This window comes from Mixophyes fleayi, chromosome 4 (assembly GCF_038048845.1).
Source record: "Mixophyes fleayi isolate aMixFle1 chromosome 4, aMixFle1.hap1, whole genome shotgun sequence".
Lineage (NCBI taxonomy): Eukaryota > Metazoa > Chordata > Amphibia > Anura > Limnodynastidae > Mixophyes > Mixophyes fleayi.
This window is the reverse complement of record NC_134405.1, coordinates 177940827-178012915: the sequence shown is the minus strand read 5'-3', so window position 1 is coordinate 178012915 and position 72089 is coordinate 177940827. Positions and strand designations below refer to the sequence as shown.

General features: G+C 40.9%; 1 protein-coding gene and 1 long non-coding RNA gene across 5 annotated transcripts in view; one reads left to right on the top strand and one right to left on the bottom strand.

The window, feature by feature from the left end:
- LOC142150028 (uncharacterized) overlaps positions 1–4272 on the bottom strand; it is a 5616-nt gene extending 1344 nt beyond the window's left edge. The window contains exons 1-2 of the long non-coding RNA XR_012690979.1: positions 4220–4272; positions 1289–1345 (exon numbers count right to left, since the gene is read on the bottom strand). This is a non-coding gene — a long non-coding RNA (uncharacterized LOC142150028). The remainder of the gene's footprint in view (positions 1–1288; positions 1346–4219) is intronic.
- A 25524-nt stretch (positions 4273–29796) lies between these two features.
- On the top strand, positions 29797–71727 carry LOC142152342 (transcriptional regulator QRICH1-like). Of its 4 annotated transcripts, XM_075208900.1 has the most exons (11): positions 29937–30392; positions 43353–43487; positions 43705–43806; positions 51616–52634; positions 58866–59037; positions 61056–61210; positions 61684–61798; positions 61886–61994; positions 63210–63361; positions 69439–69529; positions 70297–71727. In XM_075208900.1, the coding sequence occupies exons 4-11, from the start codon at positions 51627–51629 to the stop codon at positions 70484–70486; spliced, it is 1992 nt and encodes a 663-aa protein (XP_075065001.1). In that variant the 5' UTR covers positions 29937–30392; positions 43353–43487; positions 43705–43806; positions 51616–51626; the 3' UTR covers positions 70487–71727. The 4 variants fall into 4 exon arrangements, with proteins under 4 accessions (XP_075065000.1, XP_075065001.1, XP_075064999.1 ...); XM_075208899.1 differs by lacking the exons at positions 29937–30392; positions 43705–43806 and adding an exon at positions 29797–29910; XM_075208898.1 differs by lacking the exon at positions 43705–43806.
- The last annotated feature ends 362 nt before the right edge of the window (positions 71728–72089 follow it).

The window sequence follows — 72089 nt, the reverse complement described above, 5'->3', positions numbered from 1 at the left end:
CAGGTACAATATCCTAACCATGAAGCAACCATTAGTTTTACGCAATTCACTCCTGGGGCTGCATGTGCATTAAGTTGTTTTGTTTTTTTAAGCTGATGGAGATATCACAGATGAGCTGTAACTTGTAGTAACCAATCATAACAAGACATTCCTAGTAGTAGAAGTAGACGGCATTGGACAGAAATGAAACAGAGGACATATAGATAGCAGAATGTCAGCTTAATAAAAGAAACAGGTAGACAAAGCCAAAAGGACATGCGCATGGTTTAACAAACAAGGCAGATTATATTTGTGTTGCGTCTGTTACATTAATCTACATGCGGAAGCCAAATACCAATAATGGACTGAAATTTTAGGAGCTACAGCCAAAGATACATTCCTAGTACTCGTAAAACAGGATAGCACTTCACGTGAACCAAACAAATGAGAAGACCATCCCCAGACTAATAGTAGGATATCAGAGTAACTAATAGTGTAATTTAGCAGATATTTACAAACGTTGCATGAAATGGGAAACCCTCAGGAATCAAACACTCGATCCTAAAGAGATCAATTTTATCAGGAGGTAGAAGATTTCCCGATGTCCAGCTCTACTCCTGGGCTTTGTGTTGACTTTTGCTACCTCTGGTACTATCATCATCATCATCATTTATTTATATAGCGCCAGCATATTCCATAGTGCTTTACAAATGGATACAAACACAGTAATAAAACAGTACTGGGTAATACAGACAGACAGAGAAGTAAGAGGACCCTGCTCACAAGCTTACAACCTATGGGACAATGTAAGTTTGATACATGAGGTTAAGTGCTATATATTGTATATTGGTCAGATTGCAACTGTAAAAAGTGCTCAGTGGGCTATATGATCCAGTCACACAGCAATGTTGGTCAGGGATAGAGATGGGATGTGGGGAATAAAGGATAGTTTTCAGCCAAAGATCACACCTAGGCAGCAAGTGTGGGGTAGGATATTTTGTCATGTTCTCAACAGAAATCTAAATGTTTTGCAAGCCCAGATATAGAAATTACTCATATAAGCAGAAGCATAATAGAAATCTGATTTTTCCACATATCCTCTGCTGTACCTGGTATCTGAACTGGATTCCATTTTTCTGCCCCACCCCTCCACCCAGCTTGCTGTTGCTTTAGACCTCCCACCGCCACCACCACCAAGGCCCAATGGCCTCAACTTCAATTATGTTCCATCTGTGTAAAATTAATATAATGTGAAGTAGTCACTGATGGGAAGACTTATATTTTTAGAAAGTTGTATCTTAGTAAATACCTCCGAGCTGTAATCCAGATAAAATCCTGGTGGCGGTGACTCCAGTCTTGGTGCGCACTAATAGGACAACAAGAAGCAGAAAAAGTAAATGTTATTACAGAGAGAGAATATGGGTTTTAAAAATGAATACAGAGAAAATCCAGTGAATTGTTATAACAAGAGTAGGAGTTACTAGGGTCTAGGATGATATTGCAAATTTGAATTTATGTAAATTTTACATTTCATACATAGATTACTACATTACTACATTATTATATATATATATATATATACAGTCAGGTCCATAAATATTGGGACATCGACACAATCCTTATATTTTGGGCTCTATACACCACCAAAATAGATCTGAAATGAAACAAACAAGATGTGCTTTAACTGCAGACCTTCAGCTCTAATTTGAGAGTATTTACATCCAAATCAGGTGAACAGTGTAGGAATTACAGTGGTTTCTATATGTGCCTCCCACTTTTTAAAGGACCAAAAGTAATGGGACAAACTAAACAATCCTACATCAAACTTTCACTTTTTAATACTTTGTTGCAAATCCTTTGCAGTCAATTACAGCCTGAAGTCTGGAAGGCATAGACATCACCAGACGCTGGGTTTCATCCCTGGTGATGCTCTGCCAGGCCTCTACTGCAAATGTCTTCAGTTCCTGCTTGTTCTTGGGGCATTTTCCCTTCAGTTTTGTCTTCATCAAGTGAAATGCATGCTCAATCGGTTTCAGGTTAGGTGACTGACTTGGCCATTGCATAACATTCCACTTGTTAGCCTTAAAAAACTCTTTGGTTGCTTTTGCAGTATGCTTCCTGTCATTGTCCATCTGCACTGTGAAGCGCCGTCCAATGAGTTCTGAAGCATTTGACTGAATATGAGCAGATAATATTGCCCAAAACACTTCAGAATTCATCCTGCTGCTTTTGTCAGCAGTCACATCATCAATAAATACAAGGGAACCAGTTCCATTGGCAGCCATACATGCCCACGCCATGACACTACCACCACCATGCTTCACTGATGAGGTAGTATGTTTTGGATCATGAGCAGTTCCTTTCCTTCTCCAAACTCTTCTCTTCCCATCACTCTGGTACAAGTTTATCTTTGTCTCATCTGTCCATAGGATGTTGTTCCAGAACTGTAATGGCTTTTTTAGATGTTGTTTGCCAAACTCTAATCTGGTCTTCCTGTTTTTGTGGCTCACAAATGGTTTACATCTTGTTTTGAATCCTCTATATTTACTTTTGTGAAGTCTTCTCTTGATTGTTGACTTTGACACATATACACCTACCTCCTGGAGAGTGTTCTTGATTTGGCCAACTGTTGTGAAGGGGTTTTTCTTCACCAGGGAAAAAATTCTTCTGTCATCCACCACAGTTGTTTTCCGTGGTCTTCCCAGTCTTTTGTTGTTGCTGAGCTCTCCAGTGCGTTCTTTCTTTTTAAGAATGTTCCAAAGAGTTGATTTGACCACACCTAATGTTTTTGCTATCTCTCTGATGGGTTTGTTTTGATTTTTCAGCCTAATGATGGCTTGCTTCACTGATAGTGACAGCTCTTTGGATCTCATATTGAGAGTCAACAGAAACAGATTCCAAATGCAAATGTCACACCTAGAATCAACTCCAGACCTTTTACCTGCTTAATTGATGATGAAATAACGAGGGAATAGCCCACACATGTCCATGAAATAGCTTTTGAGTCGATTGTCCCATTACTTTTGGTCCCTTAAAAAGTGGGAGGCACATATAGAAACCGCTGTAATTCCTACACTTTTCACCTGATTTGGATGTAAATACCCTCAAATTAAAGCTGAAAGTCTGCAGTTAAAGCACATCTTGTTTGTTTCATTTTAAATCCATTGTGGTGGTGTATAGAGCCCAAAATATGAGAATTGTGTCGATGTCCCAATATTTATGGACCTGGCTGTATATGTATATGTGTATATATATATATATATATATATATATATATATATATATATATATATATATACATACATGACATTTAATAGTGTATTATTGTAGTAGGTTTACAACTATGTGACTTAGTAACTCTCTCCCTGAATGATGGCACTGTGCTGTTAACGTTAGACCATAGGGCCCCCCTCTCTTAAGTACCCTGGGCCCCCAAATCCTTAATCTAGCTCTGCCTCCTTTGCTACATTCACAATATGATGACAGCAGGTCAACCAGATCTTATGAGTAATGACCTCAAAGTCCGAAAAATGTCACCTGACTGCCCAACTTCTTATGTCTTTAAAGCAAGAAAGAGTGACCTGTATAATTCTGTTATCTTAGAAGTTCCTGGGTGCAGATTGCTGTCATGTGCTTCTCTATAGGAGGCAGTGGCCTGGCCCTGTGTTTCTGCACTGGGTGGAGTAACTTGCCCTTTAACATCATACTATCACCATCACCATACTATCACCACGGTCAGGGATTGAAGCATCACTGTCAGTCATCCAGCAGTGCACCATGGCCACATAACAAGCACTCTCTGTACGGAACCTTTTCTTATTCAATTTGATTCCAGAGAACTCTATTATAGATGTGAGATCTCTGTTCTCAAACATCTTTCCCCATAGTGGCCTTATGAACTGTCAGATCTATTCAGGTCGAAATGATCTACTGAAGGAGATTACTTTACACCTCATCCATTCATACTCATACAAGTGGGTGAGTAAGAAGAAGACAGAATATTTTATACATTGTGATGACTGGGCAGCATAGTTTTATCAGGTGCAGATATAGAAATTATTCATATTAACAGGAGCATAATAGATATCTGATATGTACACATTGCTGTAGACCACCCACCATCACCAACCAGCAAGGCCCATGACCTCAACCATATTCCATCTGTGTTAAATAAATATAATATGGAGAGTCTACTGATGGGAAGACTTATATTTTAAAAAGTTGTATATCTAGAACATACCTTGAAGGTGTAATTCAGAAGATATTTTTCTAAAACTGTATCCGGTGTTGGTGCACGACACTAAGAAAACAGGATGCAGAAAAAGTAAATGTCATTATAAACATGAGACATCTCTGTTCTCAAACATCATTCACCAAAATGACCTCACAGACCGTTGGGAATATTCAGATCTAACTGATCTACTCTTGTAGATTATGTTACACCTCTTCCATTCATACTTATACAAGTAAGTGGAAGGGAGTTCTATGAATCCAGGACAAGAAAGAAAACGGGAGACAGTATATTTTGGTCATTGTGACGACTGAACAGGATAGTTTTCTCAAGGTCAGATATAGAAATGACCCATATTAGCAGACAGATAATAGAGATCGGATGTTTGCATCTGGTACCTGAGAAGTACTGGATTTCATCTTTGCTCCAGCCCTCCACCCAGCTCGCTGTTGGTGTAGACCACCCACCGCTAACAAGCCCCATCAACCTCAACCATATTCAATCTGTGAAGAGTCTGCTGAGGGGAAGATTTATATGTTTAGAAAGCTGTATACCTAGACAATACTTACCGCCAAGCTGGAATCCAAATGTACTTCTGGAGGTGCTGATCCGGCGCTTGATACATCTTCCTAAGACAACCGGGGGCAGTAAAAGTAATTGTCATTACAAACATATTGTAGGAGGAAGTATATGGGTTTTAAAAATGAAAGTCTCTCAACACATGGCTTCATCCTCAAACATATACTATTGATGCAAAATAAATAAATATAAAATGAAGAGTCTGCTGATGGGAAGACTTATATCTTTAGAAAGTTATATATGTAGAAAATACCTCCGAGCTGGAGCCCATATAAAATACCCGCGGTGGTGACTGCGGTCTTGATACACTCTCCTAAGACAACCGGGAACATAAAAAGTAAATATGGTTAACCCCAGATATGTGATGCTCGCCTATACAGTCTGTCCTATTTCCTAAATGAGTTGCATCTACCATTAACTTATACAAGTTGAGAATGTTACATTTTAGCAGATACACAGATCACGCCGGGGTTCTCCTTTAAAAATTGCCATCTTAATTGCCAGCAGCACCTAGTCCCAGATGTGACTGTATGCAGGGGCCCCCGGCTCCCCTAAGTATGACAGCGTTATTACGTCACGTCCAGGGGCCTCCCTGCACACACTGCGTGAACAGGTGCTGGACACAAGAGAGACGAAAAAAGAGCGAAACCCTAAAATAATTATATCATTAAGGGGGCACTATTATAAATTATAATCATCAAGGGGGCACTAATATTAATTAAAATCATTTAGGGATTAATTATGAACAACAAGGGGGCAATAATTTTAATTACACTCATCCAGGGGACTGGATTTCATTTTTTGTCTTACCACACCACACAGTTTGATGTTGCTGTAGACCACCCACCATCACATCACCACCAGGACCTATGGCTTCAACCTCAACCATATACCATTGGTGTAAAATAAGTAAATATAAAATGAAGAGTCCACTGATGGAAAGACTTATATCTTTAGAAAGTTATATATGTAGAAAATACCTCCGAGCTGGAGCCCACATAAAATCCCTGTGGTGGTGACTTCGGGCTTGATACACTCTCCTAAGACAACCGGGAAAATAAAAAGTAAATGTCATTACAAACATACTGTAGGAGGGAAACAAATGAATGACTCTCAATACAAAGGAAAGCCAGTGAATTGGAATAACAAGGACAGAGGTTACTAGAGACTATTAATACATTTCAACTTTGAATTTAAGTGATGAAATATACATGATACTGGTATAAAAATGACTGCTGATTCATACCACAGGCTCTTTGCAAGATGGATGTTAAAGAACCATTGGTGGGAATAACTGGTACCTGGACCACTACCTGGTGAGGATCATGTTAGGGAAACATGAGAACCTTGAAGAGGAGGCTCATATAGGGCCTGATTCAAGTCCGAACGCAACTTGCACCTAACTTGCTCTTAAGAAAAGATCACGGAACCCATATTCAAATCCAAGCGGACACCAAGATGTGTTTCTGTTTGAATCTGGGTGTAAGTGCGCTCTGCCTAAACGTTACATGTTGTACATTAACAGAGCACAGCGCAGTATACACACAAGCATATGTGCAATATAAGGTATTTAAATAAAGCCTAGAAAAAAAAATATGAACAACTCTAAACAGTATAATCATATTTATATTTTTTTTACATTAAATACATAAATCAAGATCTCCTTAATGCATATTGTACATACAATGGACCTGATTCGTTAAGGAAAAGAAAATAAGTAAAAAAAGGAGTAACTTTGCATCTTGGCAAAACCATGTTGCCTTGGAGGGGGAGGCAAATTTAAAATGTCATGGTAGATTTATAGTTGGGGTTGGGCATGTCCTAGATCAACTTTAAATTTCAGTGTAAAATTAAAGCTATCAAGTATTTGTGTGTTACATGAAAAACAGCCAGTATTTATCTTATGTGCTAAATAATAACCCTATTTTCACCCCTTGCATTGTAACATGGTTTTGTCCAGGAGAAAAACCTTGCCACCATTGTTCCCTTATGTGTTGTAGGCAGTCGTAAGTGTCATTTGCTTTGGCCATGAATTACATGCAATTGCGTTAATTGGAGTAAAGTCCGTTTTGGAGCAAGCGCAGGTCTATTTCACGCAAGATACGTCTGAACATGAATCTGGCCCATAATATTACATGTACATCTTTATACATAGAAGAGACTAAAATCTTTGGTGTTGTTAGGGGAGGATGGTAAAGGGTGCCCATGAGGGTGTGGCCACGCACCCATTGTGATGTGACCACACCTCCATTTATGGACGCACCGCTGCAAACTGTGTTTTGTTTTGATTCGGGGATTGCAAAAGTTGGGAGGCATGGAATAAAGACTGAATATTACTTATAATATAACTAAAATGTAACAATATTACAACATAACCGCATTGTCACATGTGTTGAAGCTTAACCTGTGCCTCAATTTAGAATTGAACAACAATCTTCCATATATAATAAAGTAGACAAGACATTTAACCTCAGCGATGGAATGTCCAGAGATGTTTTCCTTATTCCTCGGGGAGGTGTCATTGGGATCTCCAACGAGGGTCTCCATTACAGCTTCTGGCACTGGGGAGACAAGAATATTCATTATCAGCTAATATATTCTCAATGATGGGTGACTTTGTTTTACTACAAATTATCATTAATTTACCCCATGGTATTAGCTATATAAAATCTGTTAAACATGTTCCTCATGTGTCTGATCTTCATCCATGTGTTTGTTCATTATCCTTGTTTTGTGCCTTCCACCCTTAGTTCCTCCCCAGTTGTATCTTATGTGCGTTTCTTTGTGTGCAATAGCTCCCTCTTGTGTGTAGATCCAGCCTGCACCGTCTGGCACTCAGGAGGGATAAGGGACTTTCAATTTGAACATCGCTTCTGTGAAATTTTGCCATTAGAAAGTGGCCTATGCCGATAGAGAGTCCATAACTGATCTACATGGAAAAGCTAGCTACCGCGGCATAATCGTGGACCTTGGCTAGAACAGGAGTCCCATTAATTATTATTACTATCGTAGTTGATATGTAACATGACACAGTGATCGGCAGAACAGGTATTGGGAAAAACAGAGTATACAAAATACAGGGACATACAAAGTAGACAAACATGACCACATCTTGATGGGGCGTGGTCAAGGCACGGTGAGGGCGTGGTCATTAGCTATAGTCCTTATCCCAACATTCCCACAAGCTGGACAAATATGTCCTCGGGCAGGATAGTGGACAGAGCCCTAAATTCGGGACTCTTCTGAAATTGGGACATTTGGGAGGTAACTACTATACTGCTTATCAATTGTGGTGAAACTATAACATAAAGGAAGAAACACATACTGAGAGGCATTGGCACAAACATGATATAGTGAGGAACCAAAATATATCTTACTAGAAAAAGCCCATATCTAGTTGGAGGAAATCTGCTATTTTATATATGTAAAGCAGCTCCCATATAATATTTAGTGATAACCTTGTCGAAGTCAGCACATTGGATAAAGTCATTTCAATTAAAATCGAGCAAACTTGGTTGTCTTTGTCTGAAAAGATGCGTGCGGTACGCTACGACGTACAAGGGCACGCTACAGCGTGGAAGGGCGTACGCAGCTACTACACGTGGCAGCAACAGTATTTGGTCTTTTACCATACATTCGCACAAACACGCATACTTGTTAAATAGTACACATTAATGGTAGTTGCAACACATAGTCATTTATGTCGAAATATAGTAGTATTTATGTTTTATATTATAAGTTATATGCACATTAGTGAAATATATGGAACAGGTTGAAGGAATCATATCATGTGTGGTATCCTAATAAACCTCTTAACATTTCTTACTGTTTGGTTCACTCTGCAAAGGAATCGCAGAGTGCATACACAAGTTATGAATGATAGGGAATTATGAACTACTAAAGACTAAGGAATCTTGGCGGGAAGAGCAGAGCATACCCCCTGGAGAGATGACCCCCTCCTTTGGATTCCTTAGGATGAACTAGCCAATGATTGACAACCCCTTGGACCTTCCTGAAACCTGGACCAATAGAAGCAAGCTATACCATCTTCATTGTATTACTGTATTTCGGTGTGCATATAAGCAGCAGCTTCACATCTAGTGTTCAGACATATTGTCCCCAGACTTCAGGATTGAATGACTGCACACTGGATCCAGAGCGCCTGCGATAAGTAACGGCTGTACTTATTATCACTTCGCTTGAATATATTATACTACTTTTTGCGAATAAATCTTTGTGCATTGGAAACACAAATCGAGGTTCGACAATCGTTATTGGTTAGCGACAATACGCACTTAACAACCTTAAAAATTGTCACCGGATTATAGCATCAGTCATAGAAAACGGGGCCATAATCTGTTAATAAACATACAAATGGAGCCATAATTTGCTGACAATCATAGAAAACAAACTACCCTGCAAACTCTCCTGTCAGGGCCCGGAGCAGTTCTTCTCTTACCCCTTACTGGCAGTTTGCTCTCCTACAGCCAGAGACCAGGGCAGGACCAGAAGGTGAGCGCTATCTGTCTGTAACAGAACATGCTGACAGCGGCTTCAGGACTCAACAAGTTACATCGGAGTTACAAGAAAGATGGGGGGCGGGAGGTGCTCGGTGTACCACTGGGTGCCATAAATGTCCGTATTAAATTCTTGTTTGATATTACCACTGGGTGCCCCGCCCTAATGAACACATTTACATTTTTCTTACATCTGGAAGATCTGCGGATGACAGGCTTGTCTTCACTCATTGTTCTGTCTCTTGTCAGACTTAGCGATCAATCTGTTGTTAGGAAAATTATTCAAAACATGGTTACTTTCAGAGCTCATTATTTAATAAAAAAAATTACTAAAAGCAGGTCTCAAATGTGTCCCAAAGGTACTGGGTCTAATTCATTAAGGAAAGAAAAGCAAAATAAATGAGTAACTTTGCACCTTGGCAAAACCATGTTGCATTGGAGGGGGAGGTAAATTTAGGGGTAGGGCATGTCCTAGGTCAACTTTAAAATTCAGTGTAAAAATAAAGCTATCAAGTGTTTGCTACATGAAAAAACAGCCAGTATTTAACTTATATGCAAAATAATAAACTAATTTGCACCCCTTGCATTTTAACATGGTTTTGTCTTGGATTAAATATAGTCCTTTTTGCTTTGTTCTTCTTAATGAATCAGGCCCACTGTGTTTAAATGTATTTTATACTTTACCTCCAACCTTGTCTTTTCCCCTCTCGCTCATCCTTCTCCCCTCACCCCATTACTTCCTCATCCTTTCTAATCTCTGTTACTTTCCACTCACCCCCTTTCTCTCCATCTTTGGTTCTCTATCACGGGGTGCTCAAAATGGACTAAAATCTGAGGGGGGTATTCAATTGTTGCTTTTAACGCGCTAAAACAAAAAAAACGAGCGCTCGAAAAATATTACAGTTTATACGGTAATATGCGCGTAAATACCGTTAATATGGTAGTTTACTCGCTGAATTTCATGCGAGATGAAATTTGGCGAGTAATTACCGTATTAACGCTAATATTTTTAGAGCGCTCGTTTGAGAGCGTTAACGGCAACAATTGAATACTCCCCTTTATGTTAGTTCTGGGTTAGTTTAGTTCACATTGGGGCGAACGCACATGGGCACCATTACAGTCCTGTAGATTCAATCTTTTATTATATTAAGGTTAATTTCCTGTTCCCCCTGTGACCCCACAAGTGGGCTTACCTGAATAAAGGGCTGGAGACTATCACTAGGGCCCATAGAACATCAGACTTGGTGTAGAATAAGCACAAGGCACTAACTGGGGCATTTTTATTAGCTATGGGGCATTTTTGGCTTATACATTATTTGCTGCACTTTTATTGCTATAATTAGATTGTAAGCTCTCTCAGGAGAAGGGTTCTCCCTACCCTTGGTTTTTACATTAGCATTTATTTTATCTATATTGTATGTAGCTGTTTTATGTATGACATGTTTTCCTCACTAATCTGTAAAGCACATTTGGCCTTAAAAATAAATAATAATAATACTACACTTTTTCTGTAAAACCATTTTAGAAAATGTTCCCCTTTGTGTTCACCTTCAAATTCTTAGAGATATTTGGGTTTAAAATCAGGTCCAAGTTTTCATACTTATACTGTACTGTAAATATTGTTACCAGGTTAAAGCCATTAACACAGGGCTTAGAGATGGGTAAACCAGGAATACACAGACTGTAAATTATTCTCACCCCCTGAAAATATCCCATTTATAATATAATCCCCGTCCCAGTCTTGTTACATTACCTGTGGAGATGACAGACGCTCTGTTTGAAATTCAAGTGTAAACAGGTGTTTCCAACCAATCAGATTGAAGAGAATTCTGTGACATCACCAACCCAGGTAGCTCAGTGTCCAGTAATCCCTGATCAGCCATTGGTTGAGAGTCGTGTATCTGTAAATGGCCATATGTATGACAGCCCTATGTCTTAGTTATGTACATATGTGTAACATGGATGAACTGTGTGAATCATGGGGAATTACTTGTGAATCTGCCAATCTGTTAGGTCAGACACAATCTCGTTAGTCACTACTCATAGGCAAACCACAAAGTAATCTCCCCCAGTTATCTTAATTCTGTACCTCTTAACGTTTCTGATGGCAGGTAGGAGGTATCCTAATGACCAGTCTATGGGTAACCTGCATTAGGACCTTACACCAGACTAAAATAATCACCTTGGCAAGTGCTTACCCAGTGTGCCAAAATCAAACGTTCTCATGTGTAACGTTCTAATGTAAACTGCAGCATTAAATATAGTTCTTGTAAAAATATGATAGTGACTGTTTCCCACTAAGCTTGTTAATTACTGTCATAGGAAATTAAATCAATGGCAGAAGTAGCTACATGAAGATATGTTGTTTCAGTAAAGTCTTTGACTTTAGCCAAATATCTATTTTCCACATTACTTTTGAATTTAATTTTTAAAAGTATTTGGGTTTAAAATCAGGTCCACATTCTTTTCATACTTATACTGTACTGTAAATATTGTTACCAGGTTAAAGCCATTAACACAGGGCTTAGAGATGGGTAAACCAGGAATACACAGACTGTAAATTATTCTCACCCCCTGAAAATATCCCATTTATAATATAATCCCCGTCCCAGTCTTGTTACATTACCTGTGGAGATAACTGACGCTGTTTGAAATTCAACTGTAAACAGGTGTTTCCAACCAATCAGATTGAAGAGAATTCTGTGATATCACCAACCCAGGTAGCTCAGTGCCCAGTAATCCCTGATCAGCCATTGGTTGAGAGCCGTGTAACTGTAAATGGCCATATGTATGACAGCCCTATGTCTTAGTTATGTACATATGTGTAACATGGATGAACTGTGTGAATTATAGGGAAGTGAAGCCATGACCTGAATGGTAATGTTATAAAAAACTATCTATATATTGGCATAAGACTACTTAGTGGGGTATTTCCCATTGTTGTGTGTGAAACAAGAAGAATTTTTACTTTTCCCCCACATTTTGTTTTTTTATGTTTCACTAGAGATGAGCAGTACGGAGATAGAATTAGATAGACAGGAATTTTGGGGTACAGAGTCGAATTGAGTCGGTGTCTTGCTCCAAATTCCGATCTGAAAATGAGGCAAAACGTCATTTCATGTAAAATGTCAGATCTCGTGAGTATTGGATCGATATCTTCAATGTATAGCTGTCCTTCCTGTTCTCAGCTGCCATTTAGAAGTGATAGCGTGTGGGTAGGACGTTTGCTGCAATTCTGTGCTCAGAAAGTTGGTTGCTCGGAGTGAAAGAGACAATGTATATTGACATAGCTGTGATATTACTGCACAAATCTTAAGTTTATTTACAAATCAGTCTGATGGAAATATGTGCTGATAAATTGGGTGCGAGAGAGTGAAGAGTAGACAATCAGTGGTTACTGGTAGTAATAGAATATTATTAAACTATTTAAGAGTTAACAAAAACTATTCTTTCTTGCTTTTAAAATCAAAGATGTTTAAATCTGATGACAGTAGTGCCAGGGGCAGTATCAGTGACATCTGAAATATTTAGTGGGGAAAAACAGGGAACTGTTTGATTGTGAGCAGCACCCCCCCTTTCACAAACAAAATGTGTATATATATATATATATATTTATATATATATATATATATATATATATTTATATATATATATATATATATATATATATATATATATATATATATATATATATATATATTTTGCTTTTACAATCTAAATGTTTGTCTGTGAAGGTAAATGTGTGTGAGGGGCAGCATCACATCTGTCCTAGTGAGCGGCTATTAGGCAGGGTGCGGTGAATGACCTGGCTCTGTGTACTATGCTGGAGGGATGAGGATGATGCTGCTACAGGCGCTGCTGCACTTGAGGGTGATATACCAACCCAGTGGGCTGTCACGTTTATATAGTCTTTTGTTTGACCAGTACTGCTTGTCACATATCTGTAGCTAAGTGGACAGTCGGTACAATGACATTTTCTAGGGACTGCATGGCTTTTTGTTTAACCTCACAGTACAGCAATTGCTGTTAAGAAGAAATGGGATTGTGATGGAATTTGGTAACGTGGACACATGATCTAAACTAATCGGTTAAAACCTGATGCATTGATGGGGAAATTGGACTCACATCCAGTGATAACATAGCTGTCATGGCTTTAGTAATCCGCTGTGCAGCAGGATGCTGGCTGTCATACTTGGTTCCTCTTGCGTCTCAGGCAATTGTTGATTATAATACAATAAAAAGATTGGTATATCTGCGCAGGCCAACTGAAAGCACCCTCTGTTCACACACACAATCCACATACAATGTGCTAAAATAAAAAACTGTAAAAATAACCAATGGTGACAGAGCTGGCGCTAACAGTTTTAAAGAGTCAACTGTGAAATAATATATATTCTTTCCAACTTGATGTATGTCTTCCACAAATTCCAGAAGTTTGCAGTGATCAAAGTAAATTTCAGATTTCTGGCACTCACCACGATTATGGTCACATAAAAAAGTGAGAAGAAAAAAAATCGGATCATAGCGTAACATATAATATGTGGTTACATGGAAAACCACTAAATATCCCAAGGATCCAGTGGGGGTTGATAATTACAACAAAAACACCACATGATGGGGGTTCTCAATCCCCTATCGGATATATACACATACAAGATTTCAATCTTGAATTAATATAAGCCAATATTTGTATTTTACATTGCTTTTATGCTTCTTTGGTGCAATAAAACTTTGGTTACGTGAGATAATGCACTATCAGTTGTCACTTGTCTTTTGAGCACCTATCATAAGGAGATCCAGTAAGAGGACAAGATTCATGGAGGATATCCATGTATACATATTGGCTTATATTGATTCAAGATTGAAATCTTGTAAGTCTTCTACTGTCTTATATCACTGAGGTAGTATCAGTACAAAGTAACATGATAGTATAATGTGGGCAGCGTGTCTTGAATTTGGTTCCAAGTCACCCTAACAAAATAATAACATTAGTTTAGCCATTTATTTTTTATTTTGATAAAATGTACATACGAGGACAAACTTTTAAGAGCTAATTTCTCTTGTGGTTACTCGTTAACAATTCATATGAATGTGTACACATCTAAAAACAAGATCATCCTAGGGGGAATTCAATCGGCTTGTGCACTATCACCGTTGATAACAGTAATTTTAACCCGGACTTCTGCTCGCGGCTCCCTGAGCAAAACAAACAGCGTTAAAACTTACCGCACTAGCGGTAATAATGCGCAGCATTACCGTAGTAACAGTAATAGTGCACAGGCCGTGTTACTTTCAAACATCTCCACCTTTTCAAACCCACAGTTTAGTAAATATACCCCAATGAGTGTGGTGGTCCCGCCAGCCCCTGGATCACTCACCCCCTCCTGGGTCCTCCAATGCTGGGGGAGAACCTTGGTTGGCATAGAAATTACAGGTAAAATACAGACTTGATATATTAAAGATTGAGATGTTTTTTGGAGAAAGTATAGCAGGCAAAATAATAAAGAAGCTGTAATATTAATGGTGAAAGAAATAACTTCTTTATAACAACCCTTCACTCTCAAATATACAAAAAAAAAAAAATCTGCTTTCAGTATGTTGTTTACGTCACATTATGTATTGGTTACAAAATATTCAAATATATATTACAAAGTTCAGCTGTCTGTAGTATGTAACAGCGCACACAAATGTCTGATAACGTCCATTTACAATATCAGGTTATATATTCCACTTGCTGGTCCTCATCATAACAAGTGACAACACAACTATCACTCTTCGCATTAAATTCATCAGGTGGGATAATAACATGAAGTTCAGGAGTAGAAATAAAATAATTAAACTGTTTTTATTATGTTTCTTGTGTTCTCCTTTGTTAATATCGCTTGATGAACGGATACTTTAAAGAACAAAAACACATAACAGTCCGCACCAGAACGTGTCCTTTTACCCTCTGGAGCGCAGCTCTGGGAGACGTAAGTCACAAGCACTATGTGAACTGTCCGGTAAACAGATGAGCTTTCAGCAGGGTCCTGCAGTTAGAGACCATACATGACAGACAGACATTCTGTGAAGATTTCCAGGGGCAGCATTCCTGAGAGCAGAGTTAACCTAGAAAAAATAAATAAAGCGTCAACGTGAGCAGAGGGTTGGTACGTACAGAGATTGTCATAATAGAAATAACAAGTGGAAATGGATTGGACAGCTCTAAATACTTTTGCAGTGAAAAGATAATTAAAATGGAAGACAAGATGATTTCGGTAGCAGAACAGTAATTAATGATAGAGAGTAGGGAGGTTATTCCTGCAGCGGCTATTTGAATGGACTGTAGGGGACCAAGATATCATGGCAGCAAGATGGAGGTTGCAGCAGTCTGGATGGTATGTAACAAAAATTGCTTTGTAGTACAAGAAAAAATGCATTGGTAGCTGTACAAAAGGAAGCACCGTCCACACATCCAGTGCCTAGTGGGGGCTTATATATACCCAGTAACTTATCTCATTGGAACTGTTCGTTAAACCGGTGAGTTTTCAGCAGGGTCCTGCAGTTAGAGACAATAGTTGACAGACAGAGATTCTGTTGAAGATTTCCAGGGGCAGCATTCAAGAAGGGTCGTAGTACTGAGAGCGGAGGTAACCTGGAGGAAGCAAATAAAAAAAGCGTCAGCGTGAGCAGAGGGTTGGTATGTACAGAGACTGTGATAATAGATGTAACAAGTGGAAATGGATATGACAGCACTAAATACTTTTGTAGTGAAAATATAACTAGAATGGAAGACAGGATGATTTCAGTAGGACGACAGTAATTGATGATGGAGAGTAGAGAGGTTATTCCTGCAGCAACTATTTGATTGGATTGTAGGGGATCAAGATATCATTACAGCAAGATGGAGGTTGCAGCAGTCTGGGGAGTATATAACAAAAATTGCTTTGTAGTACCAGGAAAAATGTTTTATTTTTGCAATAGTAATCAGGGAAATAAAACATAGAAGAAATGATAGGATTTTTATACATAGTCCACTGGGAAACATTGGGATATAGTGTAGGGACCAGTCATACGGACACTATTTAAGCACCTCCCTCCAGAAATGCATTGGTAGCTGTTCAAAAGGACGCACCCTCCACCAGTCCAGTGCCTAGTGGGGGCTTACATATACCCAGTATCCCCCACCTGACCCAGGCCCCTTAAGGAAACATGAAGCCTGCCCCAACTAAGAGGTATCCATTCCTGTGTTCCACATCATCTTGCTAAACCTATCTTCCAGCACTGTGGTGGGAAAAGTTAACACTCACAGTCTTGCCGTCCTACAGAGCACTGTGAAGCAGTGACTCATTCCAGAAATCACTGCCTGGGAACCCCTGTAGCAATTATGGCCATGTCCTGCAGAGGAATCCAGCACTATGAGTGGGGGCATTAGCGTAAACACCACATCGTTACCTCCGTTCTTCCGCTCAGAGCATTAAACAATCATCCACGCTGTGACACTGAAGTTGCTGACTTTGTAGACCACCCCAACAATAAAAAATATGGCCTGCCACGCTGGGCAATTAATGCAAACTGAGGGCCTAACAGGAGAGGGGTATAGAGCAGGAGCACTGTCAGTGAACTTCCAGAATGTCTTATATTGCCCCTTTGCCTGGTCCCTACAATATTCTCCAATGGTTCCTGGTGTCCCACAATGAATGCCTGAAAAATAGCAAAATTTAAAAGTTATGGATAAGTGAGAAGGCAGAAGTATGACACCTAATAAAGTGCTTAGAAAACTGGATGTATTGTTATTCTTGTGAGATAATTGATAAGTCTTTTATGTACGGTGTTGTGAGAAAATCAATTATACTCATGGGGGTAAATGTATCAACGTCCGGATTCTTCAACTCCGGCGAGATCGGCGTCTTCAGCGCTTAAATTTAAAGCGGCGCTGCCTTGTAAAGGGAAACTTCCCTTTACAAGGCAGCGCCGCTTTAAATTTAAGCGCTGAAGACGCCGATCTCGCCGGAGTTGAAGAATCCGGACATTGATACATTTACCCCATGGCCTGTAATGATAATATCATCTGAGCAAAATGTGACTAAATACAGTATTTTTTAAAAAACAAAACCACAACATCTATGGCAATAACGGTCTCTGTATTATTATCACATTTGCTGGTAAGGCTGTACTCCTCTTTCAAATAAAAGATGCCTCTTCTCATTTTGAAGTAAGAGAGGTGCCAGGATCGAGACAGCGGGGCCTGTGAGGGAAAAGATGGTTGGCGACAGTGAGACACGATTGTGGGCACAGGGCCTGTGAGGGAAAAGCTAATGAGCACCATGGGGAATATCAGAGAAAAGATGGTGAGTGTTGTCATGTGTAACGCCCTGCAGCGTCACACATGCACCCATCTCTGCCCTGCAGCGTCACACATGCACCCATCTCTGCCCTGCAGCGTCACACATGCACCCATCTCTGCCCTGCAGCGTCACACATGCACCCATCTCTGCCCTGCAGCGTCACACATGCACCCATCTCTGCCCTGCACCGTCACACATGTACCCATCTCTGCCCTGCACCGTCACACATGTACCCATCTCTGCCCTGCACCGTCACACATGTACCCATCTCTGCCCTGCAGCGTCACACATGCACCCATCTCTGCCCTGCACCGTCACACATGTACCAATCTCTGCCCTGCAGCGTCACACATGCACCCATCTCTGCCCTGCACCGTCACACATGCACTACTGTGCCAGCGCTACAACCATCACACATGCCCCCCTGTGCCAGCGCTACAACCATCACACATACCCCCCTGTGCCAGCGCTACAACCTTCACACATGCCCCCCTGTGCCAGCGCTACAACCATCACACATGCCCCCCTGTGCCAGCGCTACAACCATCACACATGCCCCCTGTGCCAGCGCTACAACCATCACACATGCCCCCTGTGCCAGCGCTATAACAATCACACATGCCCCCCTGTGCCAGCGCTATAACCATCACACATGCCCCCCTGTGCCAGCGCTATAACCATCACACATGCCCCCTGTGGCAGCGCTATAACCATCACACATGCCCCCTGTGGCAGCGCTATAACCATCACACATGCCCCCTGTGCCAGCGCTATAACCATCACACATGCCCCCTGTGGCAGCGCTATAACCATCACACATGCCCCCTGTGGCAGCGCTATAACCATCACACATGCCCCCCTGTGCCAGCGCTATAACCATCACACATGTCCCCTGTACAAGTGCTATAACCATCACACATGCCCCCCTGTGCCAGCGCTATAACCATCACACATGTCCCCTGTGCCAGCGCTACAACCATCACACACTCACACACTTGCTCCCCTTCTACTTACCTTTTTCTACATGAATGCAGCCAGGAACTGAAAGAAATGATGGCGCTCCTGCACCGAGTACCATAGATTTTCAGCAGCCGCCTAACACTATGTACCATGTGACCGCTGCGATCACATGACCCTGGGACGTCTTATTGACGTGCCAGGGTACCTACACTGAAGGGGATTTAGCTACTACCGAGCTGCTGCTGGATAACTTCCTGTTCCTGTGTAGTGGAGGAAAGGTAAGAAGGAGAAGGAGTGATGTGATGGGGGAGGGGACATGTGTGACTAGAGGTGCTGGGCAGAGAGGGGACATGTGTGACTAAAGGTGCTGGGCAGAGAGGGGACATGTGTGACTAAAGGTGCTGGGCAGAGAGGGGACATGTGTGACTAAAGGTGCTGGGCAGAGAGGGGACATGTGTGACTAAAGGTGCTGGGCAGAGGGGGGACGTGTGACTAAAGGTGCTGGGCAGAGGGGACATGTGTGACTAAAGGTGCTGGGCAGAGAGGGGACATGTGTGACTAAAGGTGCTGGGCAGAGAGGGGGACATGTGTTACTAAAGGTGCTGGGCAGAGAGGGGACATGTGTGACTAAAGGTGCTTGGCAGAGAGGGGACATGTGTGACTAAAGGTGCTTGGCAGAGAGGGGACATGTGTGACTAAAGGTGCTGGGCAGAGAGAGGACATGTGTGACTAAAGGTGCTGGGCAGAGAGGGGATATGTGTGACTAAAGGTGCTGGGCAGAGAGAGGACATGTGTGACTAAAGGTACTGGGCAGAGAGAGGACATGTGTGACTAAAGGTGCTGGGCAGAGAGGGGACATGTGTGACTAAAGGTGCTGGGCAGAGAGGGGACATGTGTGACTAAAGGTGCTGGGCAGAGGGGACATGTGTGACTAAAGGTGCTGGGCAGAGAGGGTACATGTGTGACTAAAGGTGCTGGGCAGAGAGGGGACATGTGTGACTAAAGGTGCTGGGCAGAGAGGGGACATGTGTGACTAAAGGTGCTGGGCAGAGAGATGACATGTGTGACTAAAGGTGCTGGGCAGAGAGAGGACATCTGTGACTTAAGGTGCTGGGCAGAGAGGGGACATGTGTGACTAGAGGTGCTGGGCAGAGAGGGGACATGTGTGACTAAATGTGCTGGGCAGAGAGGGGACATGTATGACTAAAGGTGCTGGGCAGAGGGGACATGTGTGACTAAAGGTGCTGGGCAGAGGGGACATGTGTGACTAAAGGTGCTGGGCAGAGAGAGGACATGTGTGACTAAAGGTGCTGGGCAGAGAGGGGACATGTGTGACTAAAGGTGCTGGGCAGAGAGGGGACATGTGTGACTAAAGGTGCTTGGCAGAGAGGGGACATGTGTGACTAAAGGTGCTGGGCAGAGAGGGGACATGTGTGACTAAAGGTGCTGGGCAGAGAGGGGACATGTGTGACTAAAGGTGCTTGGCAGAGAGGGGACATGTGTGACTAAAGGTGCTGGGCAGAGAGGGGACATGTGTGACTAAAGGTGCTTGGCAGAGAGGGGACATGTGTGACTAAAGGTGCTGGACAGAGAGGGGACATGTGTGACTAAAGCATGTGGGCAGAGGTGGCATGTGAAGGAGAAGTCTCTACCCCACACGGCCCCTCCTCAAACAACAATAACCTGACAACACTTGCTAACTTTTCTCTGATATTCCCCATGACACGTATTACATGATCTTTTCCCTGACAGGCCTCCTGCCCACAATCGTGTCTCACTGCTGCCCACCAGCTTTTACCTCACAGGCCCCACAGCCTCAATCCTGACACCTCTCTTACTTCAAAATGAAAGAGGCGCCTTTTATTTGAAAGAGGAGTAGATCCTTACCAGTGAATGAGATAATAATACAGAGATCATTATTGCCATAGATGTTGTGTTTTTTTTTAAATACTGTATCTAGTCAGAGTTTAGTTAGATGATATTATCATTACAGGCCATTAATATAATTGCTTTTGTCACAAAACTGTACATAAGACACCTCAATTATCTCACAAAAATAACAATACATCCAGATTTCTACGTACTGTTTTTAGGTGAAAAACTTCAGCCTTCTCACTTATCCATAACTTTAAGTTTTGGTATATCTCAGGCATAAATTGGGGATATCAGGAACCATTGGAGGATATTGTAGGGACCAGGGGAAAGGGCCATTTAAGACATCCTAGAAGTTCACAGACACTCCTCCTGCTCTATACTCTCTCCTGTTAGGCCTTCAGTTTAGATTAAGTGCCCAGCGTGGCAGGATATATGTCTTATTACTGGAGTGGTCTCCAAAGTCTGCAACTGAAGGCGCACATTGCGGATAACTGTGCAATATTCGGAGCTGGGGGTTCAGATGTACCGAGGTAGTGCTTACGATAATGCCCCCCCTCACAATGCTGGATTTCTCTGCGGGACCCAGCCATAGACGCTACAAAGGTTCCCAGGTAGTGATTGCAGGAATGGCCGTCACTGCTTCACAGTGCTCTGTAGTGCACAGTGCTGGAAGATAGGTTTAGCAAGTTGCTTTTGGCCGCAGGAATGGCTACTTCTTAGTGTTGGGGCAGGCTTCATGTTTCCTTAAGGTGTCTGGGTCAGGTAGGGGTTACTGGGTATATATAAGCCCCCACTAGGCACTGGATGTGTGGACGGTGCTTCCTTTTGTACAGCTACCAATGCATTTTTTCTTGTACTACAAAGCAATTTTTGTTACATACCATCCAGACTGCTGCAACCTCCATCTTGCTGCCATGATATCTTGGTCCCCTACAGTCCATTCAAATAGCCGCTGCAGGAATAACCTCCCTACTCTCTATCATTAATTACTGTTCTGCTACCGAAATCATCTTGTCTTCCATTTTAATTATCTTTTCACTGCAAAAGTATTTAGAGCTGTCCAATCCATTTCCACTTGTTATTTCTATTATGACAATCTCTGTACGTACCAACCCTCTGCTCACGTTGACGCTTTATTTATTTTTTCTAGGTTAACTCTGCTCTCAGGAATGCTGCCCCTGGAAATCTTCACAGAATGTCTGTCTGTCATGTATGGTCTCTAACTGCAGGACCCTGCTGAAAGCTCATCTGTTTACCGGACAGTTCACATAGTGCTTGTGACTTACTTCTCCCAGAGCTGCGCTCCAGAGGGGAAAAGGACACGTTCTGGAGGGGACTGTTATGAGTTTTCTTTTTTAAAGTGTCCGTTCATCAAGCGATATTAACGAAGGAGAAAGCAATAAACCTAATAGAGACAGTTTATTATTTTATTTCTACTCTCGAACTTCATGTTATTATCCACCTGACAATGCCTGATGAAATTACCGCGAAGAGTGATAGTTATGTTGTAGCTTGTTATGATGAGGACCAGCAAGTGGAATATATTACCTGATATTGTAAATGGACGTTATCAGACATTTGTGTGCGCTGTTACATATTACAGACAGCTGAACGTTGTAATATACTGTATATTTGAATACTTCGTAAGAAACACATAATGTGATGTAAACAAAACCTACTGAAAGCAGCTTTTTTGTATATTTGTAATAAACTAGTTATTTATTTCACCATTAAAATGACTACATCTTTATTTTCTTTGCTTGCTAAAGTTTTTTAAAAAACATCTTAATGTTTAGTATATCAAGTCTGTACTTTACCTGTAAATGCTATGCCGACCAAGGTTCTCCTCCCAGCAATGGAGGACCCAGGAGGGGATGACTGATCCAGAGAGCTGACCTGACCAGCACACTCATGGGGGTATATTTATTAAACTGCGGCTTTGTAAGAGTGGAGATGTTGTCTATAGCAACCAATCAGATTCTAGTTATCATTTATTTAGTGCATTCTACAAAATGACAGCTACAAAATCATTGGTTGCTATAGGTAACACCTCCACTTTTTCAAACCTGCAGTTTAGTAAATATACCCCATTGTCTTGCACTGTGTGTGATCTAATTATTTCAATAACCTATTTAGTGCTGATACCATACCATAACCCTCTCTGTGAAAATGGTGCACAATAATTCACAATGTACAGTAAGTTACACACGAAGGACCACTACCCACAACTTGGACATACACACTGCTTTTTATGTAGCACATTTTCTTTTGTTTACAAGCCACCAGACCTGGAAGATAAGTTTTAACCCAACCCCCCCCCCCTCCCCCTGTATGTTAGATATTTGTTACATGTCTATATGTGACCCGTGTGGAAGAGATCTTCACACTTTCCTCTTGTGTCCTACAAGCATGCCAAATATTAGATAAATGCATAAAGTATACCTGCTGAACCAAGGATTGTAAAACAAATAATATACGTCTATCTATTCTCTTATCTTTTGGGGAAAAAAGTAATGACATAATTTACCAATATATTATGAGAACTAGAGATGAGCGGGCTCGGATATCTGAAATCCGAGCCCACCCGAACGTTGCCGATCCGAGCCGGATCCGAGACAGATACGGGTATTCCCGCCAATTGCAAAACTGAAACCGAGGCTCTGAGTCATAATCCCGCTGTCGGATCTCGCGATACTCGGATCCTATAAATTCCCCGCTAGTCGCCGCCATCTTCACTCGGGCATTGATCAGGATAGAGGGAGGTTGTGTTAGGTGGTCCTCTGTCCTGCTATATCTCGTGCTGTGCTGTGCTGTTCAGTTCTGTGCTGTGTCCTGTTCAGTCCAGTGGTGCTGTGTCCTGTGCTCTGTCCTTCTGAGTTCAGTGGTGCTGCTGTGTCCTGTTCAGTCCAGTGGTGCTGTGTCCTGTTCTCTGTCCTTCTAAGGGGATTGTTATTTCCCCATTATTCCCAAATTATTAAAAAAATTCAAAAAAAGTTATAAAAAAAATTACAAAAAAATTATAAAAATATCCCAAAACAATCCTGCAGTATAAATCCATTGGTACTGCTATATTACAAAGTTCACTGATTCAGCAGTATAAGTCCAGTGGTACTGCTATATTACAAAGTTCACTGATTCTGCAGTATAAGTCAAGTGGTACTGATATATTACAAAGTTCACTGATTCTGCAGTATAAGTCCAGTGCTACTGCTATTACAAAGTTCACTGATTCTGCAGTATAAGTCCAGTGGGACTGCTATATTACAAAGTTCACTGATTCTGCAGTATAAGTCCAGTGGTACTGCTATATTACAAAGTTCACTGATTCTGCAGTATAAGTCCAGTGGTACTGCTATATTACAAACAAAGTTCACTGATTCAGCAGTATAAGTCCAGTGGTACTGCTATATTACAAAGTTCACTGATTCTGCAGTATAAGTCCAGTGGTACTCTCCTGTGCCGCATATAATTTTTAAAGGCTTTGCCGAGTGTGTGTGGCTTAGGGGTACGCTCTCTTGTGCTACATATAATGGAAAACAAAAATTTGGAGTAGGGAAAGATCAAGACCCACTTCCTCCTAATGCTGAAGCTGCTGCCATTAGTCATGACATAGACGATGAAATGCCATCAACGTCGTCTGGCAAGCCTGATGCACATGCTCCTAGTACAGGGCATGTAAAATCCAAAAAGCCCAAGTTCTCAAAAAGTAGCAAAAAGAGAAACTTAAAATCATCTGAGGAGAAACGTAAAGTTGGCAATATGCCATTTACGACACATAGTGGCAAGGAACGGCTTAGGCCCTGGCCCGTGTTCATGACTAGTGGTCCAGCTTCACCCAAGGATCTAAGCCCTCCTCCTCCCCCCCCTACAAAAAAATTAAGAGAGTTATGCTGTCAGCAACAACAACAAAACAGCAAAGAACTCTGCCTTCTAAACAGATGACATCACAAATCCCCAAGGCGAGTCCAAGGGTGTTGATGGTTGTGAAGCCTGACCTCCCCATCACTGTACGGGAAGAGGTGGCTCCTTCCACCATTTGCAGCACGCCCTCTGCATATGTTGGAAGGATCACCCACAGTGTAGATCCAGATTTGGATAATCAAGGTGTCAATGTTGTACACCGGGAGGAGGCTATTGATGTAGCTGGCGCTGTGGAGGAACTTGATGATGAGGATGGTGATGTGGTTATTGTAAATGAGGCACCAGGGGGGGAAACAGCTGATGTCCATGGGATGAGAAAGCCCATCGTCATGCCTGGTCAGAAGACCAAAAAATGCACCTCTTCGGTCTGGAGTTATTTTTATCCAAATCCGGACAACCAATGTATGGCCATATGTAGCTTATGTAAAGCTCAAATAAGCAGGGGTAAGGATCTTGCCCACCTAGGGACATCCTCCCTTATACGTCACCTGAATAACCTTCATAGTTCAGTGGTTAGTTCAGGAACTGGGCCTAGGACCGTCATCAGTACAGGGACACCTAAATCCCTTGGTCCTGTTGGATACACACCACCAACACCCTCCTCGTCAACTTCCTCCACGATCTCCATCAGATTCAGTCCTGCAGGCCATGTCACCAGCCAGACTGAGTCCTCTTCTATACGGGATTCATCCGAGGAATCCTGCAGCGGTACGCCTACTACTGCCACTGCTGCTGTTGCTGCTGTTAGTCGGTCATCTTCCCAGAGGGGAAGTTGTAAGACCGCTACGTCTTTCAAAAAACAATTGACCGACCAACAGTCATTTGCCATGACCACAAAATACGATAGTAGTCACTCTATTGCAAAGCGTATAACTGCTGCTGTAACTGCTATGTTGGTGTTAGACGTGCGCCCGGTGTCCGCCATCAGTGGAGTGGGATTTAGAGGGTTGATGGAGGTATTGTGTCCCCGGTACCAAATCCCGTCGAGATTCCACTTCACTAGGCAGGCGATACCAAAGATGTACAGAGAAGTACGAGCAAGTGTCCTCAGTGCTCTTAAAAATGCAGTTGTACCCACTGTCCACTTAACCACGGACATGTGGACAAGTGGTTCTGGGCAAACAAAGGACTATATGACTGTGACAGCCCACTGGGTAGATGCATCCCCTTCCGCAGCAACAGCAGCAGCTGCATCAGTAGCAGCATCTACACAACGTCTGCTCGTGCCAAGGCAGGCAACATTGTGTATTACAGGCTTTAATAAGAGGAACAACGCTGACAACCTATTAGAGAAAATGAGGGAAATTATTTTGCAGTGGCTTACCCCACTTAGACTGTCCTGGGGATTTGTGGTGTCAGACAACGCCAGTAACATTGTACGGGCATTGCATATGGGCAATTCCCAGCACGTCCCATGTTTTGCCCACACCCTTAATTTGGTGGTGCAGCATTACCTCAAGAGTGACAGTGGTGTGCAGGAGATGTTTGCGGTGGCCCGCAAAATTGCTGGACATTTTCGGCATTCTGCCAGTGCCTACCGCAGGCTCGAGGTACATCAAAAAAGCATGAACCTGCCCTGCCATCACCTCAAACAAGAGGTTGTGATGCGCTAGAACTCCACCCTCTATATGCTGCAGAGGATGGAGGAGCAGCAAAAGGCCATTCAGGCCTACACCGCCACCTACGACATAGGTAAAGGAGTGGGGATGCGCCTGAGTCAAGCGCAGTGGAGACCGATTTCCGTGTTGTGCAAGGTTCTCCAGCCGTTTGAACTTGCCACACGAGAAGTCAGTTCCGACACTGCCAGCTTGAGTCAGGTGATTCCCCTGATCAGGCTGTTGCAGAAGCAGCTGGAGAAAGTGAGGGAGGAGCTGGTAAACCATTGCGATTCCACCAAGCATGTAGCTCTTGTGGATGAAGCCCTTCGTACGCTTTGCCAGGATCCGCGGGTGGTCCCAATTTTAAAGGCAGAGGAATACATTCTGGCCACCGTTCTCGATCCTCGGTTTAAAGCGTATGTTTTGTCTCTGTTTCCGGCGGACACAAGTCTGCAGCGGTGCAAAGACCTGCTGGTCAGGAGATTGTCCTCTGAAGAGGACCGTGACATGCCAACAGCTCCACCCTCATTTTCTTCCACATCTGTGGCTGCGAGGAAAAAGCTCAGTTTTCCTAAAAGAGCCGCTGGCGGGGATGCTGATAACATCTGGGCCGGACTGAAAGACCTGCCAACCATTGCAGACATGTCTACTGTTGCTGCATTGGATGCTGTCACAATAGAAAAAATGGTGGAGGATTATTTTGCTGACACCATCCAAATAGACATGTCAGACAGTCCATATTGTTACTGGCAGGAAAAAAAGGCAGTTTGGAAGCCCCTGTACAAACTGGCTCTATTTTACCTGAGTTGTCCCCCCTCCAGTGTGTACTCGGAAAGAGTTTTTAGTGCAGCGGGGAACCTGGTCAGTGAGCGACGAAGGAGGTTGCTTCCTCAGAACGTTGAAAAAATGATGTTCATAAAAATGAATTATCAATTCCTCAATCAAGTACAGCACTGCCCTTCAGATAGTACAGAGGGACCTGTGGTTGTGGAGTCCAGCAGGGACGAATTGATAATGTGTGAGGAGGAGGAAGTACACACTGTAGGGGGAGAGGAATCAGAGGTTGAGGATGAGGACGACATCTTGCCTCAGTAGAGCCTGTTTATTTTGTACAGGGAGAGATGAATAGCTTTTTTGGTGTGGGGGCCCAAACAAACCAATCATTTCAGGCACAGTTTGGTAGGCCCTGTCGCTGAAATGATTGGTTTGTTAAAGTGTGCATGTCCTATTTCAACAACATAAGGGTGGGTGGGAGGGCCCAAGGACAATTCCATCTTGCAACTCTTTTATTGCCATTATGTGACCATTCAACAGTCGTTTGCCATGAGCACAAAGTAAAACAAAATTAAAACAAATTCAACAAATTAAACCAAAAGTAAAATGCCCTGTCATAATCAAAAACAAGAGGTATTGACGTGCTTGAACTACTGTAGTGTTTATAAGTTAGAAACACTACACTTGAAAGCTTGAGCCTTTAATAGAAAAAGTCACTCTTCATTGCACGAATATTTGCAACAGCGACAATTTTGGGGTTAACAAAGTCAACAAATAACACTTTGACCCTGTCTGTCTTTAACATACTTGATGGGATCTCAATGATGAATGCTCTGTACCATGGTCGTCTAAAACAAGAGTTATTGACGTGCTATAACTACTGTAGTTTTTATAAATTATAAACACTATACTTGAAAGTTGGAGCAGGTATTTTGGCCCCGGTACCAAATTGGGTACCGGGGCCACTCCACTATGCAGTCCAGATAGAGGCGTATCAGATATTAACCGTTGACTGTTGCTGCCAAATCATAAATTAATGAAAATGACCTGTCATCGTCAAAAACAAGAGGTATTGACACGCTCGAACTACACCCTGTATATGCTGCAGAGGATGTAGGAGCAGGCAGCTGTGCAGTGGAATTCAGACCATTTGAAAGCGGAGGTATTGTGGCCCCGGTACCAAATTGTGTACCGGGACCACTGCACTATGCAGTCCAGAAAGCTACCTCGGTGAAACGTTTTGGACTAAAAACAATATTGTGAGGTGTGAGGTGTTCAGAATAGACTGGGAATTAGTGGAAATGATTGTTATTGAATGTTATTGAGGTTAATAATAGCGTAGGAGTGAAAATAAACCTAAAAACTTGTTTTTAACACTTTTTATGTTTTTTTTCAAAAAAAAATCCAAAACCTTAAATCCGAACCAAAACCTTTCGTCAAGTGTTTTGCGAAACAAATCCGAACCCAAAACCTCAAGCAAATCCGAATCCAAAACACAAAACACGAGACACCAAAAGTGGCCAGTGCACATCCCTAATATATATATATATATATATATATATATATATATATATATATATATATATATATATCTGATACAATAAGCCTTTGTAAATGAAAGACTTTTGTATATCTTAGTGTAAGAAAATGTCTTGTTTGGGTTTTACAACTTTCATGGTAAATTCTTTTTTGGAGAAAATATGTATTCTGCAACTGTTGGAAGGACTCATGCTAATTAGACCTTTTGATGTGTGAGGGTCATAGGAAGATGTAATTAGACTTCCTGTCCACTGTAAGCTGCAGGATATCACAGCAAGAGTTTTAGAATATCACAGATAAGCGTAAATATTGTTAGCTTTGTATTGCATGTAAATCCATGTTTGGGTAAAGAATTTGCATCCTGATTCTAAAAATAGCCTGTGAGGCTGTGCCTAAAACTGTATAAAAAGAGAAGCCTTGTACATTGAAATGTATCATTCTGATGTTCCATCTGACCTGACCACTGATACCTTTAATCAGTGGAACTGTTCTGTCCTTGAGCGAAATAAACATCACTCTCTGCTTCAAGACCCTCCTTGACAACCTCTTCAATATTGCTGTAATCCTGTGACCTACAGATTAGACCCTAAATCTAATCCGGGGAGTTTACGTAGGTGATTGCTATCATCTGGTCTGTGCAGCAAGTACAGCTGCTGTACTCCTAACCATATCATAATCTCAGGATGGCGATATTATAAAAGTAAAGCATTTTTTTTTATTTATGTTTTTAAATAAAATTTCTTTTATTTATAATATTTTACATTCTTTCCTTACTTTTCTTCTAATAACGTTATTATTTTTTATTGCATCTGGAACTGGAAGCCCAGGTCTATGCTTCAGTATAGACGCCTCTTACAGCTGACAGTTACAAACAATTTATTGAAATTATGTGGCTACAGATTTTCTATTGCTGCGATAGAAAATCTATGAAATAGCTGGTCTTAATAAATAGATACCTATGTCACTTGTGTAATGAGGTACAGATATGGGGAAGCACTAATGCAACGAATTTATTGTATGAGAAGATGTGTGAAAAATAAGGGTGTTTTTCATGAAACACAAGCAGTTTGAAGGAACTTTCTGCAGAAAAGAACATTAAAGAATATGAATTCCATTATAGGTCACCCTCTATAACACTGCCCTGAATAATGCAAGTTGCTTTAAACTGATAGCATAATATTGGCTTTGTATAACCACACCCACATTATACCATTCTGCTGCAAAAGTCTGATTTTCATATCCCCAGGTCTCTGTATATGTTAATGTGATATTGTTTTTTTCTGTCTGGAAAAAGCATGCTGTTATTGGGCAGATGTAATAAACAGCGAATGTCTGTCAGAGGAATAGTAGTGTGGTCCTTATACAAGAAGTATAGCCTGGACCCTGGTCCTGGCTGTCACACAATCAGGACCTCCAGGTGACAGCTCGCGCGGGGCTTCGCTAATGCGACCGCGCATTACACGTGCACGCGCTTCAATCTGGTCCCGTGCGTTCCCCTTACCTGACGAGAACGCGCCACGGCTGTAGCTCAGCTTTGGTTACTCTAACAGTACCGGAGAGTGGCTGATCTCCCCGGGTCTCGGCCTTAGGGCTGGATATCACTTAGTTAGGTATGCTACATTTTTACAGTCTCCCATGTGTTTGGTATATGTACTGGAGAATGTTATTGGCCGACAAAGTTTCTGAAGACAGTAACGCGATGGGAACTCACACATACGACCACGGAGCAATCTGCACGGAGAGCGCGCCCCATCGCTGGTGCTGCCGCGCTCTATGCTACGCATTATAGGGACGTGACGGCCGCGCGCATAGAACCGTTCACTGAACGAGTGACGTTTGAGAGGCGCGCGACCCGCGATCTCGCGGCTGTGTATTCGGGGTCGGAGTTCGTGGGTAAATACAAGATGGCGGCTGGCGCACCCCGGACCCCCCGCTGCCTCTGACAGTGGTGACTGTGTGCGTGCGTGACAGCGCCGGGAGGAGGCAGAAGGGGCTTTCTAAGCTGCTGGCTCGGAGTAGTTCTCTCGCCTCTGTGTAGATGAGACCGCTTACAGTACCGGGAATCCGCAGGCACCCCGGAAACAACAAAGAGGTAAATCAGTGAGACTTGAGGTCGGCTCCAGCGCTCTCCTCCCCGGTACAGGTGGCAGTGATTCAGCGCATTACAGCCTGCACAGGAGCATCCCTCTCTCTGGGCATCCTCCTATTACACCAACAGGTTCGCTCCCCCGGACACAAGCAGAGGAGATTGGGCTCTTGCCTCACAAATTAGAGGCCCCTTTAACAGCAAAGAGGTTCAAGACCAAAATTTGCTATGGGGGGAGAGAGAATACATTTCTTAATATCACAAGATACGTTGTCATAGTGTTGCCAGTCCGGGTCTTAACATTGTGGTCAGTGTATGGTATCAAAGTTTCCTCGTGGAAAACCATTCATGGCAAAAATACATCTTAAATGGGAGGAAACACGACTTAAACTCCATTTTGAGAGGGTTTTGCAAATAAATTAATTGCAGCTCGATGAAAGGAGATGGAGGAATTCTTATATTGCATGTAATTGCATAATGGAGGCTAGTGCAGGGTATAGTAAACTGTTATGGACGTGTGTGACCTCTTAAAACAGTGCTGGTTACTTTACTGGACAGTTACTTGGAACAGGAATTGGTTGCTGTTCATTATATGATGCAGCTCATCTTTTTCCTGCTTTGTTGCAGTTCTCCATATTTTCCCAACATTTTGTTGTATCATTATGGAAATTGCTTTTTAAGATTTTTAATTGTTACTTTGTTGCCAGTATTTTAATTTTACATTTTAATTTTGTTTTGTGAACATCTTCATTTATAACCTGACAATATTATTATAAATAAGCCACTTGTGTTATTGCTTCACTTTGTGAAGCCAAAGCTAATTCTTGACTTGCTGATTATTTTAATCCAGAAAATAATTCCACCATTGTCTGAACCACATCTGATTGCATTCATAGTTGACTTGTCAGTTTAGGAATGTAGTTGGTTTTTTGTTTTGTCCCTCTTTTTTTGAGAATGATTTGTATGTTGCTAAACATTTTGCAGTATTAATATTGAAGTAGTATTTTCCAATGCATAATAGTTAATTTGTAAGTGTATACATTTTTGTTTGATATTTTAGTTGCAGTCAATATCAGGAGGATGTAAAGTATTTCAGTTTTCTTGTGACAAGAATAATAATTAAACATAACTTTTAGAGACTTATGAATTGGTTCAGATCTACCCAAAATGTAGTGAATAATTTTCACCTTTTGGAGAATCTGGTCAGTTAATGTGCATTTAACGTAAAGAAGCCAATTGGCAAGCATTAACAAACGCCACGTGTCTGTAGGCTTATAAAAGAAGCTTACAGCCCCTCTAGTACTTATTTTTTTCTGAATTGTTCTAGGGGAAAAAACGTCTTTGAATGATACTGTTTGTGATTGTGACATGAGCTGTGACTTAACAGTGGCCAGTGTCCTGACCTCTGACGTTTAATCATTACTTATGTTTTGTGCACACTTGGTTCATTTACATCATATTTAGTTAGCCCCATATTGATTCATAATTCATCAGTCCAGTAAATTTTTCAGAATTTTGTTTTCCCCCTTTTATACCATTCAGTAATTCAATAAAACCAAAACTCATTGTTTCTGTTGATGTCATTAGCCATATAGCTGTTCAAATATGCAGGCAATACATTGCATGCTATCTCAATAGATGAACCTTTTTTTTTTTTTTTAAATAATGCATGGACTGGTACAAAAACACATCTTTATCTCTTCCACTTGTCATTACAACTGTAAGGCCTGATGCTGAGTTAGGAGCAAAGCACAAATACCCACACAGTACATCGGCATCTTAGCTGGTGAATATTTATTATTATTTTTATTTTTTTACAACTCTGTGACTGGCATTTTTTTTATTCCGGCACTTGTTACTAATTATTCACTTCTAATTGAAGGCCATATTGTATTGGGATGCTTCAATATCAAGCTTATAGTATTGAAGGCCCCACTTGAAAAATAGCCCCTCAGTGTGACAAACGATGCTTGCTCCAAAGTGAGCTTTGTAGATATAAGTCAAACACTTGAAGTTATATACTGGTTAGCCTTGGTTGGCAGTTCAAATCACAAAGAAGTTTAAGGGTCTGTTAATCCTCTTTATCATATTACAACACAGAGCTTTCTGTATTTAGTCACACCTTTGCAGACTTTGATTTCATCACTGCTAGCACTTCACACATTGTCCTCAGAGTACATCTGAAATTACAATTAACTGGCACTGACTTTACAGCTGTATGAATATGAGTCAGTGGTCCTTTAATGTGATAGTCTTCATCTTAGGGATGATGAGGATGAACACTTGCATGCCTCCTTTACTCAAATTTCTTAGTGAGGATGACAATTTACCACCAAATGCTAAGTCTAAATCTGAGCAAAAAAAGTCAAATGTGTGCAGCAACTCCACATTGCTTGTACAAAGAAAGAAGCATTGCTAGTGATATTAATGGAAAGATAAGAAAAATTTGATGCGTTGCACAAGGCAAATTATTTTCAGATCATCTTACAAGGTGTGATGATGAGGAAACTGATGCAGCTGCTATTCAGCAGGCACATTAAAAGTTTTTAAAAAAACAAGATCACCTTTCATACATCTTGCTCCCTCCAGAAAAAAATTATATTGTGTAATTTATCATAGTCTAAAAATGTAATCTATATTGCAATTCTAGAATGTGCCATGACTGCTAGCTATCCATTGCCTACAACAATGCAAATAAAAGCGAAGTAAATGCCCAGTTTAAGAGATGTAAAAGTACAGTGGCAATTGCATGATGAAAATCTACTTTTTTACTGAGTGAAATGGATAACATGGCAGCAGTCAAGTTATTAGTATGTGAACATAGGGTCAGTTGTGGTTGTCTGAGAACAGAACTGGGAATGTCAGTCCTGATCCATGGACATTTACTTGAAACACGCAAGGACTGGCAAAGCAGATGTTGATTCCAAAAATAAAAATAAACCTGTTTAGCATTGTTGTCTGATGAAGGTTGATTATAATGTACATGTTAATCATTCTTGGACTAAAGCTGCATCTGATGAAAAAAAATGTTGTGTGAGCTCTAAGTTTCTCAGTCATATAATCACTTAATGTTTGTAATAATTCCAAAGGAAAATTCCAGACTAGGCATAGTTATCATAACCAAATATCACTGTAGGAAGTATTTGAAAGCGATAAAAAAAAGAACAGCAGGACACCTCTAAGAGCACTCTCTCTAAATATGTACTTTGCAAACATGAAAGCTTTAGAAATGCATTTTAAGTTTATGGAATCTGTAGTTTCTGGAGATGGCATCTGCTGAACATGGCCAATAACTAGTCTCTAATAATTTTCAAACAAAGCTATCTGTACCTACTTTACATGCCAACACTATTTACCTTCTAAATGTAACATGAAGCAACCCTCTCTAGCTTTCACTCCCTGCCCTATGCTGCCTGCTGCTCCTACATAGTTTGTTGATAAGATCCAGTGAATCAAGAAGAATTGTGATTTGCAAGGAGGATTTAAAAACAAAACAAGAAACAATTGCTGCAGATCACTGCAAACTTAATGTCTTGGTTTCCCTACCCTGTTGACAATGTATGCTGTTTCGTAAATCCGTTTAACCCAATATGAATTGTGTAGCGAAGCTCAATTTCATAGTTTTAAGTACTTTACTGTTTCGTATATAAAAGTTGTAGTGTTCATTTCGAAAACTATAAACACTTCTAGGCATTTTTAGTATCTGTGAGACCTTAACATCATTAAAAGCAACGTGGTTTAAAACATTTCCGTATCTCCAAACAGATGATGCAATGCTACCTAAAGCTAAACATGTCAAAAATGGAGCTTATCTTCCCTCCTCCATGTTCTCCCCAGAAAATTTTGCCAGCTGGGTGGCATTAAAAAGCAGTCCGGTGGGAGCTGTGTAGTAGATCGCATTGATGATGATAAAGAAAAAAATGTTGGAGGTTATTGCCAAAACTTATTTATAAAGACTCTTGTGGTTATTGCCCACTTGCTACTGGACACAATTTTTTTTTATTTTTATTTTTTTAAATTTTTCATGCCTGGCACCTGAACCTCTGTCTGTCTTTACTCTTACAGATTGGTGTTTAGTGGTCTAACACACTCTGGCTGCAGTGCTTACACAGTGCTTATTATAGTAGGATAAGCATTGGTTTATCCTATTATAATAGGACTCCTTCGGACTCCACTGGGTGGCAAGTAAAAACAGACGGTGGAGCACTGAAGTAGATCCTGGGGAGAACATTGCTCCTAATAGTCACCAAGTCCCCCTCAAATCTCCCTCATCGCCAATAATGCCACAATTTCTTCAGTTTTCCAATTCTGCTGCACTGGATTCATGCTTGACTCCACTCTCTGCTTTATTTCTCACATCCAGTCTATCTCCCACTCCTGGTGCACCCGCTATAGGAATATTGTCAAAATAAGTGCTTTTCTTTTGAATATGCCACAAAACCTCTTTGCATTCTCATTTTTTCCTGCTTTGACTACGGCAATCTTCTGCTATCTGGCACTCCCCTCACCCATGTATCCCCACTTTAATCATAAATTCTACAGCTAGACTGATCTTCCTCACTCGCTGCACCACTTTGCAAATCCCTCTACTGGCTCCCTGTGTCCTCCAGATTTCAATTCAAACTACTCTACAACACTATCCCTTTATACATCTAATCTCATATCAAAATAATATAATTCTCACCCCTTTAGATCTGCCACTGACGTGCACTTTGCGTCATCTTTGGTAACCACCTCACTCCCACCTACAAAACTTCTCCCAACCCGCTACACTCTTATGGAATTCCCTACCACCCAGATCAGACTTTCCCACAGTCATCATCGTCATCACCTTTTATTTATATAGCGCCACTAAATCCGCAGCGCTGTAAAGAGAACTTGCTCACATCAGTCCCTGCCCCAATAGAGCTTATAGCCTAAATTTCCTAACATACACAGACAGACACACAGAATAGGGTCAATTTGTTAGCAGCCAATTAACCTACCAGTATGTTTTTGGAGTGTGGGAGGAAACCCACGCAAACATGGGGAGAACATACAAACTCCTCACAGATAAGGCCATGGTCAGGAAATATTTAAAAGTTCTCTGAGAGCAAATTTCTTTATTAGTGCTTGCTTTACTCTCACCTATAATACACACTCGAAATTCATCCCACAACTGTCCAAATCTCCAATCTGTGGCACCTATTTCTCTTGTTTCAGCTGTGCTCTCTTACAATTAGAATGTAACTAAGCTCTCTTATGAGCAGGGTCCTTCCTACCCTTTGTTTTCATGTCTACATAAAATTTTTCTTACCTTACATGTCTTATGGATGTCCTGTCACTGTATAGCACTCCAGAGCTCTGTGGCGACTTACAGGTCTACAGTAATATTACGACATATGTTCTGTTATTTACAAATTCTATGTATTAATCCCTTTTCAGGATTTACATTGTTAATCTGATTATTTTTAAACATGAGTGATCCAGAAAGTTAAAAAAGAATGCTGGACCCATATTTAATGCACACAAAAGTAAATCAATAAATACAATTATGTGAAGAGGTTGTTTGCCTTATTGCATCGTGCTGGCTAGGCAGAAACTACTGCTCCATAGAAAGGCATCCAAATCCACCACATTGATTCACTTTCTTATCCCACTAATGTATGTTTCCGATTTAAAGAATAGATGCATTTGCTTAGAAGATTGCTGACTTTAGTATTTTAATATATATATATTAGTCTTATGTAGTTACTGTTGCTTTCATAAAGCATCACTTTATATATCATAACTGACACAGCTGTTCTTCTGACAACCTTTTCACTTCTACATGTTTATTATTTGTCCCTCTTAAATACAAGTGAAGGGATGGCATTATAGCGGTAAATAAATATTGTTACTGTAAGACTTCTCAGTTCACTTTTGGCTTGAATGCCTTAAACAACTTGTACTAATGTTTGCAAAGTACAATAAGCATACGCAGGATTGTTTGCCATGACTGCTATTTAAAGAAAAAATGCAACCATGTTTGAATCATTGCTCTTCATGCTTTTTTGTGGGAAATGGCATTCTTTCATATACTGCCGAGTATTACCGTTTAGCGTGTATGCATCTTCCGTGGCTTTGTGACAGAGCACTAAGGCTGGCGAGTTTACCCTACAAGCTTTTTTAGACTTATAGTTGGTTTTTTTTTTTGGGGGGTTCCCCCCCCCCCCCCCCCCCGTTATGTCCAATTTTGTGACTGACTGAAGTTAGACAAGCTTCTTTAATGTGTAATATGTGCAAAGATGCTGCAACCTGTAACAACTTGCCATTGCTTGTTCACCTTGGTGTTCTTAAATCTTTCTTTTCTGTACCATGTTTGACAAATAAACGGAGGATAGGCCGATGCTCTATGGTAAGATGCTGGAGCAATGCACAGGGCCTTCTTAGCAAGACGGCAATATTGGAAAGTAGAGCATGCACTGTATCCAATTTGGTTACTCGCTTATATGGCCAAATTGGAGAGACAGTTATATACTATCTGGACAAAAGTATTCGGCTATACCTGTTTATTGAATTGAGGTGTCTCAATCGGATCTGTTGCCAGAGGTGTATAAAATCAAGCACCTAGCCATGCAGTCTCCATTTGCAAACATTTGTGATACCAAATGGGTCGTTCTGAAGAGCTCAGTGACTTGAAGCTTGGTACTGTGATAGGATGTCACCTTTGCAATAAGACGGGTTGTGAAATTACATTCCTGCTGGATATTCCACTTTCAACTGAAAGTGATGTTATTAGAAAGTGAAAGTGTTTGGGAGCCATGAAGTGGAAGACCAAGTAAAATCCCACATTGGGGTCAACGTCTGCTAAGGCGCATGGTGCGTAAAAGTTGCCAACACTCTGCTGATTCCATAGCTGAAGAGTTCCAAACTTCCACTGGCATTAATGTAAGCACAAAAAATTGTGCGGCGGGAGCTTAATGGAATGTTCTTCCATGGCCGAGCAGCTGCATGCAAGCCTTGCATCATCACCAAAACCAATGTCAAGTGTCGGTTGGAGTGGTGTAAAGCACACAAACACTGGACTGTGGAGAAGTGGAAACGTGTTCTGTGGAGTGAAGAATCACGCTTTTTGGTTTGGCAGTCAGATGGGCGAAGCTGGATTTGGTGGATGCCGGGAGAATGTTACCTGTCTGACTGCATTATGCCAACTGTGAAGTTTGGTGGTGGAGGAATATGGGGCTGTTTTTCAAGGTTTAGACTAGGCCCTTTATCTCCAGTAAAGGGCAATCTTAATGCTTCAGGATACCAAGTCATTTTGGACAATGCTATGCTTTAACATTGTGTCAACAGTTTTGTGATGGGCTCTTTTTTATTCCAACATGACTGTTCCAGTGCACAAAGCAAATACTACAGACATGGTTTGAGTTTGGTGTGGAAAAACTTAGCCTGCACAGAGTCCTGACCTCAACCCCATCGAACATCTTTGGGGTGAACTGGAACAGAGATTGCAAGCCAGGCCTTCTTGTGCAACATCAGTGCCCGACCTCATAATTGCTCTATAGAATGAGTGGGCACAAATTCCCACAGATATACTCCAATATCTTGTGAAAAGCTTTCGAAGAAGAATGTAAGCTGTTATTGCTACAGAAGGGGGACCAAATCCCATTTTAAAGTATATGTATTCAAATACATATGTCATTACAGTCCCTGTTGGTGTAATGGTCAAGCGTCTGAATATACTTGTCCATATAGTGTATATGATTTTGCACTAATTGTGCATATATTGCTTTGAGTATTTTGATCATATTTGAATTCCACCTGTTAATTATTTAATCAGCTATTTTGTATGCTGTATATAATTTAAGTGAGTTTGTCCAAACACAGCCATACCCCCTCACTCATTTTGCTCATTTGAAAGCTATTTAAAAGCCAGAAAGTCGAAACCTAGTAGAATCTCAGGTCATAGGGAGGGGTGTACAGCAATAGAAAAAGTTGTGGTGTTGGACCTGTAAAATCGTTATTGTATATAAATAATGCTTCCATTTATTCTTTTCAGGTGTAGACATCTTCGCGTCAATGTAAGCATAAATAAAATGGCTGTATTTCAGGACTGTACAAATATGTTTCCCCATGGAGCATAAACAATTAGTCCCAGCCATCAGAATATCATTAAAATTGAGGCAATGTTACTAGTGTGTGAATTGTAGGTTATGTGATGGAGTCCACTTGCTGCAGCTGCCTGCACTAATCCAGGTAGAAAGTATAGTTCAGTGGGTTACATGCATGCTAAAGTTACATGATCTGCTCTGTGGATGGGTAGGAATACAGATGGAGAAGACAAATTCTGTAGTTTTATCTTGGGCAAACATAGGTCAGGTGAGAAGTGGATTTATTTAGGTGGATAAACAAGCATGGTTTTTGTTTTTGGGGGGGGGGGGGCGGGCACTGGTGATGGCTTACTGTGAGAACTCTGAGGTAATTGTACTGGTCATTTTGCTTTAGACTGTTTTGCATAGCTAAATCTGGCAATTTGTATAACACCATCTCTAATTTCTTCATATGGCATGATCTGCAAAAACAATTTCTTTACAAAATTGTTTTCTCCTAAGTATTGGCTCTTAGGTGTGCTTTTCCAATTCAATCTGTTTTTATTAAATTTTATTGAAAACTGCACTTTTTAACACCAATGACATTTTCAAGTGAAAGAAATAAGGCTGGTTTTAGCATTCTGATATGTCCAGGTCTGCATTATTTTTGGTAGCTTTGCCATCTTTTCCTTTTGAGAGTATTGATGTTGCCCCATTAGCGCTATCAACAGATTGCAAAGTTAGTCATTTGATTGAAAATGTTAGCCTTTTAAGGCTTGATCTGTGATGTGCAATTTGGTTGACACTGGTCATTTTGTTACATATGGCCACCTTTAGAGGCACCAATCCAGTGATTCTCAACCAGTGTGTCTGAGCACATTTTTGTCACTACAGCAGCTTTAAACAAAAAAAAAAAAGACATTTTAAAATATGCTAAACTTGTGCACTTTATTTTCATTGTAAGTGGAATAAATTGGCTATCATATATTTTTTTTGCAGTCATAATCTTAATTAGTCATGATTCTGATTTTTTTTAAAAAATGTCTTCAATGTCGAGGGGTCACAGAAAAATATAATATGTGGCATTTGTATAAGCAAACACCATGGTTTGGAAGGAGGTAAGGCACTGAAAGGGTACTGCCAAAGAATGAAAAGTCAGATCACAAATGTTTAGAACCAGATGATATGCCTGGACCTTCTAGTTATGATAGAGTGGTAATTGCATGAATATAGTGTAACATCTGAAAGCGATGAAGAGGAAATAGAGTCAAGGCCTTTTTAATTTGGAAACAGTTGAAGTCCTAGTTTAAACATTTTTTTACAGTTATTGGGTATACAGGATGTAACCCACAAAGTCTTTACAGAATTCTTTCTTTGACGATAATCAAAGGTAATGCAGGGTTTTCTTAGTGCATAAAGTAATTAAGTAACTGGTCTGTGAAGAATGGGAATAGGTGGGTAGACGGCAGTTAAATCTTAAAAGGTTGGGTTGTATGTATTCTTTTTAAGATGAGGAAAGTGGGATGCAATTCCCAAAGTGGATGCAACGGTGGCTAGCTCATCAGCAAAGATTACCATATCTTTAGACGATGGAGGACCTTTAAGGGAGCCTATGCAGTGTTCTCCCCAGCACCTCTTTCCTGGATGCTCCACCAGGCTGTTTTTACTTGCCACCCAGCTTTTGGAGCCTTATAAATTCCTGTTACAGTAGAATAACCCATTGTTTCTCCTATTAGAACAGGTACTATGTGAGCATTACAGGCAGTAGTCTATGTAGACCACAGACCACCAGTCTGACCAGTCCTGGCAGGAGTGGGCAATAGCCTCCAACATTTTTCAATATCATTGCAAAATATTACAACTGCCCCCACCTGGCTACTTCTTAGTGCCACCTGGCTTTTTCTGGGTAGAACAATGCTATTGATAGAAATATTGAGAGGTGATCCTGCAGAAATGTGTAGTTTTGTGAAACAACAATTAAATTAGCTGATATTATCTACATAGCAATATAGATATCATAAGAGGGAATTTAATTTCTGTGTGATCCCTCTTTGACTATTACAGACATGGTAGTGGCCAGAAGCTCCCTCTGGTTAAGGCCTTGAGCAGCAGATCCACAGTCTTAAGAATAGACGTAATACATGTTCTTGTGAAGGTTCATTACTCTTTGGAGACTAACTTGATTTACTGATTCAGACAATAGTAGATGGTTAATCTTCGTTTTTTTTGCCCCAAGACATCAGAAGATCTGTTTCCTCCTCCTCTTCCCTTCATCTCTTTATGGAAACAAGAAATTAATGTCCTGTCAAACGATATAGAAGACAGTTTGGGGGAAACGTATCCAGAGAAATTTTTAGCTCCTTTGGAGGCATAGATGGAAATTTTAGTTCTAAAAATACACTCTGGATTAGTGCAACTTTCAAAATCGACTGTAGGCGGTATCGGAAGCAAAATCTATCATGTCAGAATTTTCAACAGTGATGGCATGGACAGAGAACAACCTAAAGTCCCCTTTCAGCACTCTTATGTAACAGAAAAAACAATGTGACTGAAGATGACCTGAGCAGCGGTTAGATACAAAGAATCCAGGAAAAACATCAGGCCACCAGACTGATATTCTGCAAAAGGTACAGGGATTGGATTGCTGAGGACTAGGGTAAAGTCATTTTCTCTGATAAATCCCCTTTTCAGATTGTTTGGGGCATCTGGAAAAACGCTTGTCCGGAGAAGAAAAGGTGAGTGCTACATCAGTCCTGTGTCATGCCAACAGTAAAGCATCCTAAGACCATTCATGTGTGAGGGTTGCTTCTCAGTCAAGGGAGTGGTTTCACTCACAATTTTGCCTAAGAACACAGCCATGAATAAAGAATGGTACCAAAACATCTTCCAAGAGAAACTTCTCCCAACCATCCAACAACAGTTTGGTGGAGCACCTTGCCATAAGACAAAGGTGATATCTAATTGGCTCGGTGATCAAAACATCAAAATTTTGGGTCCAGGTAACTCCCCCAGACCTTAATCCCATTGAGAACTTGTGAACAAATAAACACCCACAAAATCTGACAAACTCCAAGCATTGATTAGGCAAGAATGGGCGGCCATCAGTCAGTATGTGGCCCAGAATTTGATTGACAGCATGCCAGAGCGAATTGCAAAGGTCTTCAAAAAGAAGAGTCAACACTGCAAATACTGACTCTGCATAAACTTAATGTAATTGCCAATGAAAGCCTTTGATACTTATGAAATGCTTGTAATTGTACTTCAGTATAACATAGCCACATCTGACAAAAAGGTCTAAAAAGACTGAAGCAGCAAACTTTGTGAAAACTAATGCTGGTGTCATTCTCAAAACTTTTGGCCATGACTGTATGTTCAATTAAATTATGATGCCTTCTTATAGAACATTGGCATTGCTCAATAGTGTGGACATTCTATAGAACTAGTATATTTTCTAGATATGGAAGATAACCTGTTTTACTGTGTGTAAATACTTGTATTACTTCATTTTATTAACCTTTTGTAGCAGACAGAGGTACATAACTGCCATTGATATCTGTAGAAATGTACAGACACCAGAAATGCTCGATATACATCCTCCTTTAGTCTGTTTACATATTTAATACATGTGATATACATACATTCATTTATTTTTGGAAATCCATGACAGTATACATTTTTTAACTTAGCGATTTATTATATTTAGAATTTATAGTAGGAGGTACATAGACCCATATGTATACCTCATTTAATTTGGTTACTTGATTTTTGGTTGTGTAATAGTATTTTTTTGTTTTTTTTTGTTTTTTTCTGTTATGCGTAACCGTTGAAGGAAAGCATGTTGCTGTGCTTGAGTGCCAGGCTACAGGAAGACTTGTTTCTTTGTAACCAATTTGGACAAAATCTGACCGGTGTTTAAGATGACTGGATCAATTCTGCAATTTCTGAGGATCTGTCAATGATAACAAACATTGGTTTATTCAATTTGCTTTAAGATCCATGATTACGTGCGGCTGCATGTGTCCTGTTACCGCAGCACTGCGGATTTCTGTGCTCACCCTATAGAGTTGCAAAGGCAAATCTGTAATGTTCCAGTACAGTTTTGTCACTTTACATGCGTAGCCGTGGACCGCAAAGCTAATTGAATATGCCCCATAGGGTTAGATGTCACCTTCCATTTGTATTTATGGGAATATCTGCTAATGATTGAAACGATTACTATTGGGTATCATTCTTCGTTTGCAGTCACTCCTGCAGCAATATTTGGTTAGCTGCCCAATAAAATGCAGTGTGGGGCCAGCTTATGTTGCACACCCCACCGATGTACCAATTGGGATAACAAGGATAATGTGGGAATGGGTTGATGCGCATAATTATGTGCACAATTATTTTTTAAAACCCACAATGCTCATGTTCTACCTTTACAAGAACGCAGCTTAAAAAAAACACAACTTGTTTTACATTACATTGTACTTACTAACTTGGGAATGTTTACCCATCATAACATATGCAAATGTTTTACAAAATATGCATTTTTATACATATGAAAGGGTTCTTATTCTCCAAGAAGTTATTGAGGTATATTTGGCTCTGATGTAAATTAATTAGAAAATAGAAAGGTTTTCTTTCTTCCCTTTTATCAGACGCACGGTTTAACTTTTTCTGACCACAAACTATTTGCTATTTAAATTAACATGTACAAGTACCCTTTACAATGGAGGGCACTTCAATCACACTCTTAACTCTTCTTTCAAGTACAGTTTAGGAACTATTTTTCTCCTAAATGCCCCCAGTATATGTACAACTGAAAATGGGGTTTAATACACATTTTTATTTCATTATTTTATATAGTTATGCGAACTGTGATTGTAGTATACTTTGATATTTTTTCTTCTCCCCCTCTCCCCTTTCTTTATAGAGTAAGACCTCAGGCAGTAGACTGCATTGATTCTCTTAATTGTAGTGAGCCTGTGATCTGCTATCAACTGTTGCTATCCTTGACTTTGGTGGACATGAGGACAGTGACTATCTTGATTGTAAATGCCAGAATAAGGTATAAACCATCTTTTGATAAACATTTCTGTTTGAAAAAGTTGTTCCATTTTTTTTTTCTTTATTTCTTTGCTGCCATGCGTTACTATTTATCTTTCTTGAATTCATTTTACTTTGTGTAATCGGCCTTCTTGTTTATGATCATATTTTGTCTTTTTTTGCTTTAAAATCTATGTTGCCAAATGGCTTATGGATCTCCACTTATTCTCTGTTTTTAGCAGGACCCTGGTACTTGCACACAGCCACAGCAGATCTAAGGCTTTCAACTGAAGCAATAGTGGGTGTCCCAGGGCAGGAAACCCATCAAAGTGGTATTATTGGTATGGAAAAATCATGGTAAAATATTTGAAAACTCTTTTAATGATTAGATGGTAGCTGCGGTTAAATAGCTGCATGAAACACAATGATCTAGCCCTAACATGATCATTTGCATGCTCCTAATCTCAAATTCCTACTTGAAGACTTAAAGCTTTTCTATGATTCTTTCCAAGTTTTTTTTTATTTATTTTTCTTGTGGGACACTGTACCCTGTGGTATAGTGTTTCCATTAGGACTTTGGCACTTAAAATATTCAATATTTTTTTTGTCTGTCACCACACACCAGCAGCACCAGACCATGAGCAGGGGGAGCAGCAATGCAAGTGCAACCTCGTTGCTGGTGATGAGGCAGTGTGACAAGCTGCAGTAGGTTTCTGCGGGGGGAGGGGCTGCATGGCCTACAGACTCCTGGGGCCTTGTGAGGCTGGGTTGGTGGGATAGTTTAGGCACAGCCCAGCAGAAGGGACCTGTTCCTCTGCCGCCTCCGCTTAAATTCCAGCATGTGAACCCATGCATCTTGGGTTAAAGGTCATCAGATCCCTTGCCTTCACCATAAATTGAGCCGGTTTGGCCAAGTCTCATGAGTTCTTTATTGATCTGTTCCTTGGGAGTGTCTGATTCTTCCGAAGGAGAGGTTGAAATAGCGGTACAGTTGGATATTTAGGTTTCAACAAGCAATCTGGTAGACTGCATGGGGAGGATACTGTAGGTAGATTCTTCCATGTGGAAATTCCATAGGGAAATTGGTACCACTATTCTGATCCTGGATGGTGGTGTTACCATTCATAAAGCTATTTATTTTGTGAGCAGTGATTTACTGCAACCCAGGGCTCCGTTTGGGTCAACAAGGCTGTGAATTGTAAGAACAATAACAATTATTAGAAGATTTATGGTCAGGGATGTTGACATTCTTGGCTGAACTTATCCAAGAGGCTGAGTTTCTGGGATATGTGGAGAATTTCGCATTAAGCGGCATCGGCACTGAGCTTAAGGCTTGGAAGGCAGACGCAGTATCTTAAGTGGACCTTTGAGTCATTACCCTTTTAGGGGATTTTCAACATGGAGCCAGATCAAATCTTTTAATAAAGTGCTGCGCCTTGTTGCTGTGCGTACCTGTATTGTTCTTTCAGTAAAGAAAAGTGGTGTCGAGGCCAGCTTTTGTTGGGGCCCATAGATTTTAATCCTTAATTCTAAGACCTTGATAAATGGAAAAGATGAGAAGGGCCAAATTATATTCCAAAGCACATATAAAATGCGAGAAATTGGTTTATAACAATAGAACTGTTTTATTAAAATAACATACAATAAAGCTTTCAATCAAAAGGTTGCAACCTTCATGTATGAATTAATTGATAGTAATGATGCTATAAATAAGGGGCTACTACAAAGATTTAATGAATACAATGTGGAGAACGTTTGTTTCCATAACATATCAATCTGAAATGATTTAATAGAGATAGGACCAGCACAAGAAATTACATTTCAACTTCCTGTATAATCAATATCGTTTCAAGTGAATTTCAAAACAAATACTAATCTAGCAGGACCATAGTACTACACATGGGAAAAATGAATGAAGGTATCAAGTCTTACCACCGGTAAGCAGAACGCTTGGTTCAATAGCGATATCGTAGAATTTAGAAGAATGTCTCGCCGCTAACCCTGCTTGTATCAAAGCAGGATGTACTAGAGGGTCTCTACAATGTTTCCGGTATGTAATAGCAATACTTGTTGTAATAGGCAGCAAGAAAGTTTCTACAGTGTTCGCCATAATATCTGACATGTTAAATTGAAGTTGCAACCTTTGAATTCATAATTTTTTGCATTTTTTTTTTTGCTTATGTTTTAATATAACTGTCTCACATAAACTGTTTATTTGCGCCAAGGTATTATCTTTTCCACATTACTGTACTGAAAGGTTTGGGACTCCACTTCTATATACCCCATCACTACGGCAGCATTAGCTTCTCTTCACTTCATAGGGAGCGCAGATCCCCAACCCCCACCTCCTTGTTGTATCTGTTAGAAATATGACATATAGCATGGATTGTTTTCAAATAAAATGGCACAATTACTAAACTGTTGGACATGACTCGCGTCTCTTAAAATATATTCATGCGCAGATTGTCACACTGCTATAGTCATCTTGCTGAATTCTGTGTAGAAACAAAGTGTTGCAGTGATGATTAATTGAAAGAAAAACCTGACTTATGTCTTTCCCACATGCAAGATGGCTTCATCCGAGGTTCTTACGACATTGATTAAAAGCTTGAGTTTAGCTGAGAACCACAATGTCTTAGAGTTAAGAGCTGTAGTAAATAGTCTACTCCAAGGAAAAATGCTATGACCATTCCATGGTATTTTCACCTGATTTCTGCTCCATCTGTTAGAGATGCTGCTGCACATTCTCAAATAGCAGTTCGGGTGCTGTTGGTAGCACTAGACTGGCCAAGAAGGTTGTGTATACGGGCCGTCCTAAAGATGGCGTTAGGTCTGTAGTAACTGCTTCCTCAGGGACTGTTTTTCCACAAGAGTTGTTGTGCAAAGCGGCAGAATGGACAATCTTCCATACCTTTTTTTTATGACTAGTTGCATGCTTAGGCAGCAGATGCTCAGAAAACTCTCCTAGCAACTGCTGCTCCCCATGTAGTAGTATCCAAAGGCTCTTTATATTATTATTATTATCATTATTATTATTATTAATATTTATTTATAAGGCGCCACAAGGCATCCGCAGCGCCGTACAGAGACAGACAAAATTACAATACAATGGGAGACAGCACAGTACAGTAAACACAGCAACTCAGTAAGCTCAATGCACAGCTAGAGAGGACGGGGAAGGGGGAGGGAGGATCCGCAAACGACGGGGCCCAAGAAGGAGGGCGCGGAAGACAGGGAGACCCCCAGGGGGGAGGAGGGAGCGAGAGTGGACGTGGGGTGGAGGACCCTCGAGGAGGAGGGCTAAGTAGCTGGAGAGCAGAGTTAGAAGTGGTGGAAACAAGAGGAGAGATGGCCCTGCTCAGAGGAGCGTACAATCTAAAGGGAGGGGTGGACAGACAGAGAGACGCAGGGGAGAGAGGGAGAGTAGGGGGACAGAGGCAGAAGATAAGGTAGGAAGTTAAGTGGGAGACAGAAAGGCTTTAAGAAAAAGGTGTGTTTTTAGGGCCCGTTTGAAACTGGACAGATTAGGGGAAGTTCTGATGGAGGGAGGGAGCTTGTTCCAGTGGAGGAGGGCAGCGCGGGCGAAGTCTTGGATACGCGCGTGGGAGGAGGTTATAAGGGGGGAAGAGAGGCGACGGTCAGAGGCAGAACGGAGAGGGCGGGATGGAGCATGAATAGAGAGGAGGGTGGAGATGTAGGGCGCAGTGGAGTTGGCGAGGGCCTTGTAGGTGAGTGTGAGGAGCTTAAAGAGGATTCTGAAGGGGAATGGGAGCCAGTGAAGGGCTAGGTAGAGGGGGGAGACAAAAGAGGAGCGGCGAGAGAGGAAAATAAGCCTAGCTGCAGCGTTAAGGACGGATCGAAGGGGATCGAGATGAGAGTGGGGGAGGCCAGTGAGGAGGAGGTTGCAGTAATCCAGGCGGGAGATGATCAGAGAGTGGATAAGGCATTTGGTGGCATCTTGGGAGAGGAAGGGCCGGATGCGAGCGATGTTGCGGAGTTGGAAGCGGCAGAATTTAGCAAGAGAGAGGATGTGGGTGCCAAAGGAGAGAGAGGAGTCGAGGATGACACCAAGGCAGCGAAGTTGGGGGACAGGGGAGATAGAGGTGTTGTCGACAGTGATGGAGAGGTCAGAAGGGGATGGGGTATGAGAGGGAGGAAAAACTATGAGCTCAGTTTTAGCAAGGTTAAGTTTGAGGAATCGAGAGGACATCCAGGAGGAGATGGCAGAGAGGCAGGCGGACACCCTAGAGAGGAGGGAGGGAGAGATCAGGAGAGGAGAGGTATAGTTGAGTGTCGTCAGCGTAAAGGTGGTAGCTGAAGCCGAAGGAGCCGATGAGTTCACCCAGGGAGGAGGTGTATAGAGAGAAGAGTAAGGGTCCCAGAACAGAGCCCTGAGGGACCTCGACTGGAAGGGTGGATGGGGGGGAGAGAGACCCAGAGGTGGTGACAGAGAAGGAACGGTGAGTAAGGTAAGAGGTGAACCAGGACAGGACTGGGCCAGAGAGGCCGAAAGACTGGAGGGTGTGAAGGAGGAGGGGGTGGTCAACGGTGTCAAAGGCTGCAGAGAGGTCAAGGAGGATGAGAAGGGAGAAGTGGCCCCTGGCTTTTGCAGAGAGGAGGTCATTGGTGACTTTAGCCAGGGCAGTTTCAGTGGAGTGGAGGGGGCGGAAACCAGACTGGAGAGGATCAAGGAGGGAGTATTCAGAAAGGTAGGAGGTGAGATGGCTGCAGACGAGCCTTTTGAGAATTTTGGAGGCAAAAGGGGGAGAAGAGATATGGGGCGATAGTTCCAGAGAGAAGTGGGGTCGATATTAGGTTTCTTAAGAATGGGGGATACGAGAGCATGTTTGAAGGAGGAGGGGAAGATGCCAGTGGAGAGGGAGAGATTAAAGAGGTGAGCGAGGTGGGAGCAGGTGGTGGGGGAAAGGGAGCGAAGAAGGTGGGAGGGGATGGGATCCAGGGGACAGGTAGTGGGGGGGAGGATGAAATGAGAGAGTGGACTTCCTCGCCGGTGGTGGGACGGAAGGAGTGGAGGGGAAGGTGGTTGGGGGGGGGAGGACAGAAGAGTGGGAGGGGTGGAAGAGAGAGTGGAGGAGGAGATTTCAAGTCGGATGGCCTCGATTTTAGAGGAGAAGAAGGAGGCAAAATCAGAGGCAGTCGGGGAGGGGGCCAGGAGAGTGCTGAAGGTGGCAAAGAGGCGGCGGGGGTTAGAGGACTGGGAAGAGATGAGGGATTTAAAGAAAGATTGTTTAGCGAGTGAGAGGGCAGAGCTGTAGGATGAAAGGATGAATTTAAAGTGGAGGAAGTCAGGCAGGGATCGGGATTTTCTCCAGTGACGTTCGGCGGAACGGGAGCATTTTTGGAAGAAGCGGGTAAATTTGGAGTGCCAGGGTTGGGGTTTGGAGCAGCGGGGGTGGACGGAGTGGGCAGGGGCGACCGCGTCCAGAGCGGAGGTGAGGGTGTGATTGTAGAGGGAGACCGCCTGGTTGGGGCAGGCCTGGGAGGAAAGGGGAGAAAGGAGGGTATCGAGAGAGGAGGACAGAGAGGCAGGGTCAAGAGCGTCGAGGTTGCGTATGGACAGAGTAGGTTTGGGCAGGGGGAGGGGAGCAGGAGAAGAGGAGAGAGAGAAGGAGAGGAGATGGTGGTCAGATAGAGGAAAGGGAGAGATGGAGAAGTCGGAGAGATTACATAGGTAGGAGAAGACAAGATCAAGGGAGTGACCAAGGCAGTGGGTAGAGGAGGAGGTCCATTGGGTGAGACCAAGGGAGGAAGAGAGGGTGAGCAGTTTGCTGGAAGCAGGGTAGGTGGGGTTGTCGATGGGGATGTTAAAGTCACGGAGAATGATCGAGGGGAGATCGGAGGAGAGGTAGTGAGGAAGCCAGCTAGCAAAGTTGTCAAGGAAGAGGGAGGTGGGGCCAGGGGGGCGGTAGATGACAGTGACGTGGAGATGGATGGGGTAGAAGAGGCGGATGGAGTGAGCTTCAAAAGAGGAGAAGGAGAGGGAGGGTTCAGGTGGAATGACACGAAAAGTACAGATGGAGGAGAGGAGGAGGCCAACTCCACCGCTTGGGCGGGTACCAGGCCTGGCGGAGTGGGTGAAGGAGAGGCCACCATAGGAGAGGGCAGCGGGGGAAGTAGTATCAGAATCGGAGAGCCAGGTTTCAGTAACGGCAAGAAGGTTAAAGGAGTTGGATAGAAAGAGGTCGTGGATAGCAGTCAGCTTGTTGCGGACGGATCTGGCATTCCAGAGGGCACAGAAGAAAGGGGGAGAGGAGAGGGGGGAAATGGGGATGAGGTTAGCAAGATGTTAGCAATATTTATACAAATATTCTATGCATTTCAGCATTACCTCAATGCTTTTCAAACTGGTTCCAGGTGAAATATGAAGCTTTTTAAAACTGTTTCATCTTCCTTGCTCATTCATTCCCTCAGGATACTCCCATCTTCAATAGGGATAGTACTTCTACTTTTGGGACCAAGTTTCACTTCTGAGCTTTTTCAGCACTGAATGGATATGATCTATCCCAAGTTTTTCACCTTATGCTCATTCTTATCAATGTTTTTACCACTCTACCCTTTCAATTGCAATTTTCAAAGAGGGCTTCAGGAGTCTCTGTGGGAGATGGCTTCTCATCCATTCCCATAGATTTGTATATATGCTTTAACAAAATCTTCAGTGTTTGATTTAAACCTCATAGATGTTTCTTTAATCTCTCTGGATTCATTGTTGGAGGAATCTTCAAAATTCCTTTGAGAATCCCATTCGGACTGAGAGAATCTCTTCTAAATCCATGTTTGTTTGAGACCTTGTTCTCACTAACCTTTATATAGTGCACTTATCTTCCTCTATCCAATCCATGAACTCTTTAAACTGCTCAGGATGTTGACTCTTTCCCTTGGCAGGCTTTACAAAAGACCCCTTCAGACACTGCTATCTGAAGCTGGGTACACACTACAGATTTTTCCACCAACTTTTTATGGCAATCGATTCTACATGCGATCGATGGTCCAATCGCACAGTCAATGGACTGCATACACACTAGCCTTTAGAAGATAAAGGGAAGAGCTGACTTGCCTTAAGCGACTTTTTACAGCCATGGTGTCGTGAGCAATGATTGCAATTTTGTACACATCGTTCGGAAGTTTATACACACAACACAGCGGAAACGAGATTGGAACGAAAATATTTAACGGTACGACCAACCAAATGAGGCGACAATCGTCCATTTGGGCAGACTTTCGACCATTGTGTAACTTTTGAACGAGCGGTCGTATGTCGGCTGATTGAGCCGATTATTGTACGAAAACCGTGTAGTGTGTACCTAGCTTGAGGATTCACAGTTAATTTGCTGTTTTCTTTCCTTCCACGTGCTCTACAAGAATACTGAAAAGGCAGGACAATAGCTAACTAAAGTGCAAAATATCTGAGCACCCCTAACTTATGGGCTTAGCTAGTGCGGGTGCTCTTTGGACTGAAACCAGAGTCAAACCACAAACAGCCAGTTACCATACGCCAAATGAGTGGTAAAATGTTTCCCAGAGCAGGAAACCTTTTAGAGCAGCTCTGGTCTTGGTGCCTGTGATCGATGACGTGATGCATGCGCATACTGCCATGGTCTGAAAATTGGTGCAAAATTTTAAATTCTGACATCAGAACTCCTCCTGGAGGTAGCAAACGTGTGTTCCTAGTGTGGACAGCCCAGTCCTTAGATTAAACCATCAGATGATGTGTTGCCAGACATAAGGAAGGTAAGCCCATGCACTTCAGAAAACTGTAAAACACTACCTGACCTACCAACTTCTAGAGACCGGAAAATAATGTAGCGGACGAGGAGGAGCTGCCTTATATACTATGTAGGGGTGTTTTTAACATGTGTCTACCTAAACAGTAAAATGAAGCTACCTATTGTGATAGTCAGAATTGAAGTGGAAAAATAACTACAGTTTGAGCAAAAAATGCATTGCACGCAGTCAATGTAAGCGCATAAACATGCAATATTCTGAAAAGTGACTCTGTTTCCTTTGAAAGAAATAGTAGTTTTTTTTTTTGCTGTGTTAGAAACACTTGCACAGATTGTATTATATATTTGTAAGAATTGTTGATTTAACTATTGAGTGTTTGCTTAAATTCATTTTTATTCCTTTTGCAGTTGCCAGAAGGATGAACCATTCTTTAGAAAACTCGATTCCGTATGAAGACTACCTGAGAATGAAAGCCCAGACAATACCACCCCACCGCATGAAGGAATTCTTAGATTCTCTCAATAGCAAGGGGACTGAAGAAATGCAACAGTTTGTACATTCTCCAATTTCTGTATATCAGCAAAGGAATCATTACTTTTACATGGATGGGTCTGATGTGGCAGGTTCTTTGTTGGAGCTTGCTAGACCCATTGCTTCTCCTTTGCAACATTCTACTGTAAGCCCTGGAGTCCCTCTAGATCAGCATCACATCCCAGTGCACCATGTACAATTACGACAAGGCCACAATGTTGATGTTCAGCCAGGCCAACCTAATAAGAACCTACAGCAGCAGGTTGAAGGACAGCCTGTTTCTGATGGACAGAGTGCTAACATTATTGGTACATCTAGCTCTCAGGATAGACGGTCTTGCTCATCAGGATTATCTCAGCCAGTGAAAAAACGAAAATTTGACTTGCCAATTGAGGACAGCTACACTATTAACCACACATCTTTACAGAATGGTCCTGCCACAGTCCTAGCGCTGCCTGTACAAAGCCAGCAGCAAACTTACATTCCTCTTCGTCAGGAGCTGCTAACTGTTGATAGTAGTCAGTTGTATGGTCTCGTACCTGCCAGTACTTCAAATGCAGGACAGTTACCTAATGTAGAATCTTGGGCAATTTTTTCTGCGCATGCTACCTGTCCTGAATCTCAGACTATAATAAACACTTCTGTGCCTCAGGACAGCTGTGGAATAGTTCAAATGGGAGAGATTCCAATGAACATTAGTAGCGTTAAACTTGAAGAGAGCAAAGAGAGCTTTGAAGTGAAAAAGAACATTTCTGATAAAGCAATGCATGCTTCTGGCTCATCTGGGTTTCCAATGTCTTTATTAAACATGAATGGGAACATTCAAATTCCCTTGTCCTTACAAACAGGGGGACGTATGTACCAGTCTTCAAAATACTGGGATCAACAAGTACAGGTAGGTAATTTTGTTAGTGTGAATGAATATATTCTAGAATTCTGAATTGTAACTGCTAAACTATTTACATTGACATACATATAAACTAGAAGAACTTCAGAAAAAGAAACAAATGGCAAACATAACACAAACTATTGTATTAACGGATACGAATGTAAAATTATGTAGTTGTAATGGCGAAAAAATTAAATTGGCCAGGATTTACATTGGGTGCATTAGAATAAAACAATGTGGGCCTGATTTTTCTTTGGGCACAAGTCCCTTTTGCATGCCATATTTTGCGTGAAATAACTCTGCACATGCTCAGAAATGGACTCTGCCAATCAACGCAACTGCTAAGTTGGAACGGGGAAAGGAAGGGACGGATTAACATAGGAAATGTACTGTAAGGGTGTGCCAACTGTGATATGGCAGATTAAGGTCTAGGATTTTTGTTTTATGTGCGTGTTTTAACTATGATTTGCACCAGCTGCAGGGTAGGTGTAAGTGTTGACTGTCGTGGAGTAGTCTTTATATTAAAAACGACATGTATACGTGCCATTAGATGGCACAGTACGTGTGTATGCAAGTAGTAGAAAAATGCATTTCATGTACAGTACTAATTAAGAATATACTGATTTATGTAATGTAAAAAAAAAATTTAAATCCTATTTGTATTAATATTTATAGTGTTGAGTTGGTTATTTTTTAGCATGCGTTCTGATGGGGCTTTTTTTTCTTTTTTTCTTTTCACACATGCATGTGTGTATCCTACAGTCTGTTCTGTTTGTGAACATATGACAAGTACTGTTTAGACAGAGCTTACTTCTAACCAGATTCAAATGGAGATATGTCTTTCGGATGCATGGACGCTCAAGTTCTTTACTCCTTTAAAAAATGGGACTTGCGTGAAGGTTGTGTTCGAAGGTGAATCGTTACCTGTTAGTATACCTATTGTGTAGAGAAAAAAAGTGGATACCTACTGGAGCAATATATACAGATTGGTTGGTTGAGGCCAGAGTTCAGAGATTCACTTCCATTTCTTCACTTTGCTTATTTTGGTTTTCATTCTTTTCAAGCTCTAGATATTATATTCATGAATGTGACAAATTGACTGTGAGCCCTTAGGCTACTGGAATGGGTCTTCTTTAAAGGTCCATTCCTAAATGCATGGGAGAAGCACTAGATCATGCATTTTTGATAAACACTTTAATATGCTTCAGGGCCATGATAAAACGGTGTATTATTGCACATACATTTTGTCCAGCACTTGGCTTAGAATTAGAATCTCCCCCATAGTATCTACTAGTTTAAAAAATAAAATACCAAAGCTTCACATTTCAGCTCCTTGGGTGCATTGGCCTGTGTTATGTTTGCCTGAAGATTGCGACTGTAACCTGTAGGCAGAGGTGCTCAAACTGTGTCCTAAAGAGCTACCCTTGGTTTTCATGTTTTCAGGATTTGTTTATTCATGCACAAGTGAGTTAATATATTTTCCTCTTGTGTCATTGGGGGACACTGCAATACATTGAGGTATAGAAGGTGGAATTGGAGCTAGGGCACTTTAAATCTTACAACGCAGGGCAGTTGCTCCACTGCTATGCCCCTCCCACGGGATCCATCTTCGTTTTTAGTTAAGTGCCCTTTGGAATCGGGTGTATTTCTTTAGCGTTTTTTTGAGCCCTGTGTTTTAATTTTTACCTTTTCATAGCGGATCAGGGTCCCTGATCAGGGTTCAGTATCCTGCAGGTTTCTATCTCCCTTTCTATGTGCCAACTTACATGTTAGCAGGCGTGCATGGCCACTGCATTGCATTACTGGAGCTCTGGGAGGTAAGGCTGACGTCCCCCATTAGCAGTGTGCAGCTGCACAAGTGATCTGTTCAGAGCGGTAAGAGCATATCTCCTCTAAGGAGAGTACAGCTTCCGTGGCAATCTGACACGGAGAACAGCGCCCTGTTTCTCATGTTGATCGGGTTACCAAGATCCTCCTGAGCGGATCTCTAACTAGTGAGTACAGTCTGACACTCTGATGACCGCCCGACAGGTCTACTCCAGGAGAGAACTTTGCTAGCGATTCCAACACTTATATGAGCACAAAAGTGTAAGTTCATATCTTAATGTACTCCGTATCTGTGGGGCTCTGCCACCTAAGCACATGCGGCAGACTTTCCTGCTGGCAAGTGGCTATTTTCCAAAAAAAAAAAAAAAGCACATGTGACCTGCTGATTCTGGCACTATTTTTCCGAAGATTTTTTTCCAAAGTTTGTGCCTAGTAGTCTGATTTTTTTTTTACAGGACGCTGTTTATTGGTATGCTTTTAAAAACCACCTGTTGTATACAGCGTGGTAGGCACTTTATTTCCTTTTAAGTTTCAATTATTTGGAATCTGCATACACCTGACACACAGGGTTAATGCACTATTATTTATCAGTGGTTTAAATGTCACAATCTCTGAGAGACTTCCACGACTTATGGGTCCGCTGGAAGGTCTCTGCATTACTATTCTTGTGCCACATGTAATACTAAATTATCTTTTGACACTGCTGCAGCAGGTCTCCTTTATTGTAGAGAATGGCTTATGTATCATCATTCTTGTTCCATCTGACCTGATCACTGGTACCTTCAATCAGTGTGACTGCAAATAAACATCACATGCTTCAAAGACCTGCTTGAAAACGTCTTTAATCTGTAGGTCACAGGATCTTCCGCATGAGACTCAAAATCGAATCTGTCTTTGGCTGCTGGGGCTTGGACCCTGCTTTCCAGCACCACCACTCTACCCACAGCTCTGGCCAGTTTGATAGGCCAGGGGGGATACATCCACAGCAACCTTGATCCATAGTAAGTGGTCAGGGGTATCAGCCCAGCAGCAGCGAGAATGTGTACCCTAGCAGTAACAGTTACCCAGAAGGAACCCGGTACTAGATGCAGGTAAGGAGTCCAGTGGTGGCAGCATTTGTAAGCCCCTTCTACTGCAGTTAGAGGGTGCATTTGGGATAACGGAAGGGAACGATGGCAAAGTAAGCCCAGGCGGTTCCCAGCAACAACAGACAGGGTGGCATAGGTGGTCCATTCTGTCATAGATTGAAAAGCGCTGCGGACTTTTCTGGCGGTATATAAATACATGATGATGTTGCAGCTATAACACTTGAGCAGTGAGTAAAGATCTATGCATGATATAGCAGACTTTCCATTCTGCAGGGTTCACAGGAAAGTGTACAACTCTAATGTGCTTGGTGCAGTTCCGTTGCCAAGAATTTCTCTCCACATTGTGCCATGATTGGCTGCACTTACGGTGTCAGTACCTCTTATGCACCAGATCTCCTTTATTATAGGGAATGGCTTGAGTGGCCATAGCAATAGGGCGGGGAACATGTTGAGATTGCTCAGCGCAGATGCCGTTTTCCATGCGCTTGTGTCGTTTGTCTTGTGCTACGCTCCCTCATATGGTATAGTTGCTCACAAGATAGGTGTCTACCTTGCTTAGGCTTGAGTAGTGTGTGTGTGTAACTATTCCTAGTGTGACCAGAGTTAGATTGTCTGTACTACCATAGAACTTCAGTATTACACTGCAATATTGTACCTTTTCTCCTTTCTTCCCCCCCCCCCCCCCTTCTGGTGTATTCATGTATTTTCACACTAAACGTAGGATACCTGCACCATGGCTGACAAAATGCTTTCCGAGATTATAATGGGCTACTGGAAAGTCTGTGCAACACTATACTGGTGCTGTATATAATTCTCAATTGTCTTAGGACTGTCTGTCCCAGATGCCCTTGTACAGTTTGTGTGCAGGAGTGCTGTGATTAGTTCTTGCTGCGGCTGTGGAGGAATTGGCTTGGACTAAGTCACTGACGACAGCCAGAGACGAACTCCCTAAGGTACTTTCTCAGACCACAGTGGTAGGTGTACCTTTTTCCTTCTCACCTTTCAGCACACATACCTGCCTCACAGCTAGTGCTGACCACTACTGGGATGTCATAGGCAGAGGTGAGTCAGATAGGGGTTTGGTTAGAGATGCTCCACTTCTGTTCACTTAAGGTTTTGCTGTGGGGTTATGTTCCTTCCAATCGCATTACTTTAGTTTGTGTTGAGGACACTACAATCTGTGCGGGTGGCCGCCTTCTGGCTGTTTCAACTTGGCCCCACCGGCCATAGTTATGCTCTCCTAATTACTGACTTGTGTAAAATACATATTCTATGGTGTGTGGGTCCCTCAGAATCCTTCGCCTGGGAGTTAGTTACCATCCCTCTGTCTCTGTCTCCGTTTTCTGCTGTGCTTTGCACCTTTGTGGTGTTAGGGTTCTCAGATGCTTGGTGGACCATATGGTTTCAGTTTGGTATCCACTTTACTTTTGGTATGGTTGTACACCAGCATGGATGGCTGGCTCACACACACTGTATTGTTGTTTGATCACTTTTCTTTGCCTTCCTTTGTGGGGCTAGATCTGTGCCAGTTGGATTCTATTCTCCTTTAACTGGGCTGCTGGTGCTTGCTGGGTGGCGCGTATTGTTGCTTCGGCCAACTCTGCCCATACCCTTTAGGTTTTTTTGCTGGTTGCAAAGTTTTGCGTCCCAAGATGCATGGTCTTATATGCAATTATTTTGGACAAACCCCTCCCTTAGGGGCAGCTACGGTATGTCACCAATGTATTGCAGTGTCCCCCAATGGCATGAAAGAGAAAAGAGGATTTGCTTATTGGGGGACACTGCAATCCCTCCCTTTTCTCTGAATGTTGGTTATTAATGTGCTAGATGTGCTGTTATGCCTAGTTGGGCTCTTTTCTTTGAGCTTTGTTATGAAACTGAAGATCTCTCTCGTTGGAGGGTCGTAGGAGCTGTCCTTCAGTTTAAGATTTAACGTGCCTTAGTTCCAGTCCCACCTACTATACACCAATGTATCAGTGTCCAGCAGTGGACTCTGAGAAATGGATTTTACGGTGAGGTCAGTAATTTTTCCACCTGTTTTTTTTACAGAGACAAATCCTGAAAATATGACCTGATAGAAGCTATTGAGGACTAGGTTTGTGCATCTCTGCTCTAGGCTAATGAATAAAAGGTGACTTGAATGTTGGACACACAGGTCAGTCCTGTGACAAGATCAGTGTCCGAATTTGGTGACACACGTTGGTGGACAATTTGATACGATATGGACCCTTGCCACAGTGGTTTTAAAATCTGAATGGACATCCAAGATGCATGTGTTGTTTTTTCGTTTTGTTTCTTTCTAATTGTGGAGACTAACTTATAATACCTGTCTGCATTCTAACTTCCCAAATGATGCTTGTCTTAACCTTTTCATCACAGTGTATGTGACTTTGACTTTATTTTTTTTGTGTGTAAATATAGTACCTTTAATCCCACATCCAATAATGTATGATTTGTTTTTAAGACCTCTTGTGAAGTGCTGAGTTTTTAATATATTTCCCAATTTAAAGCTGCACTTCCACTGGAGGTAGTTACTTCCTTCCCCTCCCCTTTCCCAGGGGCTCTGTTGTCAGGTCTCCGCTCAAGGTGAAAGCTGGGGCTAGGTGACTCTGCAAAGGGGGAGGCATGAGCCAGATTACAAATGAACGTGTGGCTCCTTCTTGATTTCCCCCTTGCACCCCTCTTCACAGCCATTCTTAAGTGGTAAATACAAATGTTTACCTGCTTAAATGGGCATGGAATTTACCTTTCACAAGAATTTCTGAGCTCTATTTCTAAGAATAGAATGACAAATGTATACTTAGGCTTGTTCTTTATATTTGAATGACTTGTATAAAATGTAGACATTATATTATCACATAAATAATCCAAGACATATAAAATAACCTGTTTAATAATGGACATTGTGCATACGTTTGCATGCCTAGGTGCATGGTTGTGGTATTTACTGAATTGTTTGACAGGTCATTTACGGAAGTTCGGTAACAAAAACATTTTAATAACTAAGTGGTATTTCGATAGTTTTGCTATGACCAACACTGCTACGGTTTGAGGAAATGTCTGCCTGACATGCCATAATTTAGGTTTGTACCTCTGCTATCTTTAGTCAAACCTTTTGTTTTGTTTGCATCTTTTTTTTCTCAGCCCATTTGTATTTCATTTTTCCTTAGTCTATGAATGACACTGATACAGATTTATGTTATATTAAATACAGAGATATAGCATTTAGGGAGTTTGCATCATTTGAATTAAAAAGCTTTGCTTGGTGTTAATTGTTTGAAATGTTTAAAATTGTATTCCTTTTACTTTTTGGCCTATCTAGCCTCAAGGTGTACATTGTTCTCCGTCTGAGCCACATCTGCGATTACAGAATAATGCTGATTTCCCATGCACCCTTAAACCAGATGAAGGAGCTTTGTTTTGGAAGACTTGGGCACAGATTAAAAATGCAGAGATGCTGAAAGAAGCTGAAAACAAGTCATCATTGTTTGGAAGTATGGGATGTCTTTTGTCAAAATACTGATTTATACAGACACTTGTTTAAAAGGGCAATAATACCAGTGGACCCCTAGATGCTTGTAGTTTGGTTCAGATTGCTGTGTGTGGAAATGGAGATAGAGATAGATGGGTCTCTATATATCTATAAAATATCTGACAAGTTCTGTGACCATAGAAATGTGGGAGACCACAGGCTTTGTGCGTTTATGTAGGTAATTTGTCTATGGTACAATCCTTATTTACAGTGTGCGATAAATGATTGCTTCATAAAGCACTAGTTTGTATAAAGAACAGTGTAATGGCATTATTAACATTCATCCTTACAGGAGGTTATACTTGTATTAATATCACATGAAATATATAATATACAGTCAAGACCATAAATATTGGGACTTCGACACAATTCTCATATTTTGGGCTTTATACACCATCATATTGGATTTGAAATGAAACAAACAAGATGTGCTATAACTGCAGACTTTCAGCTTTAATTTGAGGGAATTTACATCCAAATCAGGTGAACAGTGTAGGAAGTACAACTGTTTCTATATGTGCCTCACACTTTTTAAGGGACCAAAAGTAATGGGACAAACTAAACAATCCTACATTAAACTTTCACTTTTTAATACTTTGTTGGAAATCCTTTGCAGTCAATTACAGCCTGAAGTCTGGAACGCATAGACATCACCAGACGCTGGGTTTCATCCCTGGTGATTGTCTGCCAGGCCTCTACTGCACATGTCTTCAGTTCCTGCTTGTTCTTGGGGCATTTTCCCTTCAGTTTTGTCTTCATCAAGTGAATGCTCAATCGGATTCAGGTCAGGTGATTGACTTGGCCATTGCATAACATTCCGTTAGCCTTAAAAAACACTTTGGTTGCTTTTGGAGTATGCTTCGGGTCATTGTCCATCTGCACTGTGAAGCGCCGTCCAATGAGTTCTGAAGCATTTGACTGAATATGAGCAGATAATATTGCCCGAAACACTTCAGAATTCATCCTGCTGCTTATGTCAGCAGTCACATCATCAATATATACAAGGGAACCAGTTTCATTGGCAGCTATACATGCCCACGCCATGACACTACCACCACCATGCTTCACTGATGAGGTGGTATGTTTTGGATCATGAGCAGTAATGAGGGAATAGCCCATACATGTCCATGAAATAGCTTTTGAGTCGATTGTCCCATTACTTTTGGTCCCTTAAAAAGTGGGAGGCACATATAGAAACTGTTGTAATTCCTGATTTGGATGTAAATACCCTCACATTAAAGCTGAAAGTCTGCAGTTAAAGCACATCTTGTTAGTTTCATTTAAAATCTATTCTGGTGATGTATAGAGGCCAAAATATGAGAATTGTGTTGATGTCCCAATATTTATGGACTTGACTGTATGCAAAATATAACTAATCAGTGTTCTCCTCAGGACCTATTTCCTGGGTGATCCACCCGACTGGTTTTTATTTGCCAACCGGCTCTTGGGAGTCCTATTATGTTAGGACAAACCGCTGTTTATCCTACTATAATAAGCGCTATGTGAGCACTGCAGCTAGCAGAGTTTTAGACCACTGGCCTCGAGTCTGGACAGTCCAGGCAGGCAGAGGTTCAGCTGCCAGGCAATTATTTTAAAAAAATAATAATAAAAAAAAAGTGTCCAGACCAGCCAGCAAAGTGGACAATAACTTCAAGTCTTTAGGAATAATATTAGTTTTGTCAATAACCTGCACCTTTGTTTTTTTTTAGTTTGTTTTTTTAATTATTATTGTTGCAAAATATTACACTGCACCCACCAAGCTACTACTTAAAGCCACCTGGCTGACAAAAACAACACACAAAATGCTACAGCTTATGTGTTCATACAACTTTTTATGGTATGTGATCTAAAAATATAACTTATTTGGGGGGGGGGGCTGTTTTAAGAGGGAAAAAATAAAACCCTCATTTAGTGGAAGACCCATAAGTATTGTATAAAATAGAATCATTGTCCAATGCCAATACTTATTTTTCTTTACAGGAAGAAAACCTTTAATTTTCAAAGAAGATGTTCTCTCTGTGCCAATAGCAGAATTAAATTATGGTTTATGTTTAATAACCAAAGAAGCTAAAAAACATGATGGCACCCCATATGATGCAGATATGTTGTTTTATTTGCTCCTTTGCATACAGAAGGTAAGGCTTGACTAAGATTGACCCTCCATTGCCCTTTTATTACCCCCCTTCCCCCCAAAAAGAAAAAAATATATAGTTTGGCTTTAAGTAATACAATAAACATGCATTCAATAAAGACAACTGTTATCTGTAATCGAATTAATTCTAACTACTTTAGTTCTAAAGAAAATGAGACCTATCGTATGCTTCCTATAAAAATATTCTTTTTTTTGTTTGCTCAAGTAGCAGAAAACTAAACTACCTGCAGTCTTTCATTATATATTGTGTTATATTTCGTAATTATTGTGTATATTCTTCTATTCTTGCATGGTGCATTCTAGAAATGGTCTCAATTTGTTTCTTCAGCATTTGTTTTGTGAAGACTAAATTTACAGAGGAAACATTGACTTTGATTTGGTTATTGATGATTGGACAGTTTATAACAAGGGTTTATTATGAGTTTGTGTAACTTCTGTTTCCGTTTTCTTTTCTAGCATATGTTTGATAACAACAGGATTGATAACATTTTTGCTGATCTCTACTATTCAAAATTTTTGGAAAAGCTTCATGAAGTGCTTAAGGGCTGGTGTCCAAGAGTAAATCCTTTTGGTAGGGGGCTATCAAGTTTGTCTAGTACTTTCACTAAAAGTTTTGGTACATAGTGATTTATCACCCTTTTTTTTTTTTTCCCCATAGGTTATATCCTTTCCAGTTGCATTTCTGAAGAAATGTTATGGGATTGCAAGCAATTAGGTGCCCATTCGCCAACCACTCTACTTTTCACACTAATGTATTTCAACACCAAGTAAGAAAATATAGGGAATGTATTCATATTCATCATATTTTATCATTAAACAAGATGTCATTAAATTGGCTACTTTCATTTGAATGTCTTGTTTATTTCCCTAATAGCAGGCTCAAATCATTGCAAAATTGTATTATTTTTTTACACGAATAGATCGTGCTATTTCCATCCTTTGAGATTTTCTCTTAAAGGAGAATGCCATACATTAATTTATCATTTCAAGCCTTTTCCACCTATGAAACATGTCATTTAATAGACTGTGCTACTTCATGTCTATACTTTTAGAGGCTGCAGGAACCAAGAGTTGCCTTCTCCTGACATCCATGCTGTCTTGGCCAATCTAAGTCCCCATTCCTTGCACTGTTAATGTGTTTGCTTTTATTCATCTTCCATTCACCATATTAACCATGCCTTAAGAGGGGGAAGGAGAACATTTATATCCAGTCTGCTCATTAGTAGACATAAGTGGACTGTGACTCTTTTGCTATTTGTTTTATTACTGTGAATTAAGCCTTTGGGCCTCATTTTGAGTTAGGTGTAAATACAGCTAGAAGGTGTAATTTCGCACCTCTGCAACATTTGTAGGCCTATCTATTTGGCAGAGAGCATCTTAGACCAACTTGAATTAGCAGCTAATGCTGACCATTTTTTGAGTTGTACCTGTAAAGTATTTTTCACTACATTGGAAAAATAAAAAATTGCATCACAACATGGTTTGTCCGAGTGCAGATTTAGCACCATTTAGCTGGATTTGCTCCTAGCTTTGTAGCTATTTGTTTATTCTTACTGCTTTATTTGCAAGGCTTTAGGAGGGGATATTATTTTAACCACGATTATGTTGGAGGACATGGTTGCAGGTCATAAATTGCTGTTACTTCATTTCTTATCATAATATAATTTTAATGTTGGATATGTAAGGGGTGGTGTTGCGCCACAAGTCACTTACTAGTTCTCCCCCCCCCCCCCCCAGTGGGTGACACTTTCCTTGTCCTCAGCTGCTTTTAAGAGTTCTATTATTATTGTAGGGTGTAATAATGCAGTTTTGTGTGCTTTGACTTGCCATTGACTGTATCATGGTTACGTTCATGCATGCATGATCTTTGATGCACTTTCTCTGTTTACAACGGTTGTAAATGGAAGAACCAATTGTAAACATTGTATTGTTTAGGAAGAACTGATTTGCATGCTAATTTGCATTCCTTCTTTCTTTCCAAGGTACTTTGTTTTGAAAACTGTAGAGCAACATTCACAGTTGGCTTTCTCCAAGATTACAAAGCAGACCCGGAAGAATCCAGGAATAGGAAAAGACAAAAACTGTACAATACGCTTTTTACGGCTCTATGGTCAAGTTCAAAGCGGTTTAAAAGGTGTGTGGTACTTGATGTGGTGATGTGTTTAAAGACCTTGCTGATTTGTATGTTTGCCATCTCCCTCTTCCACACACCACACTGTGACAGAATCCAGTTTTGCATAGGGTTAAGAATGAACAACTAGGGGGGTGTGAAGTAAATCTTTGGGAAAAGTTCTAAACCAAAAGAGTTAAATAAAACACTGGGTTATGGTTCACCTCTAAGGGGAAAAGCATGATGAAACCTCCCTGTTCCTCTGAATCTTCCTCAGTTAGCCCAGCAAGAAGACAAGAAAATGAGTAGAGTAATTTGAAGACATGCATTCCTAGGTGGATTGTTCTGTGTTAGTCATGGCAAAGGGGATTTAATGGCACATAGAAATCCCTATTTCTCCTTGAAGCTGTAGGGGCACACAGATGCATGTCAAAAAGCCATTCTCTATGGGAGGAGAGGAATGCCTGGGAATCAACAGCCACTAAGACTATCTTCCTTCCAAAGACTCTGACGTTAAAGGTGGCAATGTCCACTATATAAAATTTAGAAAAAAAATTGTGGGTATGATAGGTTTGCATAGCTGCCACCTTTTCCCACAGACGTCTCATGACAGACTACTGGCCACGGTGGTGAGGTGTGCGGTCTACCCGGAGGGCAACATGTAGCCTGCCAGAGTCCTCAATATAATACAATATAAGTCCTCTTATATTTGATGTCAAAGCGGACATTTTGAGTTCTGGATGGATACATCTGTGCACCATGCTTTGCTTCATTGGAGTTAGAGAAAGGTCACAAGAATAGGACCATTGTTTTATGTAAAAACTTGGTTAAGAATAAGAGATCCTTATTAAGGTTTATCTTGTTTTTTATGGAAGACTTACTGAAAGGAGTTGCTGACTCAGAGACACTGATAGCTAAAAGAATAAGTAGAAGAAAAATGAGCATCCAGGTGAGAAAACAAATGGAGCAGAATTAAGAGGCTTAAAGGGAGTTAAGGTACCGAGGATATATAGGAAACCAAAAAGGCGGCCTAATGTGTCCCATACCTGGCATTAATATACTCACTGAGGGCAGAATCCTGCACTTTAAGAGAACTCCGAGCAACGCCTTTTTACACAGCTACTCAGGAAAAAGGAACAAGACAAGAGTGCTTCCACAGCACAGTCTGAATAACCGGGGCACAACACTCTTGTGCTTACAAATCATAACTTCAACTGCCATTTTGTTAAGAGCTAGTCTGTTGATCCTTGATTTAAAGAGGGAGCAGAATTTCTTACCGAAGTGAAAGGCACGGAGATTGACTGACCTAGATATTGATTAGTGCAGTTTGGGTGCAATGAACAACACCTGCATCCCAACTGAGGAATCGGCAGAGTTGGGTTGAAGAGAGACGCTAATTGGAAGGGCCACGGAACCACCAGTGCGTTGGCGTAGCTCATTGATCTGGTGGCACAGAGGGGCAGCTTGTAATTTTTTCCAGCACTAATTGATCACTTTCCAGGGACACCAGATCAGCACAGTGTTCCATAATAAAAGTTACAGTTACATTGGTCTGGTTCAGGTGCTGACTGCTGGGGAAGTCTGCTTCCTAGTTGTCCACTTACACAAAGTTTTGTGAATGATCAGGTCTGTAAAACTTTTCTACCCACTGCAGGGTGGGAGATGCTTTCCTCATGGCTTTGGGGGCTTCAAATGCTTTGTTGACGGCTCAGATAAGCCACCAGTCAGTTGAGGTCGGACTGACCAGCCCTTGAAGAACAATGTGCTGGTGCTTAGGGACATAGGGGAACTCATCAAGCCAGATGAGTTCCATAAACTCCTTAAAGCAGACCACATAACTTGGACACAAGAGAAAGTTCTACAGACTCTATTCCAGGACATTGAGGTTCGTAATGACTACTTGCCACATCATAAGCGAAGTGTCTCCCGTTGCCAGAAGGGAAATATCCTTCCGCCTCCAGAGAGGTTACCACCCTGTAAAATAGACAGATGGAAACCTTCAGTTGATTGAGAGACTTGTTCTGTGAGCAGAGTACAATTTAAATGGAGTGTGTTTGAGCTGCAAATTCACTGCGTTCACGGTTAAAAACAAGGTTCCCACTTGTCTAATACAATATTAATTGGTAGTACTTGGACAGAAGGGGAAATATTCGCTCCAGTAGAGAGTGGCATGCGGGGGAGGGGGGGGGGGCATTACTGGTGTCTGTACTTAAGATCAAAACTGGTATAAATTTGTGAAGGCAATGCTACAGTTAAATGGTGGTCTCATCACCACAGGGACAGGGTTGTTTGGAGGGTCTGCTGGATACTGGGTTGGTGCAGGAGCAGGACCTGTTGAAAATGGTTATTGCTGTCAACTGCGCTTGCTTGTTGCTTTCTCAATCTTTCCCTTTGGTAAACGTTGCTGCTACCTTGGTGACAATCGTGCTGCTGACCATCATGGGGAACAACTGTCCTGGCTCTGTTTCCTGCAGAAAGAATGATAAAAAAAAAAAAAAGCACCAGGCACAGATGTTTGACAAACTGGTTCTTGTTTCACGACTCCGCTTTGCACTGTCTTCTTATTCCAACAGTGCTTCACCACCAGTAGCTGCTCTGAAATGCTAATGACTGCTTTATTATTGATGGCTGATAAAGCTGTTGCCTTAAAGTAGACATCTTTCACACCACCAGCCACAATTGTTCTTCCACTCATTTGGGCATGGCCATCTTTACCTTTTTCATGTCTTTGTATGTAATATTCTTGTGTGCTGATCCCTTTAGTGTATATATAATACATAAGTCTTTGATTTACTAATACAATATAATACACTTTTGTCCTTGGGGAATAATGCTCTCTGAAGTAGTGTTCAAACGGAGTTCCAGGAACCCTATGAATGTCAATGGGATCAGTGACTACATGTCCAGTTTATTGTCCAGCCAAGCAACTCCAGGAGCTGGATATAGTAAGCTGACTATTGTAAATGTCCAACTTCCTGAATGTGTCCTTCATAAAGATTATGGGAAGTGCTTGTTGACCCTGCATGTTAAGAAAGCCATCCTTATTCCTATATTGTCTTCCCATATGGTTGGCAACCAGAAATTTCCCTCTGCTCATGGCTTTAATCACAGAATGAAGCAACTCCACCTTTAATCACTCCTGGGGGGAGCAATTTGTTGAGCCTTCAGATTCCACAAAGGTCAGAATGAACTGTTCGGACACCAGGAAATGATTGGAGTAAAAAACCTGACCCCTCTCTGTTCTGTGACGGAGCAGATGGGCGTAGCATTCAGCAGTCCTTGAATGGTAAAGTGTAAAAAAAATTTGCAGTCTGGGAACTGAAGAGAACAGTAGGTTTGGAAAGGATATCGGATGTCTCTAATTGATGGTGTGCACCCAGGGGTCAGAAACAGTGTCATTGATGAGGAGGAAACAAGGTTCATCCACTTCAGTGGCCCCGGATTCTAGTTAGGATAGTCGGGAAGTTTTAAAAATCACCAGCTTTGGAGTTTGCTGTTTAGAAATTCATAATTGCTTTTTTTTTTTTTTTTTTTTTTTTTTATATCTGCACTGTTCCCTATGAGGCAGCTTAGGCCACTGAGAATTCTCTGATTACAGTTTTTCACCAAGAAAGGAGCTGTTCCAAAACAATATATTTTCTGAAATTACTCTGCGGAACTTTTCCGACCTATAGCATTCTGGATTATCTCTAGTCCGAAGAAGGCCTTCCCTGAAAAATCATAGCCAGGGACCTTGTTAGAAACATTGCTGACAAACATAAATCGGAGGAGCTGTGCATGGCTTACCACAAAATTGGCTAAGGATCTGATTATTAGTCTCATCCTCTGTATAGAATTGTATGTCTCTAGGTTATTAAAGGCAAGCTCCCTGGTAGTGCCATTTTTCAACCTAGGAAAATAGGTTAACTAAATCTTTGGCTTCGTTAGAAGTAAAAAAGGCATTTCCTTCATTGGGTGCTGTGGGCAGTTTACTCCATGTATTTAAGTTTTTGAATATTCACCTATGGAAGATGCACTTTGTGCCTTATTTTTAAAATGACATCTTCAAGTTTTCCATAGATTTCATTGTACATTATATACTTAAGTTAGAATTCCCTTTTCCATCTTTTTTTCTAAATGGTGAACTTTAACAAATTACTCCTAGATTTGCTTCTCTAAGGTCATTGCAGAAGTCTGTTCTCTTGGGCATGATGTTTACACAAACATGAATGCTCCAAACAAAAAAATGCCCAAATTTCTGCTTTTATATAGAGGGCGGTACCACTTTCCGTTGAACAAATAATTTAGTGGACTTGATTTGCAGCACCTGGCTCAAATTACCCTTTTTACTGAACTGAAACCAGTGAAGTCATACTTGCTTTTTCAAAAATGGTTTATTCAGGTTTGTTAGTCAACAAATAAAATCTGTTACTGAATATTATATTGTATTTATCAAATGTTATGATTTTGACTTTTTTTGTTAGTCATGTCCTGTTATATAAAAACACAGATTTGAAAGAGAAGTATTTCTAAAATATAAGACATGAGTGTACACAAACACAGTGCAAAAAATCCCTTTAGTTCAATTAGGAGGTTAATGGAGTTTGATAAAATGCCCACACTATGGACAAGGTGCCACCAGGACCAAAAGAGTATGGATGACCTATTTTGAGGATAAGTCTGAACCCTTCAGAAGTGTGTGGAACAGTGTCTGTTGGATTTCCCTGTTTTTAAGGTTTGGTGATATCCACAATCAATTGATATGCTATTCCTTTAATAATGCAATCATTACTTGCCATAAGTGCTGCTCTTTTCTACAGTGGAAAATTGTTGAGTTAGAATATGAAATTTAAGAGTGCACTGCTGAAAATTCCTTCTATAATAAACTATATGCAATGAGATTTTTTTTGAGCTTTTGTGGTTTAATATGCACAAAAAATAGCTACAAATTTTAACAGCAGTGCATGTGTGTCTGATGTAATTGTCAGGTACCACTTCAGTTTAATAGAGCTGCATTTTCCAGTAGAAAATCGCTGGTTTGACCTCTTACAAAATGATTTAATTGTGCATGTGAACGTACAGTATATGTAGAGATTTTCAAATGTGAGTTTTATTGACAGCCACTGTGAAGAAATCTTCAGTGTGACGCTAGTAATGTTTGAGCTGCGCTTTTTCACAGAAAAATTGCTAGATTTAATTGAGCAATTTGTTTTTTTTTTCCTGCTGATTTAAAATTATAACATATACATACACACAATGTATTGTGCTCAATTACCAAAAAATGCAAGTATACACTGATCAAATATTAGTGGATAATAAGTGTAAGTACATGTAAACCAGTCCTAATAATAAATATTTATCAGAAAACAGTGAAGGCTAATGGTATTGCAATATGTGGTCAAATGTATGACTCATAGATACGTGAATATTAACTGAGGGACCACTGGAATATGAGACCAAAACCAGATAGACTGGTTCTATTACACCTCATTTTATTCTAAATGGTGATGACCAAAGGTTTAATCAGCAGATGGTCATACAATAAGGTGGATTAAAGTAAAAACAATGAAACAGCCAGATTCCACAAAATAAAAACTAGTGATTTAAAATCATGACTTTAAGTTCTGACCTTTTTTTCAAGTAGTCATTGTTTCAAGCTCATTCAGACTGTAGTAGTGACTGGCACACACATCTGTGGGAGACAGCAGGCTTGCACTCCACTGGATGTGCTGAGCCACCTTGCAAGCTACCAGGAGCACACCATGTGTGTCTTGCTGGACATTTCCTACATCCAGTTTTTTCTAGAACCCATCCACAGAATGTGTGGTGGGTTTTTTTTGGGGTTTTTTTGGGTTTTTTTTGCTTGTATCGAACTATTGTATGTAATTTCCAAACTTTGCGATAACATTATGCATAAATGAACTCATCACTATTTCAATTACTTTTGGACACTTTTGTTTCCTAACAGATTCCAGTAATTATGCTTTATATATGAATAGTACATCTGATTTTTGACAATAGTGTAGTCTAGCACTCGCTTATTATATTTCTTTAGTATTTAGAAATGCTGGACTGAAGAGAAGTGAAATGTAAAGTTTGCTTTTTTTTTGTTTTGTTTTTAGTAACCGAAGAAACTTACGTGGAGCAGCTTGAAAATCCAGATAACCCACTACAGTGTCCAATCAAGTTATATGATTTCTATCGCTTTAAATGGTATGTTCTTGAGCAAATGTTTTATTCCATATAAATTTTTAAATGAGTGGTGGCCGTAAAGTCTTTGTTAAGAAAGATCAGTGTGAGAAGGGGACTTTTTGGGTAGCCACCAAGAGACCAATGGCTAGGTTAGAGTTGCAGGAATAGTTTTACTAAAGCTTCTAAATAAGAAAGTGAAGGGTTGCCTATAGTAACCAATCGGATTCTAGCTTTTATCTAGAAAATGATAGCTAGAATCTGGTTGCTAGGGGCAACCGCTCCATTTTTCCTTTTTAGAAGCTTTACTAAATATACCTCAGTCTTTCATGGCAGGTATAGGATAAACACTGTCCATAGAATAAGAATAGTCCACACACTTCATAAATTTGTGCATTATGAGAGAGTGGCAAAAAGAAGTGTACCAGAAAGTATAAGAAGATTTTTTTTGATCTTAAACCAAGATTAATGCTTTTTCTTAAAACAGAGAATTGACTGCCAAGAAGTTGAGGTTTTTCTTGATAATTAGAGCATTGTATGTTGATCAGTGATGAGAATTCACAATCCAATTTGATTCTATCATACGAGAAGATAAGAAAAATTCCAAAGGGGTAAATACTCATGGCTAATGTGGGTATAACTACAGATTTAGAGATACAGGATTTCTAAATTCATTCCTATCCAAAGATTGTCTGTTTATGTTGCTGTTGATCTTATGGTATTTCTTTGTTTTTTGTTTACAAATGCCTCTACAGGGTTAGTGTTGTTTTCACATGGTATTTCTTCTTCAGTCCTCAGGGGGCTCGAGGACCCACTGATGCCTTCTATTTGGTACCTGAGCCAGTGGTTGCACCGAATAGTCCCATCTGGTACTCTGGGCAGCCTGTAAATGAGGAGGTGATGGAGCAGATGTTGACTCGTATATTACTGGTTAAAGAGGTCCAGGAGGCACATGCTTCATCCCGCATTTCTGCCTACTAATCACTTGCTTGTATATCCATATTGTTCAATTATTTGTATATACAATTTATTTGTAAAGCATGAGAAAACTGTGCAGAATCTTTACCTTAATGTACTTTATTCCACAGGAAAATCGAATTGCTTTGAGTATACAAAGCATTTACTGACCACAATCCATGTTTATATGTTTGCAATGTACAAAAAGCACATTTTGCAGATTCAATATTTGTTCTTGATATAATTTATGCTGGCACTACATTGAGCACTATTTAACACTGTATATACATTGCTGAAATCACTTGTATGGAGAAAATGTCCACTCCAAATTACTCACTTTTTATGTAAATATGCTGCTTTGTTCTGTTTTTTTGTTTTGGTTTTTTTGTTGTCTTTTTGCGCATATAAAGACATGCATATAAGGTCAAGTCTTACCTTAAGTCTGTATGATTAAGAAATATGTACCATGTGAAAGACTGTACGTATGAAATCATTGTTCGTTTGTAACAAGCGCTTGGCAATTTTTATAATTTATTAATCTGTTTAGTGCAATGCAGCCATAATCATGTTCCAAATGAAACATGCTGAAATTATGGATTCGTACTGTTTGTTTCCTTTATAAAAGGAGAATGCTTCCATGACTGGCTTACTTGCAGAGGAACAGAATTTCCATGGAAATGATCCAGTCTTTTCAAAATACTGACATTTCAATCCTTCAAGATATTGTCTTTCTAATTGTAATAGAAAGATGAAACAATATAATTTTTAATTTACTTTTTTTATTATTTTGAAAGCAAGTGTAAACTGGGTTCATGGGAAGCTTCAAAATTGTTGGATTATTTCCAGCTTTTGTGTTTGACGTTGTGGGTGTAATTTGTGCCTAAGTAAAATGTCACTACAGATTTGACACTTTATTGGTTAACACCTACTTTTGTGTTTGCACAGAAGGATTGCACATCATGCTGAGAAAAAAAACTATACAACCTTACCTCAAAAATCCAGTCATACCGTGCCTTAACACAATCCAGGCACTTGGATTTCTTTCAGTGGTGACTGTAATGTAAATTTTGATTACTTGTGTTTTTAGTAAGTTCACTTTTACAGGGAGATTTGTATATTTTCACAAAGAAAATTTAAAATGGAAATCACTAATAGGAAAAAATGAGTTTGTTATATCTGATGTATGCTAGATTTCTGGTATATTTGTTATTTAATACAGATTGATCACTAATTTTGATTTGAAATAAAAATTGCAATTGAATGTATTATGTTGACTTTAGAAACCTATTTTAATATAGTTCAGCATCAGTTTATTGGGATTCTTGCCAGGATACCCTGGGTGTCTACTTGCCAGATTGAGACATTTTTGAATGGTTTTATTCCTAGTAGATCAATTTGTAATACCCGGCTGTTGCTGGAGTTTAGCTGCGATCATCCTCAGCCAATCAGAAAATGTCAAAGGTGTGAACTTATTCTGCTGCATGTTGATGACTGGGTACACTTGTTAAGGGACTTCCAAAAGAAGTCAGCAGGCAGAACTGCATGATGTGACAAGTTTTATGCCCTTTTTTAGGTATGCACTGAAGCACAGGTGAAAAAAAAAAAATATATATATATATATATATAT

What these genes read in the sequence shown, in the direction of transcription:
- LOC142152342 (XM_075208899.1), top strand. Translation starts at nt 51,627, where the DNA reads ATGAACCATTCTTTAGAAAACTCGATTCCGTATGAAGACTACCTGAGA. An exon ending in CTAATGTATTTCAACACCAA is followed by an intron (nt 61,995 to 63,209) that starts GTAAGAAAATAT and finishes TTTCTTTCCAAG; the next exon opens with GTACTTTGTTTTGAAAACTG. An exon ending in AGTTCAAAGCGGTTTAAAAG is followed by an intron (nt 63,362 to 69,438) that starts GTGTGTGGTACT and finishes TTTTGTTTTTAG; the next exon opens with TAACCGAAGAAACTTACGTG.